We start from the raw sequence: 72,089 nt of genomic DNA, 5'->3' as shown, positions 1-72,089 counted from the left end.
TTCTTCATGATTCCAGGCCACAGCGTCCAGCAAATTACGCCATTATTGCACCAAACTGCATGGCGTTATCCAATACTCTGCAAGTCTTTTCTTCTCTCTTCATCATTATGTAATAGTGCTTCGCACACACCATTTAATTGTACCGATACGATGACGACGGTTCGTACCAGTTCTTCGCGAAACCGAACGCGTACCGGACACGGTATTTGCACAAATCGTATGCAAATTACGCATACACGGGTACGGAAATTTCGACAGTAACTATCGTTTTATTGATATAATCCCGTGTCACCACCGCACTTTGACATACGTGATACCTGATATATTTTATATAGCAAAGGTAATTGCTCTGTTAATATACTATGCACACTCGTAACTGCAATCTAACACTTGCATTCATGTAATGCATATTTTCAGAAAGAAAAACGTTTCAGCTTCACAAATCTACTACTCATATGTTCACACTGGTCACTAAAAAAAAAGTTACTTTCCTAATCCACTGGCTTAATATCAAAAACACCGACCCGCGCGGTTCACACTTCAAAAGCAGAGTGACTTTCCATTTCCAGAGGCTACTATATACACCAAGATCCCGGTATTAGTCATGTCTTAGGGGATTCCACTGATGCGATGACGTTACTGCTCATCCACTACTCTGCAAAGCGCTGATTCAATAAAAATATGTTGATTACTTTATTAATTCAAATTAAGTATTGCAACTGTCTACAGGTAGTTCTTTTAATGTTTAACTGGCTTCTATTTTATATTAAAACCGTGGAGTCTAGCTTTATAACAAATTGCCTGATAAAATAAAGAGTAGTACAGCACTGTAAATTTAGAAGTTGGTAAGACTGACTTAATTTGTTTTGTAAATCCCTTCATTCTGCCATATCGCTTCCAAGGCTGTGATTGGTTCTTTTATAATCGGCCGCTCTCAAACACTCTCGTGCATCCCCGAGTGACTCATACGGAGTACGCGACATATTCACTGTTGCTATGCTTAGATAAGAAGCTATTACTGATGTCACCCGATGACGGAATACTGCATTACGCAACTTCTAGGTCGCATCATGACTCCCTTCGAATATGAACTGAAAAATATTACAACATATTGTATAATTGATATTTGGGGCATATATGATATGGCACACTATATCTCAAAATTTTTAAACTTTACAGATGTAAATATTGGTATTTAGAATCTTCATTAAAAATAAAGAAACAGATATTTTTGGTTTTCGGAAAATCCCAATAGGAGGGGGTGAAAAGGGGTGAAAAATGGGTTGACTGCCTTTAATGAGGCTACTTATATTTCAGAAACCGAACATATTACAGACCTGAAAATTGGTATTTGGGATCTTCTTTAAAAATTAAGAAACAGGTATTTTTTCGTTTTTGGAAAATCCAAATAATGGGGGGGGGGGGGTGAAAAGGGGGGTAAAATTTTAAAATGAGTGTGCCTACATCCTAAAACCTTAAAAGTTTACAGATGTAAAAACTGGTATTTAGAATCTCCTTTAAAAATAAAGTAACACGTATTTTTTTGTTTTCTGTAAATCTCAAATAGGAGTGGTTTAAAAGGGTGAATAATGGGTTGAATGCCTTTAATGAGGATAGATATATCTCAGAAACTGAAGATATTACAGAACTGAAAATTTGCATATGGGATCTCCTTTAAAAATAAAGAAACACGTATTTTTTGTTTTTGGAAAATCCAATTAATGGCGGTTAAATACGAGTGACAAATTGAGGTGAATTTTTCGAAAGACTATATCTACAAACTATATATGAGAAACGTAAAATGTTACAGACGTAAAAAGTGGGTATTTGGAATTACCTGTAAATGTAAAGAAACATAGGTGATTTGTTTCTGGAAACTCCACTTAAGGCAAACTAAAAACGGGTGAAATTTTAAAATGAGAATTTCTACAGTATATCTCAAAAAACGTAACATGTTACAGAAGTGAAAAATGGTATTTTTTATCTCTATTAAAAATAAGGAAACGTGTATTTTTAGTTTTCGAAAATACCACTTGGGTGGAGGAGGGAGGGGTAAAAGTGACTGAAAATGGTGTTGATTTCTTTTGATTAGGCTACTGATATCTCAAAAATGAAGATGTTACAGACGTGAAATTTGATATTTGGAATCTGCTTTAAAAGTAAAGAAACACGTATTCTTGGAAAATCCAATGAAGGGGGGTGGGGGTGAAAGAATTGAAAATATATTGACTTAATTGTATGAGAATACATACACCTATTAAAAACTAAAGTTGTTACAGACGTGAAAATTGGAATTTGGATCTCCTTAAAAAACAAAGAAAAACGCGTTTCGGGGGGGAAACCATCTTGTGGAGCGGGAGTGAACAGGAGTTGAATTCCTTTCATGAGGACACATAAATTAAAAAACTGGAGAAGTTGGAGTCGTGATAATTGGCATTTTGAAGATCCTTTACTATTAAAGAAACAAGTAATTTTTGCAGGAAAATTCACATAGCGGGGGGGGGGGGGATTCGGAGGAGTGTGAAAGAAAGTGAAAAAAGTGAATTCTTTTTATGGGGATACTTATCTCTCAAAACTGAAGGTAATAGACGTGATCATTGGTGTTTGGAATCTCCTTTAAACATAAAGAAACACTCCTTCTTTTAATTTCTTTTTTTTTGTGGAGGTTAAATAAACTTTACGGCGGTGGGGTGTAAAAGAAGGTGTGACCAATTGATTTTACTGTTCATAATAGATTTATAAGGAGCGTCCGTTGCTCTGGAGGCAGCTCACCGGCCTCTCACAACTGGGTTCTGTGGTTCAAATCCCGGTCACTCCATGTGATATTCGTGCTGGACAAAATGGAGGCGGGACAGGTTTTTCTCCGGATACTCCGGTATGCACTGAAATCATTCATTCCAGCAACACTGTCCAATATTTAATTTCATTTGTCATTCATCGATCATTGCCCCAGAGGAGTGTTTCGGCAGCCGGCACAGTTCCTATTGTCGCCGCAAGATGGGGCTTTATTCATTCCATTCCTGACCCTGTCGAATGACTGGAAACAAGTTGTAGAATTTCGATGTACTTATTCTGATCATAAACCGATCATTTCTAATCTTTCCTGGGTTCGTTTTCAACAGCCATCTTTTCCTTCGAGAACGTTCTTAGATTACATTATTAGATTCTCCTGGCATATAAATAAAAATGTAAAAACATTTGAAATAAACGATAGGAATGCGAACGACGTTTAAATTGTTCACTTCTATAATAAGGTCAATAATGCACGGAAGTATGTTATTCGTATCGCCAGAAATCCCGCACACTTGCCTACGCGCAACAACGGTGCTGGTCACATTGTCAACAATGGCAATGGCAGCAGATGTAATTTACCGCCAAGTAGCCGTCTTGCATCTTGCTGTGGGGTCCAGAACATCTAATAATAATAATAATAATAATAATAATAATAATAATAATAATAATAATAATAATAATAATAATAATAATAATAATAATAATCTGGACTGTCGTCAAATGTGCGGACCGCGCTGGAAACGGGTCCTGGACGGGTAATGACTAAGAGTGCAGTCCGGCCGCGGATTCAGTACCGCCAAGGCACCCAAGACGACACCACGCCGGATCTCCTGAACGATTTGATCCATATTAAAAAATGCTTATAGGAAAACATGGTAAAGATTTAGGGACCCAACTGACCGGGTGGAATACCTGGACCTAGCCCGGGAAGTACGAAATCGATTGCTGGAAAGAAAGATTGAAAAATGGGAGGAAGCTTGCCGTAATCTATTAGAAAACCAGTCACATCTCGAATTTTGGTGGATTCTCGCAGAAAACGAGTCAGATCGCGAATTTTGGTGCATTATATATCTAAAACAATAAGCATTCAATTATAAATTTCAGTATAATACCGTAGCGAAGCGCGGGTATCTTGCTAGTATATATATAAAATAACTTGTCCTGACTGACTGACTGATTCATCATCGCTGAGCCAAAACTACTGGACATAAAGAAATGAAATTTTGAGGATATATTCATTCTTAGATGTAGGTGCTCGCTAAAAGAGGATTTCTGGATATTCCTTCACTAAGGGGGTGAAAAGGGGGGTGAAATTTTGAAATGAGTGTATCTATATCTCAAAACTTTAAAAGTTTACAGATGTGAAAATTGGTATTTAGAATCTTCTTTAAAAAGGAAACACGTATTTTTTTGTTTTCAGAAAATCCCAGTAGGAGGTGTGAAAATGGGTGAAAAAGGGTTTGAATGCCTTTAATCAGCATACCGTTACATATATCTCAGAAACTGATGATATTACAGACCTGAAAATTGGTACATTTGATCGCCTTTAAAAATAAAGAAACACGTATTTTTTGTTTTTGGAAAATCCAATTAATGGGAGGGTGAAAAGGGGGTGAATTTTTAAAATGAGTGCATCTATATCTCAAAACTTTTAAAGTTTACAGATGTAAAAATTGGTACTTAGAATCTTCATTAAAAATAAAGAAACACGTATTTTTTTGTTTTCGGAAAATCCCAATAGGAGGGGTGAAAAGGGGTGAAAAATGTGTTGAATGTCCTTAATGAGGATACTTATATCTCAAAAACTGAAGATATTAAAGACCTGAAAATTGGTGTTTGGGATCTCTTTTAAAATTAAAGAAACACGTACTTTTTTGTTTTTGGAAAATCCAATTAATAGGGGGTGAAAAAGGAGGGAAATTTTAAAATGAGTGTATCTATATCTCAAAACTTTTAAAGTTTATAGATGTACAAATTGGTATTTAGAATCTCCCTTAAAAATAAAGAGACACATATTTTTTTGTTTTCGGAAAATCCCGATAGGAGGGGTGAAAAGGGGTGAAAAAGGGATTGAATGCCTTTAAAGAGAATACTTACATCTCAGAAACTGAAGATATTACACACCTGAAAATTGATACTTTTGATCTCTTTTAAATATAAAGAAACACGTATTTTGTTTTTGGTTTTTCAAATTAATGGGGGGGTGAAAAAGGGGGGAATTTTAAAAATGAGTGTATCTGTATCTCAAAACTTTTAAAGTTTATTGATGTAAAAATTGGTATTTAGAATCTCCTTTAAAATAAAGAAAAACGAATTTTTTTGTTTTTGGAAAATCCCAATAGGAAGGGTCAAAAGGGTTAAAAAATTGGTTGAATGACTGTAATGAGGCTACTTATATTTCAGAACCTGATATTCCAGACCTGAAAAATTGGTGTTTGGGATCTCCTTTAGGAATAAAGAAACACGTATTTATTTTTGGAAAATCCAATTAATGAGGGGTGAAAGGGGGGCGAATTTTGAAAATGGGTGTATCTATATCTCATAACGTTTAAAGTTTATAGATGCTAAAATTGGTATTTAGAATCTCCTTTAAAAATAAAGAAACACGTATTTTTTCGTTTTTGGAAAATCCAAATAATGGGGGGGGGGGGGAAGAGAGGAGTGAATTTTTAAAATGAGTGTGTCTACATCTTAAAACTTTAAACGTTTACACATGTAAAAATTGGTATTTAGGATCTCCCTTAAAAATAAAGGAACGCGTATTCCTTTGTTTTCTGTAAATCGCAATAGGAGGGGTGTAAAAGGGTGAATAATGGGTTGAATGCCTTTAATGAGGATACATATACCTCAGAAACTGAAGATATTACAGAACTGAAAATCTACATATGGGTTCTCGTTTAAAAATAAAGAAACATGTATTTTTTTTTTTTTTTTTTTTTTTTTTGCTTTTAGAATATCCAATTAATGGCGGTTAAACATGAGTGACAAGTTGGGGTGAATTTTTTAAAGACTATATCAACAGAACATCTGAGAAACATTAAATGTTACAGACGTAAAAAGTGGGTATTTGGAATCACCTGTAAATGTAAAGAAACACAGGTGATTTGTTTTCGGAAACTCCACTTAAGGGGAACTAAAAAGGAGTGAAATTTTAAAATGAGAATTTCTACAGTACTGTATATCTAAAAAACTTAACATGTTACAGAAGTGAAAAATGGTATTTTTTTATCTCTGTTAAAAAATAAAGAAACGTGTATTTTTAGTTTTCGGAAATACCACTTGGGTGGAGGGGTGGGGGTTAAAGTGACTGAAAATATTGTTGAATTCTTTCTATTAGGCTACTGAAATCTCAAAAATGAAGATGTTACAGACGTGAAATTTGATATTTGGAATCTGCTTTAAAAGTAAAGAAATACTTATCTCGGAAAATCCATGAAGGGGAGGGGGGTGAAATAATTGAATAATTAATTGACTTAATTGTATGAGAATACATACATCTAATAAAAACTAAAAGTTGTTACGGACGTGAAAATTGGTATTTTGATCTCCTTTAAAAACAAAGAAAAGCACGTTTTTGGGGTGGAACCATCTTGGGGGGCGGAAGTGAAAAGGAGTTGAATTCCTTTCATGAGGACACATTAATTAAAAAAACTGAAGAATTTAGAATCGTGATAATTGGTGTTTAGAAGATCCTTTACTATTAAAGGAACAAGTATTTTTGCTGGAGCCTCCGTTGCTCAGGCGGCAGCGCGCCGGCCTCTCACAGCTGGGGTCCGTGGTTCAAATCCCAGTCACTCCATTGACATTCGTGCTGGACAAAACGGAAGCGGGACAGAATTTCTCCGGATGCTCCGGTTTTCCCTGTCATCATTCATTCCAGCAAAACTGTCCAATATTTCATTTCATTTGTCATTCATCGATCATTGGCCCAGAGGAGTGCTTCGGCAGCCGGCACAATTCCTAGATGGAGCTTTATTCATTCCAGTCCTGACCCTATCGAATGACTGGAAACAGGCTGTAGATTTTCGATGTACTTATTCTGATCATAAACCGATCATTTTTAATCTTTCCTGGGTTCGTTTTCAACAGCCATCTTTTCCTTCGGAGAACGTTCTTAGATTACAGTAAGTTCTCCTGGCATATAAATAAAAATGTAAACACATTTGAAATAAACGATAGGAATGAGATTGACCGTCAAATTGTTCACCTCTATAATAAGGTCAATAATGCACGGAAGTATGTCATTCGTATCGCCAGAAATCCCGCACACTTGCCTACGCGCGACAATGGTGCTGGTCACATTGTGAACAATGACAATGGCAGAGGATGTAATTTACCGCCAAGTAGCGGTCTTGCATCTTGCTTTGAGGTCCAGAACATTTATTAATAATAATAATAATAATAATAATAATAATAATAATAATAATAATAATAATAATGACAATATCAATAATAATGTTCTGGACCGCCGTAAATTGTGCGGACCGCCCTAGAAACGGTTCCTGGACGAGTAATGACTAAAAATGCAGTCCCGTCTTGGGTTCAGTACCGCCAGGGCACCCGAGACGACACGACGCCGGACCTCCTGAAGGATTTGATCCATATTGAAAATGCTTATAGTAAAAGATGGCAAAGGTTTAGGGACCCAACTGACCGAGTGGAACACCTGGACCTAGCCCGGGAAGTACGAAATCGATTGCTGGTAAGAAAGATTGCAAAATGGGAGGGAACTTGCCGTAATCTATTAGAAAACGAGTCATATCGCGAATTTTGGCGGATTCTCTCAGAAAACGAGTGAGATCGCGAATTTCGGCGGATTATATATTAAACAATAAGCATTCAATTATAAATTTCAGTATAATACCGTAGAAAAGCACGGGTACCTTGCTAGTATATATATAAATGCATTGTAACTAGCCTATTGGTCATCGGGCTCACTGCAAATGGTACTGCAGGTCTCGCTGTCGTTTTCCACTGCTTTCACGCTAGAATTATTCAATGTATGTAGGGAATCTTCCAGCAGTGTTAATCTTTTGAGTGTGAAGTGTGTATTTTTGTGTATTGATGAAGTACTCCTGCACTGATACAAGTCAGAATATAGGTAGTTATTTTAGAATCAGTGGAGAAGTTATTGGAGAAGCTAGGCGCAGTTCCTACCTGTTTAAACGTTTTCAGAGGGTTAGATAAGGCCCGAAGCAGAAGTATCAGTACGCAGATTTATTTACGCGCACTGGGAGGAGAATTATCATACTCTGTCAAAATTTGAGAGTTCCATTTTGATGAACTCAGATGTCCAAATTCCGTACATTTCATATATAATAATATTCCATTTATTACATGCTTAATTTATGTAATTATATCGATAATTCAATTAACGACCAAGTGTGAGGGGAGTATTTTATCTTCTTCTTCTTCTTCTTCTTCTTCTTCTTCTGTTTACTCTACTGGGTCGGTTTTCCCCTCGGACTCAGTGAGGGATCCAAACTCTACCGTCTCAAAAGCAGTGTCCTGGAGCTTCAGACTCTGGGGCGGGGGATACAACTGAGGAGGGTGACTAGTACCTCGAGCAGGTGGCCTTACCTACTATGCTGAACAGGGGCCTTGCGGGGGAGTGGGAAGTTTGGAAGGGATAGAGAAGGAAGAGGGAAGGAAGCGGCCGTGGCCTTAAGTTAGGTACCTGCCAAATTATCAAACGGATTTAACACCCACTAAATGCATGGGGATATAGACACGATATTTAAAGCTCCCAGTCCGACTGATAGTAAAGCAGGAGGAGAAATCAGAAAGAAACAGCCATCCTACTCCGAGAGTGCTAGACATGCACACTTCCACAGGCACTACAGTACTATATACTAAAAGTACTCACTTCATACCCTAAGAGGGTGGGGTGGGCCACTTACAGAGTGATGCCTTCACTCCAGCCAGGAGGTGCAATATGGGTAAAGGTGAAGGAAGTAATTTTTACAATAATAATGTTTAAATTGTTACCGAAGTGCAAGGGAATAATGAACAACATATCCTTTGTGCGTAGAGTGATGAAATAGCGGAGGTCGTCAGTGTACAGTCGTTCAAAAGAAATAATAGTTGCGTGGTATTGCGCAAGTTCCTCGCAGGTACACTTTTCTCAGAAACAATGAAATGAAATTGCGTATGGCTTTTAGTGCCGGGAGTGTCCGAGGACAAGTTTGGCTTGCTGCTTGAGCAGGTATTTCGAATTGACTCCCGTAGGCGACCTGCGCGTCGTGATGAAGATGAAATTATGATGAAGACGACACATACACCCAGCCCTCGCGCAAGCCAAATTAACGAATTATGCTTAAAGTTCCCGACCCTGCCGGGAATCGAACCCGCGACCCCTGTGACCAAAGGCCAGCACGCTAACCATTTAGCCATGGAGACGGACTCAGAAACAATTAAACCTACAGATTAACTTCGCCACCGAACAAGGCACTAACAAATAAATAAGTAAATAAATCAATAAATAAATTGTGGGTTTCCACAGTGTTTGTTTCGGCATGAGAGGTGAATTATACTTTAATAAAAACAATTAAAATGACATTTAATTATATGTTAAATGTGAGTAACACACAATAAAATGCGGTCATTCTTCGTTTTGGGTGACCATACAATCTGAGAACTATTTTTAAAATCGTAGCTGATAATGCGCATGAATATATCTTAAAGACAAACTTGAGGTCCATGCATATTAAAGGAATAAAGTGCATGAAAATTCTTGAACACTTCCTCAATAAAGTAAGGTGGTGGTGGTGGTGGTCATAACTACGGTACACTAACATCGTTATTAGAACAGACCCAACGGCCATGTTTCACAGTTCACAATGTTTACCGTGGTAATACCATAGTAATCAAATGACGTCGAGGTACAATCATCTTTGTATGCAGCAGGAACATGAATCACTGCGCCAACAATTGTCCATTCAGCTGAAACATAATGAATCTTATGATATTAACTTCAATGGTATATCTTGTATATGAGAAGAAGAATAAACCTACATGCTTCAACCAGTGGCGGCTGCTCGCCATCAGACTGAGAGGGCTAAGCACCTGGCCAACAGAAAATAGCGTTGGAGCTACATACATCGGTTGAGGTTACGTAGGGGCATACGTTGGTAAGAGAGGACCTATTTATGATTTCAGTGGTGTAGCATAGTCAACATATGTATCCAGCCACTCCTAGCCCCATGTGGAAACTCATCGTCAAGAGCGGTGGTACCGAGGACAGCTTATTCATCGTGTCCTGGAAGCACACACGTACTGAGATGAACTATTGGCATGTTGTAGGTGTTAGTAAATAAATAAATATATAATATTATTTGCTTGGCGTCCCACTAACTACTTTTACGATTTTCGGAGACGCCAAGGTGCCGGACTTTTGTCCCGCAGGAGTTCTTTTACGTGCCAGTAAATCTACCAACAAGAGGCTGACAATTTGAGCACCTTCAAATACCATCGGACTGAGCTAGGATCGAACTTGCAAAGTTGGGGTGAGAAGACCAGCGTCTCAACCGTCTGAGCCACTCAGCCCGGCTAAATAATTTACTAACTAACTAACTAACTAACTAACTAAATAATTAATACCTATTACCTTTCCTTGTGGACGGATGTATTTCAGGAGTGAAATCACTCCTCAAGGTTGTGAGCGTTTATTTCATACAATTATGTCTTTTCCCCACAGTATATGATACTGTATTTCAATGAAATTAACATGAAAATATTTAGTTCGTTGAGTAATAAAAAAATGTCAGCCTCTGTGGTGTGGTGGTTACTGTGATTAGCTGCCATCCCCGGAGGCCCTGGTTCGATTCCCGGCTCTGCCACGAAATTTGAAAAGAGGTACGAGGGCTGGAACGGGGCCCACTCGCCCTCGGGAGGTCAAATGAGTAGAGGTGGGTTCGATTCTCACCTCAGCCATCCTGGAAAAGGTTCTCCGTGGTTTCCCACTTGTCGTCCAGAAAACTGCCGGGATGGTACCTAACTTAAGGCCACGGCCGCTTCCTTCCCTCTTCCTTGTCTATCCCCTCCCATCTCCCCATCCACCCGCAAGGCCCATGTTCAGTATAGCAGGTGAGGCCACCTGGGCGAGGTACTGGTCGTTCTCCCTAGTTGTATCCCCCGACCTAAAGTCTGAATCTCCAGAACACTGACCTTGTGGAGGTAGAGGTGGGATCCCACGCTGAGTCTGAGGGAAAAACCGACGCTGGAGGGTAAACAGATAAAGAAGAAGAAGAATTATAAAAAAATATATGTTATGCGTGATTCTCGACTGAAATTATGGAGTTAAATTATCTGCATGAAATGTTAAAACAGTGCTAAAATTAACTTCGTTTTGCAGATGCCCTAAAAGAACACAGTTTTAGAATATCAAAATTAATGTTACATACTTTTGTAGTTTCCTTGTCAACTTCTTCAATGGAATACAGTAGGCCTACTTACGGCTTTCATCACTGTAATTTGCGAAACCGTATTGAAGCGAATCTTTGTAGGAATATTTCGACGTCCATCATTAATACATGGATATTATATTATATTATATTATATTATATTATATTATATTATATTATATTATATTATATTATATTATACAATGAAACTTACTTAAGCCTGCTAGATGACAAAAAATTGGTCTTTTAAATAGGGGTGGTTTTCCTAAAAGGATTAACGAACTATTAGCTACTACTACTGCACTATATTGTAATAATAATAATAATGTAATTTGCTTTACGTCCCACTAACTACTCTTTTACGGTTTTCGGAGACGCCGAGGTCCCGGAATTTTGTCCTGCAGGAGTTCTTTTACGTGCCAGAAAATCTACCGACATGAGGCTGACGTATCTGAGCACCTTCAAATACCACCGGACTGAGCCAGGATCGAACCTGCCAAGTTGGGGTCAGAAGGCCAGCGCCTCAACCGTCTGAGCCACTCAGCCCGGCGCACTATATTGTACATCGCAATACTCCTCAAACCGCTCGTAAGGCGATATTGTGTAGGAGGCGAGACATCTATCCAACCATCTTTTACTTATGGAGAAATTCGCTGCACCTAGATCAGAAACAAATTTGAGGGATCTTTCCTGCAACGTTGGTCTACGTGTAGGTAATGCCTCAGACATTCGGAAATCGCATTGTTCGGTTTTCGTATGGCTGCCACAGTCCATTCTTGATATCCGTATTCGCAATTCATTCCCATTTCGTTAATTTACGGATTACGATTTCCAATAGAGGTTTGAACTCGACTTTTACCCCACTTAAACTAATTCGCAACATTATCATCTTCCTTATCGCTTTCCTTTATTACAGAAATACGTTCTTCCATTGAAATAACATCCGTTTTTCTCTTACATACACTCGCCACCGACAGCTCGGAAGTAACAAAGAGAATCACATTTTAATGTAGGGGTGTACAGGGGTGTATACAACCCCTGGGTTTAAAGTACTTTTTGAGGAATATGAAATCATGTACCCTTAAATGTGGTAAGGATTGGTAAATAACTACTGTTTTCAAATAGGAAAAGAAGTAGGAGCAGGTTAGAAATATGAAGTTAGGAATGGTTGTGGAAAGTGAAGGAAATATTCAGGAATTTCAATTTAGCGAATAACTCAGCTAAGGATAACATGATTGCAAGCAAAATTGGCAATCATTTTTATCGAAAAACGGAAGGTTATATATAGGTATTTTAAGATAGAAAATGGTTCCAGCAGGAACATACCAGGAATCATTAACGAACAATGGGAGTGTATATGTGAAGATTACAGAAGGCAGAAGTATTTAATAAAAGAAACCATGGCACAACAGCCCCTAAGGGCCATGGCCTACCAAGCGACCGCTGCTCAGCCGGAAGACCTGCAGATTATGAGTTGTGGTGTGGTCAGCAAGACGATTCCTCTCGGCCGATATTCTTGGCTTCCTAAACCGGGGTCTCCATCTCACCGTCAAATAGGTCCTCAATTGCAATCACGTAGGCTTTAGTGGACCTCGAACCAGCCCTCAGATCGACGTAAAAATCCCGGTCTAACCGGGAATCGTACCCGGAGCCACCTCTACAGCGCAGGGTGGCTAGGTATTTAATAAGCATTATGCAAAAATAGTCGGATATAAGAATAATGTTCAGGTAGAGGAAGTGAGTAACAGTGGCGAAGTACTGGAATTTGCCTGTGTGTTGTGTTGTGACTTGCCTCGAAGGAGGGGAATTCCGCCCGCCGCTATGTACCTACCTGTCATTGCATGTTGTTATCGTTCCAACCGGGCACACTTTGCCTTAGCTGTGGTCGACGAGGCTTGGAACACGTACGACACAGCTAAGTGGACACCTGTGTCCTAGCCACATCGTCATCCAACTCAGCTCAATAACCTATGCCACGATACATACGACCCTTTACAGGGCTAAATAAATAAATCAGTATGTGGAAGATACGAAGTATGCAAATTCACCACATCCCAGGCAATATGCGGTAAACGAAACACGTGCGTGTGATTCAAATCTACGAGCACTGTCCATTATCACATCTTCCACCGCGCCCTTGCCATGTGAGCGACTGCGAGGCGTGACATGCAGCGTGCAGTTCCCAGCCTATACAATGCCAATTCCTGGTCTGTGTGTGCACCTCCTATTGTAAGGTATGTGTTCTTCGTATCTGTGCGCGTTTTACGGGTTCATTCGTGGTACCCATAATGAATCAATAGTGGCGCTCACGATTCCTGTCCCGCCTCCTAGCCCGTAACGACACATATAGTTATATTACCCCAGTTTAAGGAGAGGGACTAATGTATTTAAGAATTGTAGTAAAAATGGGTGTCCACCTCTGTGGTGTAGTGGTTAGTGTGATTAGCTGCCATCCCCGGACGCCCGAGTTCGATTCCCGGCTCTTCCACAAAATTTGAAAGGTGGTACGAGGGCTGGAACGGGATCCACTCAGCCTCGGGAGGTCAACTGAGTAGAGGTGGGCTCGATTCCCACCTTAGTCATCCTGGAAGTGGTTTTCCGTGGTTTTCCAATTCTCGTTCAGGCAAATGCCGGGATGGTAAATAACTTAAGGCCACGGCCGCTTCCTTCCCTCTTCCTTGTCTATCCCCTCCCACCTCCCTATCCCCCCGCAAGGCCCCTATACAGCATAGCAGGTGAGGCCGCCTGGGCGAGGTACTGGTCATCCTCCCCAGTTGTATCCCCCGACCAAGAGACTGAAGCTCCAGGACACTGCCCTTTAGGTAGTAGAGGTGGGATCCCTCGCTGAGTCCGAGGGAAAACCCGACCGTGGAGGGTAAACAGAATAAGAAAGAAAGAAAGAAAGTAAAAATGGTGGGGTGCATAAAACTAGAGTGCAAGGTACTGGTGGACCACCCGGTATGTATACCGCGCCTGACGTTTCATGCTGTTAGACTAATAATAATGCTATTTGCTTTACGTCCCACTAACTACTGTTTTACGGTTTTCGGAGACGCCAAGGTGCCGGAATTTAGTCCCTCAGGAGTTCTTTTACGTACCAGTAAATCTACCGACACGAGGCTGACGCATTTGAACACCTTCAAATACCACCGGACTGAGCCAGGATCGAACCTGCCAAGTTGGGGTCAGAAGGCCAGCGCCTCAACCGTCTGAGCCACTCTCATGCTGTTAGACATTCCACCGAATATCACTGGTATCGTTATGGTCTATTCTCCTTTGCCGTATGCCAAGCAATATTTGCCTTTATTCACTCATTGCACCATTACCTTTGCAAAAACATGTACCGTATGCGACAGGCATTTACACAATGCATCAAACTGTCATACGCTTATGTAAAAAGTACGTGGCAATTAGGAGCTTTCAGTAGGATATGAAATGAACGCTAAAATCGATGGCATACTGATAGAAAACGTATGTGCATTTGTGAAGCGGCTTTCAGCAAACCTATGCGCTGGAATCGCCGTGGTGTCATAGGTTAAGTGGGGTGCTGTAAATACACCTGCGGTTGGTAGGTGGGTTCGAATCCCAGTAGAGCCTGCAAGTCTGATCGCAATTTTGTACTTCGAGAATCATCCACAGAGCCAATGTATCCGAATGCCCTCACGTCGTAGGTTATTTAATTTATTTGTTTATCTTGGCACCGTTCTAGACCAGTAGGGCTACGTATGTGGATGTTTTATAAGCAGGACTGGAAGAGGATAGAATGGCTGGATGCTTCAAGCCGCTTGACTGAGAAACAGCCTCTTAGAGCAGTAAGTGTTCTAATAGATGGCCTCCTACAGTAATGCACGTGTCAGCACGCCGTTGAACTGCCATTCGGGCTCTTTGTAGCATTGTAGGTGTTGCGGATTCACAGGCTTCTGTAATACGGTTTCGAAGGCTTTCAGGATTTTCCGGCTGCTGAGCGTACACTACATCCTTCAAATAGCCCCATACGATGAAGTCCAGTGGCGTCAAATCGGGCGATCTAGCAGGCCAGGTGACAGGTCTTCCCTTTCCTATCCATCGACCGGTATGTGTAGCATTCAGGTAGTTGCGAACATCTGCTAACATGTGAGGGGGAGCTTCGTCATGTTGATACAACATGGTTACACGCTCACCCAGGGGCACATCCTCTAGCAGCAATGGTAGTTGGTCTTGAAGAATCTGTAGGTACCGGGCTCCTGTCGAATGATCCTCAAAGAAATTTGGTCCAGTTAGGTGATCACTCAGTATACCACACCAGACATTTACTCCCCATCGTGCCTGAAATGCTGCCTGCATTACCCAGTGGGGATTTTCAACACTCCAGTAGTGCATATTATGACGATTCACAGAGCCATTATTATGAAATCACAGAGCTCGATAGCTTCAGTCGCTTAAGTGCGGCCAGTATCCAGTAATCGGGAGATAGTGGGTTCGAGCCCCACTGTCGGCAGCCCTGAAGATGGTTTTCCGTGGTTTCCCATTTTCACACCAGGCAAATACCGGGGCTGTACCTTGATTAAGGCCACAGCCGCATCCTTCCAATTCCCAGGCCTTTCCTATCCCATCGTCGCCATAAGACCTATCTGTATCGGTGCGACGTAAAGCAAATAGCAAAAAATAAATAAATAAATAAATAAATAAATAAATATGAAATCGTGTCTCGTCCGAAAATAGAATGTGAGATACAAAACTGGATCATTTGCCACTTGTGTCAGTATCCACGCACAACTATCAACACGAGTTTCGAAATCTCATCCGTGAAGTTCTTGATGTAGTTGCAGATGCATGTCAACATACTCATCTGCTGAATACATAGCGAAAAAATGACCAGCACTGCTAGGCTACACCAAGTGTCAGGCGCCTACACAGTCAACATGCATGCTATTGGTCGAATATGGCAGGAATAGCCTCTTGTTTGATCTCCAAAGTTTAAAATGTGAATAAAAATATCGTCTGCTCGTGCGATTCGAGCCGTTTTACCAACGCAACATGCGTCAAGACGTCTGTTGTTAATCCACTACACCACGGTGACTGTTGCTTTGAAGTTATCAGAAAGCTCACTTGGTATAACTACGTCCCGCTTCACAAAACACACACGTTTTCTATCAGTATGCCATTGCTTTAGTCCGCCTCTGTGGTGTAGTGGTTAGCGTGATTAGCTGCCACCCCCGGAGGTCCGGGTTCGATTCCCGGCTCTGCCACGAAATTTGAAAAGTGGTACGAGGGCTGGAACGGGGTCCACTCAGCCTCGTGAGGTCAACTGAGTAGAGGTGGGTTCGATTCCCACCTCAGCCATCCTGGAAGTGGTTTTCCGTGGTTTCCCACTTCTCCTCCAGGCGAATGCCGGGATGGTACCTAACTTAAGGCCACGGCCGCTTCCTTCCCTCCTCCTTGCCTATCCCTTCCAATCTTCCCATCCCTCCACAAGGCCCCTGTTCAGCTTAGCAGGTGAGGCCGCCTGGGCGAGGTACTGGTCATTCTCCCCAGTTGTATCCCCCGATCAAGAGTCTGAAGCTCTAGGACACTGCCCTTGAGGCGGTAGAGGTGAGATCCCTCGCTGAGTCCGAGGGAAAAGCCGAACCTGGAGGGTAAACAGATGATGATGATGATGCCATTGCTTTAAACGATAATTTCATAACCAATCGAAAGCTTATAATTGGCACGTACATTTTACATAACCGTATGAAAGTTTGATGTATTGTGTAAATACCTGTCGCATACATATTTTTGCAAACGACGTGCAGTGATGACGCAGTTAGTTCTTTCAAGACCGGGCGAGTTGACCGTGCGGTTAGGAGCGTGCAGCTGTGAGCTCGCATCCGGGAGATAGTGGGTTCGAACCCCACTGTCGGCGGCCCTGAAGATGGTTTTCCGTGGTTTCACATTTTCACACCAGGCAAATGCTGGGGCCGTACCTTAATTAAGGCCACGGCCGCTTCTTTCCTATTCCTAGGCCTTTCCTGTCCCATCGTCGCCATAAGACCTATCTGTGTCGGTGCGACGTAAAGCAAATAGCAAAGAAAAAAAGTTCTTTAAAGGTGACTGTAGCTTTGTATACGGCAAACGAAAATCAACCATCACCCCAGTGACGTTCGTTGGGATGCCTATAAGCAGGAACGTCAGGCGTGGCTGACTCACCCGATATAGATGAAATAGGTCTAAGTAAATAATCGAAAATAAGGCCTTTTGTGGATGATGTTATACTGTATAGAATAATAAGTAAGTTACCGGGTTGTGAGCGACTGCAAAAAAACCTCTAAAATGCTGTTGGATGGACAGCATACAAGGGTATCGTAGTACAATGGGTGGAAAGCCAGGTTGTAAATTTCACAAAGAGGAAATTCATCTTTCTTTCTTTCTTTCTTTCTTTCTTTCTTTCTTCCTTAATCTATTTACCCTCCAGGGTTGGTTTTTCCCTCGGACTCAGCGAGGGATCCCACCTCTACCGCCTAAAGGGCAGTGTCCTGGAGCTTCAGACTCTGGGTCGGGGGATACAACTGGGGAGATTGACCAGTAACTCGCCCAGGCGGCCTCATCTGCTATGCTGAACAGTGGCTTTGTGGGGGATTTGAAGATTGGAAGGGATATACAAGGAAAAGGGAAGGAAGCGACCGTGGCCTTAAGTTAGGTATCATCCCAGAATTTGCCTGGACGAGAAGTGGGAAACCATGGAAAATCACTTCCAGGATAGCTGAGGTGGGAATCGAACCCACCTTTACTCATTTGATCTCCCGAGGCTGAGTGGACCCTGTTCCAGCCCTCCTACCACTTTTCAAATTTTGTGGCAGAGCCGGGAATCGAACCCGGGCCTCCGGGGGTGGCAGCTAACCACACTAACCACTACACCACAGAGGCGGACAAAATTTATCTAAATTTTAATTACTGTGGTGAGTGGGTGGAAGTAGCTTATGATACACTATGCTCTGTAAGTAGATAGGTGTCCGCCTCCCTGGTGTAGTGGTTAAAAATGTGATTGGCCGGAGGCCCAGGTTCGATTCCTGGCTCTGCCACGAAATTGAAAAAGTGATATGAGGACTGGAACTGGGTTCACTTAGCCTCGGGAGGTCAGCTGAGTAGAGAGGATTCGATTCCCACCTCAGCCATCCTCGAACTGTTTTTCCGTGGTTTCCCACTTCCTAAATTAAGACCACGGCCACTTGCTTCCCTCTTCCTTTCCTACCCTTTCCAATCCTTCCATACCTCACAAGGCCGCTGTTCAGCATAGCAAGTTAGGCCGCAATAGAGAGGTGCTGGTCCTCCTCCCCAATTTTATCACCAAGTAACTATCTCACTCTCCAGGACACTGCCCTTGAGGCGGTAGAGATGGGGTCCCTCGCTTAGTCCGAGGATAAACCGACCCTGGGTGCTAAATGGATTAAGAAAGAAAGTAGCAAGGAAAGATCTTCACTGAGGCAATCGCATTAACAGAATTGTAAATAAAGGTTACAGATATCTTCATATGGTTTTGAGGGTAAAGACTATAGTGGCTGTTGTAAGGATTTGAGGGAGTGGGTGTACAAGTAACAGAAAGGCTGTTGTAAGGATTTGAGGGAGTGGGTGTACAAGTAACAGAAAGGCTGTTGTAAGGATTTGAGGGAGTGGGTGTACAAGTAACAGAAAGGCTGTTGTAAGGATTTGAGGGAGTGGGTGTACAAGTAACAGATAAGACCCCAATTACAGTAGTGTTTTAGTGTATGGGACCCTCACCAGGATTACTTGATTCGAGAATGGAAAATCCAAAGAAAAGCAAAAAGCACGATTTGTTCCGTCTGGTTTCTGACAAAAGAATAGTGTTTCGAAAATGCTGCGAACTTTGGGCTACTCAACTGCTGCTCAACTGAGTGGTATGTACCGATCTGGAAGCGGAGAGGTGACATTAGTAGATAAATAAGCTTGAATGGAGGTTTTAAGAATAGAATAACCCATGATAAGGAGATAAAGTTGGAAATAAAGAGGAGAAAGCGGGACGAATATTTAATTATAGAAATGGGAATTATTGATTGAAATAATGCACCAAGGGAGTTGTTCGATATACTCCCAACTTCTTTGAGACTAGTTAAGAAAAGACTACCCAAACAACGAATGCGGAATCTGCCACCTGGCGAACAGCGCCGAATTCAGGTCAATGGTAACTGATTGAACACGCTGTAAATAATTGTTTGCAGTCTTCTGATTGTCTGAAGGAAGACATATTGTTGATTTATGACCGAAATTCATTGTTATTCGTTTGGGGAAAGGGGTGTTCATCGGGAGAAATTTCGCTGCATTATAATGTATGTTATTATAGTGGTCAGTTTGAAGATGATGTAGGAGATGATGTAGGAGATGATGTAGAGATGATGCTTTCCAAAGAGATGTTGTGACTACACATGTCCTTAATCACTTTGTGCGTCTGATGACTGCTGTCGGGTTCCATAAGTGCCTGAAGGACTTTTTCATAGTCATTAGACTGGAGCGTAGTCCTGTAAACTAATTTGTCTTATCTGAAAAAAACCAAGTAAGTGGCTCTCTGAGGTTTTCTGTAGGGAGAACGACCAGTTCAGCTCTTCTCGGAAGTGCACGGAAATAATTTGTTCAAGACTTAGTTTATTAAAACTCCTCATGTGCTGTGCTAAAGGGCCAACGTTCACCTATTATCAAGCTTTACATGTTTAATAGTTACGTCTTTCAAACAGCTATGTCATCAGATGAAGGAATAACAACGGCAAGCAGCCTATAGTTCAAGTTACCGTTCTATTGGAACTCTTCATTTAATCTTCAAGAATTCAAAAGGAGATTTCCTTTGAATACGCTAATCAATCACCAGTCTTAATTTATTGACTTCAAATATTTCGTAGCCGTTTACATCGAATCACAAGTTGTCTTAGAGAAGGCCTGTCAAGAACGCTAACCACTAGCAGACCGTTACGGCAAACATAGCAGTCGTGGCAGACGGCTGCTGTGAGTCAGTTTCCTGTACGCACAAACGTCTCTGCAGTGTCAACGGAACACCTAAAACTTTAAATGACAGTTCGTATATACTGTCCATGGATGTAAAATTAAAACTCTGTTTTAGACCGATTTTGCAGTACGGTAGTAAAAGCTGGATGGACTCGGATATCTATTGATAAGTTAGATATAACAGAGATTAAAGTAGCTGGTACAAACAGTTGGGAAAAATAACAGGAGGGGACTCGGAATGAGGAGGTGAACGCTAAATTAGAAATGAAAGCGACAGATAAGCCATATGCATAAACTGGTTTATGTGGCACGGTTATGTGATATGAATGAAGGAGCATAGGTTACCTATGAGAATGATAGACTTGGTCGTGGAGGGTAAGGGAAATAGGGGAAGAACAAAGCGACGACTGTTCGAGTCATTGTTTAACAAATTGAAGAAAAGTGTTATTGAACCAAATGAGGCCACAGAGCTAGTTGTAAATAAAGGATAGTTGAGGCGTTTAGTTAATTCGCGCAGGCGTGCAGACTGAACGCTTAAAGTCATAACAGTCTATAATGAAGTTCTGTGTATATGTTCGTTCACAATTAAATAGATTTTATGTAACTGAGTACGGAGAAACTGTGATAATATAAATCCTTACTGCATAAAGGATTTCCCCCTGGGAATATAACGAATAGACCTACATTTGATGAACACATCATTTCTAAGTCCTTGTGGAACGAGAGATGGGAGTAGTATGACTTGTGAATAAAAATACATGTTTAATAACAGGAATTATATTGATCATTCATCAATAACATACATATTTTATTTAACGCACATTGACAAGGAAAGAATTGGAGAAAATCCAAAGAAAAGCAGCTCGATTTGTTCTGGGTGATATCCGACAAAAGAGTAGCGTTACATAAATTTTGCAAAGTTTGGGCTGGGGAGAATTAGGAGAAACAAGATGAGTTGCTCGACTAAGTGATTTGTTCCAAGTTGTCAGCGGAGAGATAGCGTGGAATGACATTAGTAGACGAATAAGTTTGAGTGGCGTCTTTAAAAGTAGGAAAGATCACAATATGAAGATAAAGTTGGAATTCAGGAGGATAAATTGGGGCAAATATTCATTTATAGGAAGGGGAGTTAGGGACTGGAATAACTTACCAAGGGAGATGTTCAATAAATTTCCAATTTCTTTGAAATCATTTAAGAAAAGGCTAGGATAATACCATCGCGTACTTTGAAGGACTCAACTGAGGAAAATAAAATTAAATACATGTTCTGCATAATTGTATTCAAAGTGGCTGTGACTTTTTACCGGTGAATATTGAAACTATCGTGTGTAAAATATTTTCATATTCTCACACATACTGTAAATATTGTCCGCGTGGCAAGTTTGGAAGAATTTTGTAATTTTTCAGATGTTCAATACAAATTTATGGACATTGAAAAACCGGATGGCTATCATGGTTATCAATAGCTCATGAATTTCCGTAATGTTCCTGAAAGAATGCAGTCTAGGATATTAAAATTAAATGTACATACTTTTGTAGTTTCTTTGGTAACTCTTTCAAACGTTTCAATGCTGTAAATTGCGAAACCGAAAGAAATTAGTAATAAATGAATGACCATCAATAATCACAAATAAACAAGGTTTTGCTGTTTTTCGTAGTAAGGTATTAGAAAACGTAGGTAAATATAGACCCCGTAAAATTAACAAATGACACGAGAACAAAACTATAGTGATATCACTCATTTTTTCTTCGATTGTCATGACTCCACAATTCTCTGAGCATTTGATTTTATATTGACGGAAATAGATATTGTAAGATTCCTCCTTAAGTTGATGTCAATGAGTTTTCCACGATACTGACTGTTTAGCCTCTCCACTGCGTTGTGCGAACTGCAGGAGAGTTGCGTACCAAGCCTGCCACGGTAGTGCCACCTGTGGCTCAGGATGTCATGCCCGCCCTAGAGGCACATTATCTCATTTCATCAGGTGAATTTTTATTTGATGATGTGCTATTTTGATAAATAAACAGTAGCATAGGTATTATGTTGCCTTTATTTGCTCAGACACCAGTTTACCTATCCTCAAAAGCACGTTTTCAAGTGTGGGTACGGTAAGGCCTACCATCAGAATTGTATTCTTGAATCATCGGGTACAACCTAATATCTATGAACTTCAATTGTGCCTTATTTGATTTTATACTAAAATATAAATGTTTTCATAAGTTTGCCTTTCTCCATGTGAGACTTGTGCTGGACAAAGCGGAGGCAGGCAAGTTTTTCTCCGGGTGCTCCGGTTTTCCCTGTCATCTTTCATTCCATCAACACTCTCCATTAACATTTAATTTCATTTGTCAGTCATTTATCATTGTTCCAGAGGAGTGCGACAGGCTTCGGCAGCCGGCATATTTCCTATCCTCGCCGCTAGATGGGGGCTTCATTCATTCCGTTCCTGACCCGGTCAGATGACTGGAGACAGGCTGTGGATTTTCATTCATTTCTGTTTGGTCACACCGTTCCTTCCTTATTTAAATAATGTACTCAAATATGCCCATTTTCATGATTGCCTGTTAGTTTTCAAGAATGTTCTTTCCACTTCTACAATAATACTGCATGTGTTTTCTAAGCATAAGAAAAATCCTCTTCATCACTTGTACAACAACTTTTTGACACATTTGGAACAACTGGTAACAGTTACAGCTCCTCTTGGACTATTTTAAGCCTGACATGGTTATATTGTACTTGAAAGTCCAAATTTGATTCTAGTAGTATTTTTATGCCATTGTAATCGCTCATAATATCTTTTATCTTAAACGGAGGAGTGTTACTCCTTTCGTTAGACTAATAATTATACACTTGCGGAAAACAAAATCCCAACATCAAGGCGACGTTAGTTTAGATGAATGCAATTTAGGCTAAGCAATTGTCTACGTAACACATTTATATAATTAGTGATTCATGTCACAGGTTGAAGTATGCTATGCTGATGGCAGTAACTGTAATACCGAAGTCATCAGCCATTCTAAACATCAACTAGTCCGACTCGTTGACTGAATGGTAAGCCTACTGACCTTCTGTTCAGAGGGTCCCGGTTGTAAAGAAGGAGGGATGATCAGAGGGGATGTGCCACCTGGGCGACAGCCCTAAATGCAGTTTTACGGCCGGATGCCCTTCTTGACACCTTCCTAATGTAGAGGGTTGTAATCACTAATGCGTGCTTCTGTGGTGGTTGATAGTGCCATGCACGTAAATGAATATCTGTATTAAGACGATTATGAAGATCCGGCCTCCAAGTTAGACGAATTAACCAGACGCGGCTAATACACCCGGCACAGCCGGGACTCGAACCCGGGTCTCTCAGAACCGAAGACCACTACGCTGACCATTCAGCCAAAGAGTCGGACTGTTGTTTTACGTACGAATAGCATTAAAGAAGAACCCACGTGACTTACCTTTTTATCAGACAGAACTACTAGGACGTGTCTTTCAATTTCGAGTATCTCCCCTGCATTCATCAGGCAACCTTGATGAAAACCTAGCATAAGATTTACTCTATTATGCCTGTTAGAATATCTAAGCCTCATAAATCTAATGGTGTTCGAATCCACCATCCCCCGAATGCAAGACCTCCCGAATCCTATCTCAAATATTGTCAGAAGACAAAATTAAAGAAAGAGAAGAGTTGATTGTTGAAGGTCGGGCATGAAAGGTGAAAGAAAGTGATTGGCTCAAGTAAGTTGAAGCAATACCGAATTCTGTGTCACCGTTGTTATCACTCGCGTGAAACAAGCTGTATATCAGCTAAAGAGACCTTCGGGTCCTTGTAACGATCTTAGATTGAGAGAGTCCCAGGTTCAATCCCTAGCTGGGCTGTGGACTTAAGACACGTCTGGTTAATTCCACTTGCATTGGCCAGGATTCAAACCACGGCCCCGCCTTTGTTGAAAGCATTGACGATGTCGTTCGACTATCATGCCCTAGGGCTAAAATCTGCATTTAGCGGGAGTGCAGCAAAGAAAGAAAGAAAGAAAGAAAGAAAGAAAGAAAAGGAGCCCAGCGGATCTGTTGTGATCAGCAGTGATTACTCAATGGGGCAGGATAGCGTTCATCGTCACGACTGGTTCTTATTGCTCGCGTCAGAGAGGGCCACGTGGGCATGGCCGCACAGGACTCGAGCCCTGAGTCAAGCCGTGCCACAAATAGCCCGCGGTCCGTCCAACAGCGTCTCTGGCTATTGTGATGCGTCGTCACGTGGTGTAGCATTCCTCTCGACCGCCAGCTCCACAAGTTCCTGCCAGGCACAGTAACACGCAAACCAGAAAGTTAGCTTCGTCCTTGAGCCGTTCATTCACATATGTCATAAGTTCATCAGAATCATTGTGTTATTTATTCCAAAACCATTCCAACTTAATATAAACGAAGACAGAAGCAGCTGGCAATAATAAGGGGATAAACAGCTATTTGTGTTGTGGAGCCAAACCTAAAAGTGAGGCTGCTAACTGAACGAAAAATTCTGCTTTTAAGTTTTCGAACATGTATTAATTGAATTCAGATGGCTTCTACAGAACCCCACACACAATTAACATCGAACCGAGGTTTGAATGCATTTTCAAGAAGGCCCCCCCCCTGAGCCCAATTTATTCCTAAATGATCAAACGAGCACGTTTTCTTAGTTCTAGATATGTCTCTTTTGAAAAATTTTCAGCAATATTCGAAATAGAACCACCGCGGTCTAGCAAAGGAACTGTTTATATTGGACGAGTCCGATAGCAATGAAACTTGCTAGGTTGATCAATTGTGATATGAAAATATTGCCTTACTCCTGTCTTTGTTACATAAGGCAAAATGAGTGATTCTGAACTGAACTCTGACAGTTTCCTCGTTTGTGCTGATAAAGATTATGTTAATAGGATGCACGTTTACGGTATGTATTGCACCTTTTTTCCCGGGTTGCTCAGCCAGCAGACACGAGAAATCCCATCGTGGACCGTACGTGTGTGGAGGCTTAATAATTATCAGAGGCATTTTTAATAAAAAGTGGTGTGGACAGGCATTTGGCAAATGACACACCCATCGAAACATAAAGATTGACATTTAATAAATTAAACAAGAATCAACTTCCAAAATCCCATCTTGATGGTAGATGATGGCGTTTTCAAAGGTTTGACACATCTCACTCTTATTATACATTTTTAACTAATTCTGAATGAAATCGTCGTCGTTATCCTCTCTGGTGCACAATAACATCTGACGTATGGATTACTGAAATCCAGATAAATAGAAATTAACTTGGGTCCAGAGAGTGATTTCTCCAACCTAACATTCCCATCTGACTCTCTGTAAGGTATTACAATCCTAGCACGTCACTTTAGGAACCTTTTTATGTATATTTAAATTCGTCAAGAATCAATTATTTTTAATTGTACAAAATAATCCCCTAATCTCTCATAACATTTTCATGATTCCTCTAAATACCATGTATAATATTAATCTGACATGTGGTCGTGTTAGACTTTAATTATTCGCAGTCATTATTTTAAGTGAAGTTCTCTTAATACCATTTTATAGAAAAGTCAATTAATGAATTTCAACATCTCTCTTACCGTGAAATCCCTTCACTTAATCAACAACATTGTAAATCGCCTTATCATAGTCCTTGACTTTTAATTAAACTTCATTAGGTTTACTTTTAATTAAACTTCATTAGGTTTACGTATATTACTAGAAATTACCAACTCCTGACTCTTCACTTATTAAATTAAATTTTATCCATCCTATACCTGAGTTTAACTACATTAATTTTTCACTCTTATACATTCTGTTGCAGTATTTTACAACAAGTTAATTTTCTGCAATTAATACGATTTCGTTGGTTTCCCTTTTCACTAGAGTATACCGCAATCCACATTTTAACGTCTTATCTTTCCTTCATTGAAAATCCTATTGTTATAAAACATTTAAATTCGTCATTTATAATGAAAAAAATAATAATTTCCACCATGTTAGAAATTCTAATATTCGACAGCGATCTGATCCTTCCACTGTGATAGAACACGTGAAGTTTAGAAATCCTAATGAAAAATATGATATGGTGTAACATGACTAGACCTGGGATTTTAGGCTCTAAAAAAATTAGTTTTAGGCGCCTAAAATAGGCTTTTAAAACAAGTAAATAGGCTTTTAAAAGAGAGAATAGGCACTTAAAATATGTTTTTAAAATGTGTGGATAGGCAGGAAATAGACTTCAAAATATTGCAATATACACTTAAACTATAACGTGATACTTTTTTACTTTAACAAACGTGGTATCCCTATTCTTAACAGAAATAACTGCAAAATTAAGACAGAATAAAAAAGACATTTATCAAAAACAATATAAAAAGTAATGTGTCAAAAAAGTTATGGATTAAATAATATATCATTATCAGTACTGATCTAAAACCTTAATACTAAAATCACTGTACACAACTACAGCACTGTAGGCATCCAATAACGGTGTAAACGCGAATGGAGTATGTGTTTATTATTTGTGAGGAACATTCCTAGAGTACTTTCATTCGTAGTTTGCTTTACAGTACATAATCTTCTCCAAATTTTCCACAGTCAGGCTGTGTCTTTTGTCTGTTAAAATCATTTTGAAAGCAGAAAAAGAGCGCTCCACACTCGCAGATGTTAGAGGGGCATAGGAAAATTTACCTACATTTTCCAATTCAATTTCACTTGGTAAGTCTCCCTTTTCCCCATCCATTACCTGATGTACCCTTTTCAGCACTGAATAACCTGGGTTTTTCTGCAGTACACTAGACCACTTGTCTCTTATTTTATCCCCTACCTTGCCCCTAGCACTTTGTATGTTATTCTCAGCTTCCTCAATTACAGAAAATTGCTGTTTGAGACTGTTTCCTTTTTCCTCCATTTTTGTAATGGTGACTGGAAGAAATGAAAAATTTGCCTGAATATATGCAATGTCTCTCTGAACACTGGAACAATCATTTAACAGCTCTTTGACAGACGACACACATGCAGAGTTATCCGTTAAAGGCAAATTGTCTATCACAGTCATGATTTCCTCAAGATGTTCTGCATAATGCAGGACAACTTCCACCCAGAACCCCAACGGGTGATGATTGGCTGTGGTGGAAGGGGAATAGAGGGGAGTTTGTCTCGAAAGATGGCTATTCTTGATGGAGCCTTACAGAACACTTTCTTCATTGTTGAAATGTGAGTATTTACTGCAGGAAACTCGGCCCTAGCTGTTTCTGCGAGTCTATGCAAGGCATGGGCCATGCAAGTAACATGAATTAAAGAAGGACAGAAAGCTTTGAGGAGAGGTGCAGTGGCAATCATGTAAGAAGCAGCATCGGAGACAAGGAGAAGGACTTTATAATCATCAACACTCCCAGGATACACCAATTGCAACCCCTTATTGATGAAGTATGCAATGCTTTGACTATTGACTTTCTCAAGCTGTTTAGAGCAAAGAAGGTGAGCAGTATATGCCTAATTGGGTTCCAGTTTTCCTATTATAAGGTTAGCAATGTACCTGCCCACAGAGTCGGTGGTTTCGTCCACACACAACCATATGCAAGACTCCCCAATATCCTCCCCGATTGACAAAATTTCCTCTTGTAACAAATATCTAAGTAGTTTTTCTTTAATGTAGATGCTGATGGGATGTGCTGCTTGGTGTATTTCTGTAAAAAAATCTCTGAAAATCGGATTATGCACAGCATTCCAGGGGATACTTGCTGCAACTAGGGCTCTACACATATCAGCATAGAAACCATTATGGGTTGTAGGAGATACAGTTTGTGTGAGCAGAGTCTGTCTAATGTTACTTTTCATGGCTGCTTTCGCTTTGTGACTGGCAGTATCTGCATGCTGAAGGTGGCATTTTTTTCTCATGTGAAATCAAAAACACAATAAAGTGATGTCAATTAGAGAGTAAGCTGAGGAATAGAAAGGGTGAGCTATTGAATAAAATTTGTAATTTTGAACTATTTAAATTAAGCCATTATTACTCTAAAGTTAATAAGAACAAGAACACTACAGTCCCCGAAGGGCCATGGATTTCAATAACAGTTGCTGCCCAGCTCATGGCCTGCAGATATTGGGTGGCATGTGGTCATCACGATACATCCCTCAGCCATATTGCCTTGCCTTCGTGACCCCTGCCCACTGTAGCTTCTCAACTGTCCTCACGATGCTGGGTCAACACCATTCCAGACCTCATAGATTTCTAAATTACTGCGGGTACTGGAAATCGAACCCACGTCGCCTGGACTAGGTCTCTACAATTAATTAGAGGAGCCAATATCAAAACCTTAGTTTTAGATTAATATGAAATTTAAGATATATGCACATACCTGTTTATTGCAGTACTGACAGAAAATAATATTGCCATCAAAAGTCATCCCTGGAAATTGTACAAGCCATTGTTGTATAAGCGCACTCTTAGATGATTTTGTTTTAGACATAATGAACTATATTAACTTAAACAGATGTTCTTTCACTGGCGACTTGACACAGTATGTCCCTTCTTACTACCTGCTCCTTGTTCTTCCTAGATAATCCTCCACCTCACCCCGTCACTCGACACAGAACGTCCTTTACTACCTGCTCGTTGTTCTTCTGAGCTAATCCTACACCTCCACCCTTCACTCAGCATTCCTTGGGTGGCAGTGTCTGGGAAGAGCACATTTCTGTGAAAAACCCACCCTCTGCTGTTCTGCTCGTTCCAGGGATGTCCATTGTGTGATTGTAAAAATTACAGAAGTTGAATTTTATTTTAAATGTAGAAAATAGGCATTTTTAGGCACTAAAATAGTAAAATAGGCTCTAGAGGTCCAAATAGGCATTTTAGGGCACTGTAAAACTCTATTAATATAAGGGATTTATCATGAAACGTCAACATATTTTTTTAAAATCATGTTATTTCATAAGGGACCAAATAGGCATTTGCCTTAAAATCCCAGGTCTAAACATGACATAAAATAATCGTCAGCAATCAACACACATGGCTCATGCAATGCACACACAAGGCACATGTTTATTACAATTGGATTTCCGCAATTCCTAGTCTCACTGATATTTAATGTTGATTATTAAATGTTCACAATCCCAAATAATCTATTGAAGTCCTTAATGATCAATATCTCTTTCATTTACACGTCCTGGGCTTATTCAGCTCGTGGCTCAATACGGGGAGAATCACTTTGTAGAACTAACACATTATTTCAACGTCTTGTAACACTTTGGAAATTATCTTGAAGAACACCATCTCACAGGTACTCCTACGACTATGATAAACTTTAATCTGGGCTGACAAATCCCTCATATTCATTTAATAGTATGTTGAGCGTCCTCCAGATTTATTATTATTATTAATAATATTGAATTTGTTTTACGTCGCACTGACACAGATAAGTCTTACGGCGACGATGGGATAGGAAAGGCCTAGGAGTGGGAAAGAAGCGGCCGTGGTCTTAATTACGGAACAGTCCCAGAATTTGCCTGGTATGAAAATGGGAAACCACGGAAATCCATCGTCGGGGCTGCCGAACCCACTATCTCCCGGATGCAAGCTCACAGCTGGGCGCCCCTAAACACACGGCCGACAGCAAACTTATTAGTAAACAACGGGAAATAATAGACAGGCAACGAACTATTATAGAAAATTTGGTCACCGAAAATAGTTGACTGACGTACGTGGTAAAGAATCTTGCCAAGAGGTGTGATGTTCTTGAACAATATTCACGATCTAACACTGACGAAATATTTGGTGTTCCCGAGTCTCCTAGTGAGGATGTTTTGCAGACCGTCATCAATATAGGCAAGGCATTAGACTTAGATTCGAAGGAGGACATGATTGATGCTTGTCATCGTTTGAGAAAGATCTCTAATCGTCCAACTTCTGGAATTATACTTAAATTTGTTAGAAGGACCCATAAAGAACAATTACTCGTCAGGCGCAAGGTCAAGCGAACCTTGTTCACAACCCAGCTCGGCATGTCAACTCCCAATCCAATCTCAATCAGTCTCTTGCCCCAGTTAGAAGAGTTTATTTGCAAAGGTGAAGCAGTTGCAACGCGAAAAGGACTATAAATACTTCTGGGTTGGTAGAAGTGGAAAGATCAAGATTAGGAAGGCATACAGAAGTCCTATAGATGTTATCAGTAACTACCTAGATACCCGTGCTTCGCTACGGTTTTAAACTGAAAGTTATTATCCAAAGTTTTATATTTTGGAGAGTCCACTGTCAGCTGAGCCTGTAAATTACGCTCTCATTTCGTACGTCAAACGGTTTTGGGGGATGATTATTTAATTTCTGATCTAACACTCATTTGAACCTCTTAAGTAAGAATTTGAATGTTTAAAACCCTATCTTATTTAACATCTAGGATGTAAAATGTGAAATTTTGATTGTACGTCAAACAGTAACGGAGGAATGAATACTTTTTTAAGGGGTGAAAATTTTTAAATATTTATTAACATATAGGATATAGAAGACCACCCTTCATTTAAAAAATTAAGTTCGTGCCTGAAGCGGTTTCGGAAGAATGGATATTGTGTTTTTGAAAATCAACCACCATCTGAACCCCTAAGAGGAGAAATATTTTGAAGTATACTATATTTTACACCTAGAACTTAAAAAAATACCCTTCCCTTAAAATTACCACATTGTACGTCAAACGGTTTGGGAGGGATGAATAATTTCGTTTACGGAGCTAAATAACCTCATTTAGCAGTTTAGGGTTGGAACGTTAAAAATACTTCCTATTTCACACCTAGAATTTAAAATATATACCGCTGTTTGGAATTATGTCTTCGTACGTTAAACCGTTTCGGAAGGAAGAATTCATATATATTTTTTTCGGATCTTAACACCCATTTAACTCTCTGAGCAGTTAAATTTGTTTCAAATATTCTGTTATTTAACACCTAGGATAACATTTGAACTTTTAACTTCATAATTCAAACGGTTTCATATAAATGCATATTTTTGTCATCATTCCTCACCCCCCAGTAAAAACACCTTTTGAGGAGTATTGTTTTAAGTCCACTTCTTATTTGTATCGCAGTAAAAATAATTCAATCCCCCCCTCCCCACCTCACCTGCCATAAAATACGTGTGTCTTTATTTTTAAAGGAGATTAATAATATCAATTTTCTCGTCCGTAACATCCTTCGTTTTCAAGATATAAGTATCCTCAAACAAACTCCTCTTTCAATTCATTTATCCCCTCCCCTTATTTGGAGTTTCCGAAAACAAAGGAATACGTGTTCCTTTATTTTAAAGGATAATCCAAATACAAATTATCATGTCTCTAACATCTTCAGTTTTTGAGATATAAGTATCCTCATAAAAATAATTCAACACTCTCTTCAATTCTCTACACCCACCCCACCCCCTAAAGAGGATTTTCCGGAAACAAAAAATACGTGTTTCTTTATTTTTAAAGAATATTCCAAATATAAATTTACATTTCAATAATATCTTCCGTTTTTGAGATATAAGTATCCTCATAAAAATAATTCAATCCCTTTTTCTGTCCTTTTTACAACCCCCTTGAGTGAATTTTCCGAAAATAAAGAAATACGCGTTTTATTTTTATTTTTAAAGGAGATTGCATATACCAACCTTCACGTCTATAATATCTTCAGTTTTGGAGATACCAATATCCTAATAAAAAGAATTCAATCCCCCTTTATTAGTCATTTTACCCCCTCCCTTAATTGTTTTCTTCCGAAAACAAAAAATATACATCTTAATTTTTTAAATTAAAAATATCAATTTTTAAGATATACTGTAGATATGCTCATTTTAAAAATTCACCCCCATTAACATTTCCCCTTAAATGGAGCCTCAGAAAATAAATAATGCGTGTTCCTTTACTTTTACAAGAGATTCCAAATACCAATTTTCACGTCTGTAACATGTTACTTTTTAGACATGTTGTAGATATACTCATTTTAAAAACTCACCCCCTTTGTCACTGCTGTATACCCCCTCTTAAGTAGATTTTACAAAAAAAATACGTTTTCCTTTATTTTTAAAGGAGATTCCAAATTCCAATTTTCATGACTGTAACATCATCAGTTTTTAAGATTTAAGTATCATCATAATAGGTATTCAAAACATTTTTCACCTCTTTCCTCTCCCATTAAGAGGATTTTCCGAAAACAATAAATACGTGTTTCCTTATTCTTAAAGGAGATTTAAATGCCAATTTTCACGCCTTTAAACTGTAAAGCTTTTGAGATATAGATACACCCATTTTAAAACTTCACCCCCCTTTTAACCCCCTTAGCGGCGGAATGTCCAAATATCCTCCCTTAGTGTGCACCTACATCGTAATATAAATGTATCCTCAAAATGTCATATCTTTATGTCCAGTAGTTTTGGCTCGGTGATGATGAATCAGTCAGTCAGTCAGTCAGTCAGTCAGTCAGTCTGTCAGTCAGGACAAGTTATTTGATATATATTGCACCCATAAGGCGAATTTATGTACCATTAACTTCACTAGGGCAGAATATAGATAATGAGGACCTGAGCAAGCTGTGATCATGCATTTGCATATACATTTACTGTATTTAATTTTTTTTGACATTATTGAAGCATTTGTTTATAAATATTTGCTTCCTTTTTCTAGTACTTATAATCTTCTACTGATATTTGATAATGTCTGGAAATGAATTAACCCTTTGTTATCAAAATGTTCCTGGCTTAACAAAAACTGCTGAATTTATTAAAAATCTTATACGGTATGTAGTGATTATGATGTAATTGTACTGACAGACAATTTTTTGGTTCAGGATATCATGGATAGTGAGTTCTGCGATGATCGCTGTGTAGCATTCAGAACTGACAGGGATCTGTTTTTATCTGGGAAGATTAAGGGTGGTGGAGTTTTAGTAGCTATCAAAAAGGGGTACAAATCCAAACTGTGTTCTAAATATAACGATCAACAGCGCGAGTCAATAACTCCTGACATTCAGGGTCATACTCGTAAATTATTCATAAATGGTGTGTATATTACTCCCTCTTCTAAACTTTCTGTATATGAAGGATACTGAGATAAAATTCTAAAAGAACTTAATTGTTTAAAATCCACCTGTTCAATGCACGTTTGCCATATGATAAATGGTCTGTCTAAAAGGGTACATAGAACATGTTTCGACCTAGCCTAGAGGTCATCATCAGTTAAAATAACATAAAGAAGAATGAACTTCATGACTTGTAATATGAAGGATACTTCAATTACGTTGAAGACATAGAGCGTCTTATAACATCTGACTGCCTTATTGTCGGTGATTTCAACATACCTAAAGTTATGAATGCCAGTTATTACTTCAATGAAGGATAAATGACCAGTCGTCGTCTATTTCAGTTCATTACATATCCTGGATTAACATCACGTAACAATATTCAAAATTGTAAATTCAGGACATTAGATTTAGTATTAGGTAATATTCAAGATGAACTGAAGCATGACGAATTCACGTTGGTACCTGAAGTCTTACATCACCCTGCACTTTGTTTAGTTTTACCACCATTAAAAAGGATCCATTGTCTCCGAGAATTAATCGCGATTATTATAACTTTAAAAAGGCTGAGCTTTTGCTGCTGTATTGCAACATACGAGACTTCGACTGGAGTTTATTGTATCCCTTCAAAAATATTGATCTTGCCGTTGATTTATTTTATACATCTCTGTACAAATGTTTCGAAAACTGCGTACTAAAGCAGAAAGTCATTCGAAAATCCAATTATCCAGTTTAGTTCATTCCATAAAAATAAAGAATAAATGTGCTATAAAAAGGAAATTTTCGAAATATTACAATAAGAGTTTTAGACAGATTTGATCGGAACTGAAAATGAAATTATATGTGGCTTATACTGTTTATAATCATAATTTAGAAAATGGAGTTAAGAATAATATTTGTCAGTTTTGAACGTAGGCCTATGTTAAAAGTAAGCGGGAATCATGTTCATGTGACAACTCATTTCTACTGCATGAAAATTGTTATACACCTGGAAACATTGCAGACGGGTTTGCCGAGTATTTCTCATCGGTGTATGTCAACACGGATTTTAATTATTATGTGGGACATCTTTCTTTGAATGAAGTTTCTGTTATTCCCAGGGTCGATAAATTGAACATCACTCACATAACGGTTATTAATAAAAAGTTAAAATCTGAGAAATCCAGTGGACTTAATGGCATTCCACCATACATAATCAAGGGCAGTGCTGACATACTGGTTGCTCAATTAAACATCATGTTCAATCTTTCTTTAAAGACATCTTGCTTCTCGGAAAAGTGGAAAATGGCAAAAATTACTCCAATCCTAAAGGGAGGTAACTCAGAGATTATAGCAAACTATCGCGCTGTTTCAGTAATTAATGCTATAGCAAAGGTATGTGAGGAGCACATACTGTATTCTGGTATTTACGACCATATTAAAGGTAATGCCCGGAAGATCTGTCGTTACTAAAATGCTGGGTTTTACTCAAAAGATTTACAATGCATTAGACACAAATAGAAGAAGTCTTCGATAAGGTGGACCATATATATTTTTTGACACTACTGCATCAGTCTGGAGTTTCTAAACAATTACTTCAACTATTAAGTTCCTATTTGAAACATAGGCAGCAACCCGCTTATTTCAAAAGTGAAATCTCACACAATTTTTTAGTTTTTCGGGTGTGCCACACGGGTCCAATCTTGGACTTCTTCTATTTCTAATTATGGTTAATGATTTGCCTAGAATGATTCGTTATTCTGAGAGTTTGTTGCTTGCTGACGACGTAAAGTTTTATAATACCATGTATAAATGCAGCGACGTGAATGATTTGCAACTGGATATAATAATAATATAATAATAATAACAATAATAATAATAATTTACGTGTGTTGAACTTAATCTTTTTATAGATTTCTCACGTGGTAAGTGATATCTGGTCATCTTATTTTCACGTGGCATACATTGTAACTTTCTTTTGATGAATAATAATAAATAAAGACATGAATAAATATATATAAATAAAATTACTCAAAAACTTAATAAAATTAATAAGCATAATTAACCGAAATGTCCGTAGTATGGGCGCCAGAGTTCACCAGAATGGATCCCTCGAATTTATATAAGAGCATGATAAACTGTATATCCCAGGGCGTGTACATAATGCTGCGTACTGGTACATCTGCTGCAGGCCTTACCTAACCTCCTGAAAACGACTAATTAGGTAGGAACTGCACCTAGGTTCATCAATAACACTGATTCTAAAATAGCTAACTATATTCTTAACAAATTCCGTGCATGAGCACCTCATCAACATACAACATTATACATATAATACACACATAAAATATTGCTGGAAGACTCCATATTTACAACAACAACAATAATAATGAAAATCGTGGGAAAACGAAAGCGAGAACTAAGCTACCATTTGTAGATAGTCCGATGAACAATGTACATGTATGAAGATAAATACCCTTCACTGTCTCTATATCAATTCGACTTATCGATTCTCATAATCGGCAGTTATCACATCACACAGATACTGTACCTTGTACTACTGTGTTCACATATTTTTACACTTGTTGTAAAGATATATACACACGTCTGTCGATCCTCAACATAATTTATGGAAAGTCTGAGATAGCTTTCACCAACATATAATGCTAGGCAGCCACAAGTGCTACAATACTTAATGCGCAAGCACTCTCCACAATCATCCACTTTCCGCGAACATAACAAGACTACCTCCACGAACGTTTGAAGTCCAGTCCATTGCTGCCGTGTCACTCCAGTACCGTGTATCAGCACCACTTCCTTTCCGTACAGTGCCTCAGTTGTAGTTGTAGTTGTAGTTATCTTCCTTCTCGTTCCTTTACAATCACCTCTACAATCACCCTTACAATGTTCCCGGTTGCCGCCGTATGATCAACCTTTATAGACATCAACATCCCCCTCCTCTCAGATGATACGTCTGGATTGGTGCTTGCCCGCCAATCATGAGTAAACTTCTTCTTTCTCCCAAGTTATAAACAAACACTCGGGAGTTTTACATGAATCATCAAATTTCCCTGGTACAACAACAAGCTCATCTCATCAGGCTGGGATATATACATGACTAATGGAATTTCCTGACACAAGTAGATCACAACACACACTGGGGCAGCCATATGACTCATTCAAATTACCAGAGTTATTAAAGCAATGCTCTCCCACTCGTGCAAAACAAATCACTCATACCTACATATGTGGATATCTTCCAGCTTACCAATATAAATGACAAAACGTACAAATGAAATACTGATAATAATAATAATAATAATAATAATAATAATAATAGTAATAAATCGAATACTGACAATAATATCTCTAACTTCTACATATAATTCGGGGGTGTGATATATGTACTATCACATAACGCCCCCTTGGTGAATCGATGATATCATATATTATGATTCACCATAAAACAGAACTTCATACATAAGCTTATAATGACATAACTGAACACATAATTTACTCTAATAATGATATATACATTGCGTCTACTGCATTGTATTCGCACACACGAATTACAATTTGTCCAAACAATAATAATAATAATAATCGGGCTATATACACCCAACTCTGATTGTTTCATATACCATTGAACACAATCCCTTCTTGCTACTGTACACATAACTCATAATTGATAATATATACATCCAAGGTGCAGATCCTATCTCTTATATCTGCGAAGGCTATAGATATTAAATGTCCCAAGGACCTTATTTTCAGCGGTTAGGAGCCTGTAAGCACACTTGCCTATTCTACTGTCCACAGTATACGGACCCTGATATTAATGAAAAAACTATACATAAACTTAACATTGGCATCGATAGACGAGGAATGCGTACCGCAATAAAAACTAACTACATCTAGAATACAATCTATCTCACACACAGACATTCATACCATCCAGTCACACAAGAATCATATAAGCTTTCATTCGGAACATAGAAATCCCAATTTCTGAAATGCGCGGGAATCTCACTACGTTTACTCTTCCACAAAACCATAATTAATGCAAGCAAACAGATCACATACTTTTTCACACATTCCAGATCGATATCATACAGCACGTCGTTCACATCACTCACACAACTCTCAGAATTAAATAAAACATTACGCACTCGCTTTAACAGTCTTTCTTTCATCTCACGCACACTTCCATTCTCACTTTCCTTAAACATTCCCAACACACGCACATGATCTCTGACACAAAAATTTCTCACAAAATCTTCAAATCCTGAATCACTATACAATTTACCACACTTCTGATGAATCCCCTTAGGCACAAAACTTGACGAACAATCGACTTCAAACAACCCTTTATGAACAACCGTCATAGTTAACTCACGCTTATCAAACGCACTTCATTCTCACTCACGCTCACTCGATTACAGAAATTCTTACCATAATACACTTTGAAATTGCTGTCATTACCACTTAATGACCCAACAATTAATCCATCTTCACCACCTTTCATATCAGCTACTACTTGCACCACTTTCTTGCCAACAACACTGCTACTTTCGACTCTCTTATCAGAAGTTTCATTAATATCAAAGTCACCATTTTCACACATAATGGACCTAACTTTACTCTTCTCACGTACACTTAAATCAACAAAAACATCCTCATGATGTATACTCTGTGAACACTCTTCACTCACAAAACAACCTTCATCAACTTCACAAAAAACTTCACTTTCAATTTCAGAAACTTCCATAAGATTATCAATCGCAACACCGCTATTACCATCACCACTAGCACAAAGTAAGACATCTGACACGTCTTTCTTACTTTCATCACGCCCACTATTCTGAAAATCTCTCGGATAAACGATTTCACTCTCTACTTTATCAAATGCCTCCCTTAACACTTTACTTCTCTCATCAATCTTGCTAGACAATTCAACATTATTATTATCGATTTTACTGGACAATTCAACATTATTATTATCGATTTTACTGGACAATTCAACATTATTATTATCGATTTTACTGGTAACAGCATTTAATTCAACACTCACTGAATTTAACTCTTTACTCTGGCTATCAATCTTACTGGACAATTCATTAAATAGTGATTTAATCATACTAAAAGTTAAAGCCTCCCCTTTATCCCCTACATTCTGAATTTGAGACGGGTTACTCGGTTCCTCACCCATCGTTGCCAATAGATCCTTCCTACTATCAGCCATTTTGCTACTCTCACTTAAATTAGATATACTCAATGTGGTGGAATTCTTTTGCCTTCTCTTCTCCTGATTCTTAGTACCAGCAACTTTAAAAACCTCTCTATTTCTTAATTTTATAATACTCGACTCGCTACAACATTTCTTCATACTCCAACATACATATCACGTACATATAAAACACTTCACTGACATGGTTTGCAGAATTCCAAACACACCTGACAAGTGCACCTACGCTATAAGCCTAACAGATGTACCAATCATTCAGCCACACGTTGGGAAGCCAATTGTAACTTTTTTTGATGATAATAATAATAAATAAAGTCATGAATAAATATATATAAATAAAATTACTCAAAAACTTAATAAAATTAATAAGCATAATTAACCGAAATGTCCGTAGTATGGGCGCCAGAGTTCACCAGAATGGATCTCTCGAATTTATATAAGAGCGTGATAAACTGTATATCCCAGGGCGTGTACATAATGCTGCGTACTGGTACATCTGCTGCAGGCCTTACCTAACCTCCTGAAAACGACTAATTAGGTAGGAACTGCACCTAGGTTCATCAATAACACTGATTCTAAAATAGCTAACTATATTCTTAACAAATTCCGTGCATGAGCACCTCATCAACATACAACATTATACATATAATACACACATAAAATATTGCTGGAAGACTCCATATTTACAACAACAACAATAATAATGAAAATCGTGGGAAAACGAAAGCGAGAACTAAGCTACCATTTGTAGATAGTCCGATGAACAATGTACATGTATGAAGATAAATACCCTTCACTGTCTCTATATCAATTCGACTTATCGATTCTCATAATCGGCAGTTATCACATCACACAGATACTGTACCTTGTACTACTGTGTTCACATATTTTTACACTTGTTGTAAAGATATATACACACGTCTGTCGATCCTCAACATAATTTATGGAAAGTCTGAGATAGCTTTCACCAACATATAATGCTAGGCAGCCACAAGTGCTACAATACTTAATGCGCAAGCACTCTCCACAATCATCCACTTTCCGCGAACATAACAAGACTACCTCCACGAACGTTTGAAGTCCAGTCCATTGCTGCCGTGTCACTCCAGTACCGTGTATCAGCACCACTTCCTTTCCGTACAGTGCCTCAGTTGTAGTTGTAGTTGTAGTTATCTTCCTTCTCGTTCCTTTACAATCACCTCTACAATCACCCTTACAATGTTCCCGGTTGCCGCCGTATGATCAACCTTTATAGACATCAACATCCCCCTCCTCTCAGATGATACGTCTGGATTGGTGCTTGCCCGCCAATCATGAGTAAACTTCTTCTTTCTCCCAAGTTATAAACAAACACTCGGGAGTTTTACATGAATCATCAAATTTCCCTGGTACAACAACAAGCTCATCTCATCAGGCTGGGATATATACATGACTAATGGAATTTCCTGACGCAAGTACATCACAACACACACTGGGGCAGCCATATGACTCATTCAAATTACCAGAGTTATTAAAGCAATGCTCTCCCACTCGTGCAAAACAAATCACTCATACCTACATATGTGGATATCTTCCAGCTTACCAATATAAATGACAAAACATACAAATGAAATACTGATAATAATAATAAATCGAATACTGACAATAATATCTCTAACTTCTACATATAATTCGGGGGTGTGATATATGTACTATCACAACATTTTAATACTACCGTACTTTTTCCAATTCAACAATTCAACGTACTCTTCATAGGAATACATGCAAACAGGATGCAATAAAATATTCCTAAATGTTAAGAAATGTAGATTTATGGTATTTACCAGGAAAAAAGGAATATAGCGGGTGGTTCACCAGTCCCTTATTTTTTCGTAGACAGGCACCCAAAAAAAACGCGTGTAACTTAAGGATCCTTATAATGTAGTTTTATGAACACCAAATAACTGTACATTGCACCCTGTTTACATGAGCTACAGTTAGTAGATTTACGTGTGTTGAACTTAATCTTTTTATAGATTTCTCACGTGGTAAATGATATCTGGTCATCTTATTTTCACGTGGCATACATTTTAATACTACCGTACTTTCTCCAACAACAATTCAACGTACTCTTCATAGGAATACATGCAAACAGGATGCAATGTATAAACCGTAGTTCGTGTGAGCAGAAGGCAAGGTGCATACTGTAGCTCATGTAAACAGGAGGACATTTGCATACTCTGGTTCATGTAAACAGGAGGGAATTTACATAATACAGTTCGTATAATCTATCTATCTTAATCTGTTTACCCTCCAGGGTTGGCTTTTCCCTCGGACTCAGCGAGGGATCCCGCCTCTACCGCCTCAAGGGCAGTGTCCTGGAGCTTCAGACTTTGGGTCGTAGGATACAACTGGGGAGTATGACCAGTACCTCGCCCAGGCGGCCTCACCTGCTATGCTCAGCAGGGGCCTTGTGGAGGGATAGGAAGATTGGATGGGACAGGCAAGGAAGAGGGAAGGAAGCGGCCGTGGCCTTAAGTTAGGTACCATCCCGGCATTTGCCTGGAGGAGAAGTGGGAAACCACGGAAAATCACTTCCAGGATGGCTGAGGTGGGAATCGAACCCACCTCTACTCAGTTGATCTCCCGAGGCTGAGTGGACCCCGTTCCAGCCGTCGTACCACTTTTCAAATTTTCGTGGCAGAGCCGGGAATCGAACCCGGACCTCCGGGGGTGGCAGCTAATCACGCTAACCACTACACCACAGAGGCGGACACAGTTCGTATAAAGAGGAAGAAATTTACGTCATTTTTCCATCTGGGGAGGCAATTAACCGTCTCTGACGTGAACAGCGTAGCCAAATACTGTTTCAGTTTATAGGAACGAGTGTACATCCATCCCGTGTAATCTACTTGATAAACAGGACTGGTCAGGGAAGTTCCGAGTCAAAAATCAACTCTCAGGTTATTAACGGACCATTTATTTCTTGTATCTGCTTTATCAAACTAAGAAAATATTGCACATTTAGATTGTAAAAGTGTCATTTTTATCATATACGGAATCCATTTGTATCTAAATGGAGTGGCAAAATCTCTTGAAAGAATTATAAATCAGGATTCCATGTTATCACTCCTGTAATTTGAAATGAAGGTCATTAGAATGTATCATGAGGGATATTATTCAAATACGAAGCAATCTATTGATTTATTGACACATTTCTCATTGGAAAATTGTGGACTATGTCCCACGAAATTTCTTTAGGACTACACAAACTAGAAAAAACCTGCAGTGAAGCAACAATATTCATTTCTGAACATTGCTTGGACAATAAAATGTTTTCAATTGCCGAAGTAAAACGCTGTGTATCTCGAACAGATTAGATGCTAAATATCGTCGTACACACCATGGACAATTTACCTAATCTTATAATATTTTGTGAGGTCTACTGAGATCAGAAGATAAAATACCATCACCCCAAAAATTATATACTGCTATAACTCAGAAACTATGGTTTCAGGAGTGGAGAATAAGCACTTTGTATTGGATCAAAGGAATACACAAAATGAACAATCTTCTTGTCTGTTTACACAGTTAATTATAGTATTTGAAGACACCATTCATATTACACCTATTTTTAATATTTTTATTCATTCAATTACAATTATGAAATTCTGAGTTTAGCAGTTTTGATTATGAATGGTTCATTGTAGCATGTATTTTGGTGAGTGTAGTGTCATCATTTAATAATGGCACAGTTTGAAATACAAAAGGACAGAACATACTTCAGTTTTAGCATGATGCCATAAAATATAATTTAATCAAAATTGCATTAATTATAATAACAATAATACTGTAGTAGTCGTCGTCATAATCGTACACTGACTGACAGAGCAAATGCAACACCAAGAAGGAGTGGTCAGAACTTTATGCCAATTGCAGGGTAGACTGACGTCACTGAGGTATGCTCATGATGTGAAATGCGCCGCTGTGCTGCGCACGTAGCGAACGATAAATGGGACACGGCGTTGGCGAATGGCCCACTTCGTACCGTGATTTCTCAGCCGACAGTCATTGTAGAACGTGTTGTCGTGTGCCACAGGACACGTGTATAGCTAAGAATGCCAGGCCGCCGTCAACGGAGGCATTTCCAGCAGACAGACGACTTTACGAGGGGTATGGTGATCGGGCTGAGAAGGGCAGGTTGGCCGCTTCGTCAAATCGCAGCCGATACCCATAGGGATGTGTCCACGGTGCAGCGCCTGTGGCGAAGATGGTTGGCGCAGGGACATGTGGCACGTGCGAGGGGTCCAGGCGCAGCCCGAGTGACGTCAGCACGCGAGGATCGGCGCATCCGCCGCCAAGCGGTGGCAGCCCCGCACGCCACGTCAACCGCCATTCTTCAGCATGTGCAAGACACACTGGCTGTTCCAATATCGACCAGAACAATTTCCCGTCGATTGGTTGAAGGAGGCCTGCACTCCCGGCGCCCGCTCAGAAGACTACCATTGACTCCACAGCATAGACGTGCACGCCTGGCATGGTGCCGGGCTAGAGCGACTTGGATGAGGGAATGGCGGAACGTCGTGTTCTCCGATGAGTCACGCTTCTGTTCTGTCAGTGATAGTCACCGCAGACGAGTGTGGCGTCGGCGTGGAGAAAGGTCAAATCCGGCAGTAACTGTGGAGCGCCCTACCGCTAGACAACGCGGCATCATGGTTTGGGGCGCTATTGCGTATGATTCCACGTCACCTCTAGTGCGTATTCAAGGCACGTTAAATGCCCACCGCTACGTGCAGCATGTGCTGCGGCCGGTGGCACTCCCGTACCTTCCGTGGCCAGCGTACTCTCCGGATCTCTCACCAATCGAACACGTGTGGGATCTCATTGGACGCCGTTTGCAAACTCTGCCCCAGCCTCGTACGGACGACCAACTGTGGCAAATGGTTGACAGAGAATGGAGAACCATCCCTCAGGACACCATCCGCACTCTTATTGACTCTGTACCTCGACGTGTTTCTGCGTGCATCGCCGCTCGCGGTGGTCCTACATCCTACTGAGTCGATGCCGTGCGCATTGTGTAACCTGCATATCGGTTTGAAATAAACATCAATTATTCATCCGTGCCGTCTCTGTTTTTTCCCCAACTTTCATCCCTTTCGAACCACTCCTCCTTGGTGTTGCATTGTCACTGTCAGTCAGTGTATATTACACATATACATTATAATCAAGTGGTAGGAATTATGAAAATTTCATCAGCCTTCATAATCGCGAAAGTAAAATTAAACGTGTCTGGCCCAGCGGTGTAGAGGGCAACGCGTCCGCCTGTCACCCGGCGACCCCGGGTTCGATTCCCGGCCGGGTCAGGGGCTTTTAATTGTAAATTATTAATATCCCTGGCCTGGGAACTGGATGTTTGTGTCGTCCTTAACGTTCCTTTCCTCACATTAAACACTTTACACTTCCGCCATTTACAAAATACACACAGGTTCCTCATATATATATGGTGCAAGTAAGGGCAAAATATCTTTCTAGGTCGACGCCCCGAACAAATAGCATTAAACAAAATTAAACTTTATAATCATACTCATACTCAAGCTGTATGAAGTTCAATTAAAGCAAGTAAGCTAAACCAATCGCAGAAAATAAGCAAATTCAATACTTATGCTACTCCAATCCCATCACCCTTTCTCTCTGTGTAAGAGGTTTAGAATCACTCAGATTTTGGTAAACTTTCCGGTGTGTTTTAGGAACAAGCAGTTCATCCCATAAAGACTCCTTGGCTCAGGTGGCAGCGCGCCGGTCTCTCACAGCTGAGTTCCGTGGTTCAAATCCCGATCACTCCATATGAGATTTGTGCTGGACAAAGCGGAGGCGGGACAGGTTTTCCTCTGGGTACTCCGGTTTTCCCTACTGTCATTCATTCCAAAAACACTCTCCAATATCATTTCATTTCATCCGTCAGTCATCAATCATTGCCCCAGAGGATTGTGACGGGCTTCGGCAACCGGCACAATTGCAATCCTCGCCGCTAGATGGAGCCTTCATTCTTTCCGTTTCCTGACCCTGTCGTATGACTGGAAACAGGCTGTGGATTTTCATTTTCATTTTCAGTTCATCACATGGTGACTTTTTCCTACTGCCAGGGCTATAGCACACCCTTTTGAGGTGATGCGATATAGCACACGTATGATTGTTCTTTTGTACGCTAATTTCTAGGACTTCAGAGTAGGCAGGTTTAAGCTGTATGTTTTCAGAGACTGTCCCTCTTTGGATACTGCTAACGTTTAAGGTCTTTTACACTGTTTCAGGATATCGTTTTGTCTTCTCCGCTTTTAATTCGCACATATAACGCAAGGCCACTCCTTTCTTATTTCCATACATGGAATATTTTTCCAATTGCATCTATCAGCGTCTTTATATCTAAGACATCTTCTGCGATTACCTCTTTAACTAAAATTTGGTTCCAGTTTCTTTGATTATCCTATTGTGGTAGTCCATTGTGATGAAATAAATCTGACACCACTTTTCAAGACCCTTTTCTTCTACCTTTCAATCAGAGAATGCAAAAGTCCCCCTTCTTTCTGTGTATGGCCCACTACAATGTATCTGGGTACAATGGAATGTATGTTCAACTTGATTATGCAGCGAAGAGATAAAAAGGTATTTATATACATATTTTTCATTTGCCCACGAGACATTTTAAACGACCAAGCGAGTTGGCAATGCGGTTAGAGTCACGTAGCCGTGAGCTTGGGTCTGGCAAATGGTAAGTTCGAATCCTATCGCCGGCAGCCCTGAAGATGGTTTTCTGTGGTTTCCCATTTTCATACCAGGAAAATGCTTGAGCTGTGCATTAATTAAGGCCACGGCCGCTTCCTTCTCATCGTTGCATCGCCGAAAACCTTCGATGTGTTAGTGCGATGTTAAACCACTAACCTAGGAGAGAAGGAGAAACATTTCAAACGTTCGTGACCCCAATGAATGTGATTAGAAGTAACAATGGTCAGCAAATAGATCTGTTGTGCATTCAGTTGAATATAACACTTTCTTTCAGATACATTCACTGCCTTCTGGACCATCCGACTCGTTGGCTGAATGGTCAGCGTACTGGCCTTCGGTTCAGTGGGCCCCGGGTTCGATTCCCGGCCGCGTCGGGGATTTTAATCGCTTCTGATTAATTCTTCTGGCTTGGAGACTGGGTGTACGTGTCCGTCCCAACACTCTCCTCGTCATATTTAGACAACATACCACACTACCAACCACCACAGAAACACTCAAAAGTACTTACATTCCTCCATATAGGATTTGCGTCAGGAAGGGCATCCGGCCGTAAAACAGGGCCAAATCGACATGTTCGACGCAGTTCGCACCCGCGACCCCACAGGCGTGGGGAAAACGGTAGGAAAAGAAATAGAAGAAGAAGAAGACTGCCTTCTGGACCATCTCACAAAACATATCTCTCGTCTCATATTAGTGCTACACTCTTATGATTATAATCCGTCTGCTATACCTCATCAACTCAAGTGATGCACTAAATCCATGACAGTATGAGGAATTAAAATATTATTGTATGACATTAACATCATTTTTACGAAATTGCATAATGTAGGAAGGTAATGCTGTATTGTTTTTGGTACAACACGTTTTGTTTCATTACAAGGTAGCATTATTTCAAAAAAACATTTCTTTTAGAGTTAGTGTACCATAGTATTGAGGCGAAGATTTAACAAAGGCAAGCTCTCAGGTGATTATGATTCAGTGATTCCTATCCAATAAATAAATACAGAAGGGAATTAAATATCCATTACCGTATGTTACTGACAGTGAATTTTGTATCCATTTTACATATTTACAATGTATTTCAGTCTTTCTTTCTTTATTGTTTTTATTTATACTTTACAATTATGTACTGCATGTGTGTGGATAGCGTATTATTATCTTTATTTCCAACAACTTCACACAACCGAAGTTGGACAAGTAAAGGATACTTAAAAGAAACACTCCCAACTGGAGGTTGGGAAAGCACTGGTGTTGATATCATTGGAATCATTACACAACATCCGAAGTGGTGTTCATAAACCCGTGCATCATGAAAGTGCACGCAAGTCTACATGACGTTGATGGTAACTGTACGCCAGACATTCCCTTTCTCCAAGTTCTGGGACGCAGCTGAAAAATCTCACTCCAAAATTATTACAAACACACTCACCAGAAAAGGAATCTCACGAGTTCGTAAAGAGCTACAATTGTTGATTTTGTTGTAGCGTTGCTTTCTACAAGGGGACCAGAATAATAATAATAATAATAATAATAATAATAATAATAATAATAATAATAATAATAATAATAATAATAATAATAATAATAATAATAATAATATATTATCTGTTTAACGTATCTTCAACTGCTGTACATTTTCGGAATGTTGCCCTGTTTGAGCTCTCTTAACTAGGCTACCGGAATTTTTCCTGTTTGAAGGACTGTCCTGGTGTTCCGACCGATTCGCGAATTGTACCGGGAAAACATAATCAAGGCATTAATCATGACTATCAGGAAAGGTAGTAGCAGTAGTAGTAGTAGTAGTAGTAGTAGTGAAATAACGATGCTAAACTGCAGAATATTTGTAATTAATTTGCATCACGGCTACTAAGTTTGCGGTTAGACCACAGCCGACAATGAAACAATACGCACACAGAATCTGTGAGCTAATCGAGTGTATATGAGATCGAGTTTCCCATTTTCATGGAACGCTATTCATCCATTCTGGCAGTGAGTAAAGTCATGAACAATGCGTGGTCAAAAGATAAAAGTAGAATATTGGAATCAAGTGTTTAAAGTATGTTATATGGTAAAATTAATACTGATCTCACCTTTACAGAGTTCTATGAAAAAAATAAAAAAAAGCACACATACGTTAAAGAAATTTCACTTAACTGATAAATATATGTGGTATACTAAAGTCATGAAGGAATAAGTATAGTGAAGTAACATATTAAGAACATGGTTTAAAATTATTCTGAACTTCATTAAAATTAACTATTCTCAAATTTCTACAATTTTATTCCAAGAAACAAAAACGAATCAAATGTATAAAAATACTGTATATAATTCATAACATACTTCTAAACGTTTGTTTTCTTTGCTTGGAATAGCCTACTTAAATGAGGAATTATTTTGATGCCGATTAATCAATTTGAATTTAAAAGTCATCATTCATATATGTTTCATATTAGTTATTGTCCTGTAGAACTGTTAAGTTTAGAAGCCTTGACAGTGAATATTGAACATCGCCTGGAAGATAAATATTTATATACAGTCAGGGTCAAAGTTTGTGAAATCACAAAGCCAAAGCCACGGGGTTGCAGAATTTCAGTTCACTTCAATACCATCGAGCTCAGCAAGGATCGAACACTAGCCTAAGTTTGCTTTGGTTTCATTTCGTGTCAACTGAGCGAGATGTCACACAGCTAAAACCTAGACTGCGGCTGAGTTATTAGTAAAACTCTTCAATGTTTACATCCATTAATTATTGAGGATCACCATTGTTCAGTATTAAACTGACTTCACGACAGTTTTATGTTTCATTCACCATAAAAGAACTTCTCTGCAGTCGGTCGGTTTAATTCCCTATAATGTCCGACTCGTTGGCTGAATGGTCAGCGTACTGGCCTTCGTTTCAGAGGGTCCCGGGTTCGATTCCAGGATAGGTCGGGGATTTTAACCTTAATTGGTTAATTCCTGTGGCCCGGGTGCTGGGTGTTCGTGCTGTCCCCAACATTCCTGCAACTCACACACAACACTATCCTCCACCAATTTAACACGCAGTTACCTACACATGGCAGATGCCGCCCACCCTAATCGGAGAGTCTGCCTCACAAGGACTGCACTTGGCTAGAAATAACCACACAAAATTATTATTATTATTATTATTATTATTATTATTATTATTATTATTATTATTCTCCATAATCACAGAGAATAATATTTACGGATTGTGTCATCTCTACCTTAAAATAGAAATAAAGAATCCGTAATTCATGAGAAAACTGTTCATTTTATTATTTTACTGAAATATTTCATTCGAGTCACAAATCCCTATGTAATCTGGAACACACGACGCTCCATAAACATTTTCCACGTTTCTCTCATTCCACAACTCCGAAAAAGGTAACTGTAGTTTAACACAGCACCACTCCGTTTCTTGGCTATCCTGAAGTGATCCTACTATTCCAGTATAATGATTCTATGATAGAAAGATAAAATAATTGATAATGAGAGATGTGATGTACAGAGAGAGTTTAATACGTGCTACCAATCCAAATGCTCTAATCATCCATTCAGAAGATGCTGGGTTCGAATTCCAAATTTAGCAGCCCTAAAAATGGTTTTCTGTGAGGTTTCCTATTTTCGCACAGTGCAATGGTGGACATGTATCTTAATGAAGACCATGGCTGCTACCTTCCCAGTCCTAGTCCTTTGCAATTCTATCAGTCGCCGTAAACTTATATTTTTTGGTACGATGTTAAAGAACTACCTAAAAAGTGATAGGACGAAGTCATAAATTATTTGGAAGTGAAGTGCCAACCGCATGGTGCAAAAGGATCCAAGGATTTTAATTCTAGTCTGAGATTCACGCTGCATCGTGAGATCTACTACGGCTATTGTTATAGGTTATAGCTATAAAATATTGTATTATTATAGTAAACACATTGCAATTGGGAGATACAAGACCACAGAAGAAATAAATTAAAATACGCACATTATGTACCAACAAAAAATACAACACAAGTATTTTTTTCCATTTTGCTTTACGTCGCACCGACACAGATAGGTCTTATGGCGACGATGGGGCAGAAAAGGCCTAGGAATGGGAAGGAAACGGCCGTGGCCTTAATTAAGGTACAGCCCCAGCATTTTCCTGGTGTGAAAATGGGAAACAACGGAAAATCATCTTCAGGGCTGCCGACAGTGGAGTTCGAACCCACTATTTTCCGGATGCGAGCTCATAGCTGCGCGCTCCTAACCGCACGGCCAACTCGCTCGGTAACTCAAGGATTACATGAAAATAAATTATTACAGGAAACTACACCAAAACAAAAAGATACATAATAACTAAAAGGAGGACTAAGACGTCATGAATACCAACAATCTGAAAATTAAATATTACTTACGAGTAGTGTGACATAATTTCGATCAATTGCAGAAGATTCGAGGCTTTTTCAATCGTGAATAGCAGAAGACTTCACACTAGGTTTACGAAACATAACACCCATTACAAGTAGTGTGATTACATTCTTTTTAACGCTCTTACACAATAATTCACACAAGATTTACAGAGTAATTGGGTCATCAGTCCATAGACTGGTTTGGAGCAGCTTTCCGTCCCACCCTACTCTTTGCTAACTGTTTATTTCTACGTAAATACTACTAATCTGTCTGTCACATCCATGCCTTGGTCTACCCCTACCGTTTATACCGCTTGCATTTCCCTCAAAAATCAACTGAACAAGTCTTGAGTATCTTAAGATCTGCTCAATCATTCTATCCCTTCTTCTCGTCAAACTTCGCCAAATCGTTTCCTTATCAGTGATCACCAGTTCGATTCAGTATCTCTTCATTCGTGATTCGATCTATCCATCTAAAAAGCTTTTATTCTCTTCGTTTGTGAACTAGTTATTGTACGTTTTTCACTTCCATACAAAGCCACGTTCCAGATGAAAGTCTTCAGAATTTTTTCAAATTCCTGTATCAACATTTGAAGTGAGCAAATTTCTGTTCTTAAGAAAAGCATTCCTTGCTTGTGCTGATTGGCATTTCATGTCCTTCTTACTTATGCCATCATTAGTTACTCCGCTATCCAAGTAACAATATTAACTACTTCCTTTCAGACTTCATTTCCTAATCTAACATCTTCCTGCGTCACCTGACTGACTGTTCTCCGTTACTTTTCTGTTGGATTTATTGACTTCCATCGTGTATTTTTTCTCCAAGACTGTGTTCATACCATACAACATTTTTTCCAGATCTTCTGAAGACTCAGATAAAATAGCAACATCATAAGCAAATCTGAGAGTTTTCTTTTCCTTTCCTTGGATTTTAATTCCATTGCTAAATTCCTCTTTAACATCCTTTACTGCCTATTCTATGTAAGCACTGAAAAGGAGAGGAAGCAAACTGCCGCCTTGTCTCACTTCTTTCTAGATTGATTCTTCTTCTTCCTCTTCTTCTTCTTCTTCTTCTTCTTTATAACCCCCTCAATTCTTATCACGCAGGCTGATTTTTGTACAAAATTGTAGGTAGTCCTTCTATATCGGTACCTGATCTCGTTCACCTTCAGAACTGCAAATAGTTTGGTCCAACCAAAATTACTGAATGCCTTTTCTAGATCTGTGGATGCCATATACGTGGGCTTGTCCTTCTTAATTCAATCCTCTAAGATCAGGCGTAAATTCAGGATTGATTCACGTTTTCTTACATTTCTTCTGAAACTTCCCTAATCTTCTCCCAACTCAACATCGACTTGTCTTTCCTTTCTTCTCCAAATAATGCTTGTTAAAATTTTGCAAGCATGAGATTTTTTTTTTTTTTTTTTTTTGCAAGCTGCTGCTTTACGTCGCACTGACACAGATAGATCTTATGGCGACGATGGGATAGGAAATGGATAGGAGTGGGAAGAAAGCGTCCGTGGCCTTAATTAAGGTAAAGACCCAGCGTTTACATGGTGCGAAAATGAGAAACCACGGAAACCTTCATGGCTGCCGACAGTGGGGTTCAAACCCACTATCTCCCGAATACTGGATACTTTCTGCACTTAAGGCATGAGCTGTTAAACTAATGGTTTACAGAGTAATAGGTATAACAATATTCTTTCTATAATTGTATGGCGCATCTACTGCATCATACTTCTAAATGAATTAACCTCGCCATGCCGAAATATCTTATGACAGTCAGTAATTCTCAGGGTATGACATCAATATTCCATGTGCCTTGTTTCTATTTACGTTTCTCGAAGTTCTGTAGAATTCTGACCACAAAATTGAATATCCCATTTTATCAGCATCTCTTCTTGTAATAATAATAATAATAATAATAATAATAATAATAATAATAATAATAATATATGATTATATATTCGTTCACACTAACAATTTTAACGATTGTCAGAGATGGTGAGGTGCCGAAATTTTGTCCGCAGGAGTTCTTTACGTGCTGGTATATCTTCTGACAATGCGCTGGGGCAATTGAGCACCTTCAAGTACCAACGGACTGAGCCGGGATCGAGTACCAGGAGGAGAGAAGACATCTAGGCCACAACGTAAGTAAGTGAGCGAATGAGTGAGTACATCAGAAAGTCGTTATGTTAACTCGATAGCTCCAGGCCGTCGTGTTCAAAACATCTGAAATTATTTCCAAAGATTTAATTACGTTATTATAATGCCCGTCCTCATCATTTCAAGCATTCATGTTGGAGGCATACACATTGAAACTGTTCTCAATACTACATAACAAATGTTATAGAGAATACAATTGCTGATCATTTATGTCCATACAGTTTTAACGTGCCGGCTATGTTAACAGAGATATTCATGAATTCAGACTTTTGTATATTAGTCCATATCAACGCCAAGCCAGGAGACAATAGGTGAACAGAATTGAATTAAAATCGATATGTAAAGTCGAGGAATAAGGCACAATAGTTTAGGCTATAAATAATTGTATTCATCCTGGGTGAAATGGTAGTGTAGGCGAAGGCCTAAAATTTAATTCTCAAATATCAGTGTCGATATCAACATCGATAAATGCTACGTACAAAAAGTTACAGAAAATGAAATTTACGATATTTTATGTCTTACACAGTTTTACCGTACTAGCAATGATAACAGAGGTATTCATGAATTCAGTCTTTTGTGGCTTAGTCCACATCAACGCCGAGCACCGCTAACATGGGAATATTGTTCAGTCGTGTTAACTGGCGATGTTTTCTTAGAGTGACAAACTACGTGGTCATCACTCCATACTGACAAGGAAGATTGTGAAGGTGACTGTCAAAATAGGAAAAATATCGTAAAGAAACGATTGCTTGAAGGATAAGACAAGAGGGAGTCGTGAAGGAGGACCCACTTTACATTCGGTCCCTAATATCACAGAGTCAGAAGAAAACTAAATGTGGAGCCGATGTTAGGTCCCTTTAAACAAGAAGCATCATCACCATCATCAAAACTAAATGCGAAGGCCTACAATACTGAAATCCCATTAAATTGATCAGCAATAACATTACCGGTACCCTCACTATTGTCTGTTGCGATGTGCTTCATTTCCTCTGCTGTCACTCATCTCCTTTGAATAATGACGGGAATTATCATGCGTTTGGTTTAATACATTTAAACTTAACACGTTAATGAATTAGGCCTACCCTTTAACATATTATCGTAAGTTGCTTAATATGAAATTGAGGTAAATATATACGGCACTTCTACAATTATTGTTTAATTATCAGCACCTTATGGAAGTTAGCAAGTTGGACGAAAGGTGTGTATATTTTCTTTAATTAATTAGTGAACGTTAATCTTACCAAACATCAATACGCTGTTTCTTCTTACCGTTGTGTTCTACGTAAGTAACTATTTGTTATATTTCAGATAACTTAAGTGCGTATGTGTCTGCTGGTTAAAGTGTTCCGCATTGTCTGCAATTCCTGGCCGTAGTCATGAAACTTGCTTCGTTGTCTTGTCTTGCTCGTCCGACATGGTTCTTTTGTCAAGATGACAAGTTGACAGGACACATTGCACGGCACGAAAGATCTGTCCAGCATGTTAGCTATAATGACCACCGACGAATGTTCATAGATATAGTGGAATGTAACTTTTAATACAGTTTAGATGAAATCATTGGGAATTCGTTTGCCAATTAATAAATGGAGTACTAGAATATTAATAATCACAGATAATTTAATACAGCCCTTCACATATGGTTGGCATCAGGAAGGGCGTACGGCCCTAAAACAAAGCCAAATCCACACCTATGACGAATTTCGCATCCACGAATCCACTAGAGGTGAAAGTGTTTAGACAGAAGAACAGGTGAGATGAGGTCTACCTATGTGTTTCCTAACTTCTAGATACAGGAATAAAAGTGAGATGAGATCTCACATTGAGAAGGACATAGGATATATTAGACACAAGAACGAGATCTCACTTCGAGTAGGATATACTATTACGAGATATCATTTTGAATAGAATATCTTCTATATACAAGAAGGACAATGATACGAGATTTCGTTGTGAGTGGGACATCCACTAGATTCAAGAACGACATCTCAATTTCTTCCCAAGATAATGACTGCGGTATGAAAGGAATCTCTCTTAGGGTAGATGGAGTATCTTCTAGTGACAGGAATGGGATATTCTCTTGTCTGAATATTTAATGGATACAGGAATGAGAGAGAAATATCATCCTCGCATTTGGATGTCCCCTTAATAGGTTGCTGCTACCAGTTGATGTTCTCTCCTGATTTCCGGTTTAGGGGATTCCCTTTACTTTGCTAATGTAGTGACCTAGCAGTTGTCTAAGGAATCTCAAGGTCACGCTCCATGAGCCAGGAGGAAGTAGTATGTGTTGGAGGAAACTGCTGATGAACGATGGACATTAAGTGCTATTAAAAGGGAGAGTCGGCTAACAGGCTGACAAGAATAGATAGCGCACGTCTAAATATACACCCCAGTGTGGCCCGCTGTTGGGCACGTGGCTCTACATTCTGGTAGCGTACGGAATCCAAAATTAATAATTCTTAGAATCAATGTATATCTATTCTGTTCACAATATATATGGATCTTGTATCACTTCCTGTGTCATACCAGGAATAAGCAAACTATAAATTAATCGGAAGTGCAACTCAGATGAAGAACAATATGTACCATAAATACATTAACCTTCATTGTGAACTGATATGAATTTCAGTGTTTAATCTGAAAGCATCTTTGAATTAAATTATGCTCTTGCATAATTCCCTGTTAACTTCCCGGCCACACCCCTGCAATAGTTACAACTTCGATCAAACATACCAATTCCTCAGTTACGAAGACAGACGTTACTGAAAAGCACAATCGCTCAAATACTGTGAGAATCCTATCCTTCCAGTATATCAGGACTCCACATACCGGAATCTCAGGTTACTGTCAGAAAACCACTCTGATTACTAGGCGAGAGGCAGGTTGGAGAACAATTTCATTTGAGTAATGTATAGTGCAGAGAATGATGCTCTTCTAATCTCGACAATCTCTGTTTTATCTCGGATACAGTTAAGCGTCCATCTGATTTCTACCCACCTAGGAATATGTGCACATCATTAATTGAATAAGAACGCAATTTAGTAGAGGCCTGTACTGGAAACGTAAGTAGAAGTTATCAGAGAACCGCTACTGTGATTGTGGTAACGTGCCTCGGGCCATTCCCTTATCGCCGAAGACTGCCCACTCCGAGAATTTAACGAGACAACGCTGGACATCCATGAGGTCATTGACGAAGCACTACAGTGGTTAGAAATACTGGATATTGATCTCTGACAGTTTGTACTTGTTAGTGATCGGAACATAGTCTGTATTTTATTATAGGCCTATACATGGCTTGTAAATAATAAATAACTTAATTTATATCCCTGAGCTATACAAAATAATAATAATAATAATAATAATAATAATAATAATAATAATAATAATAATAATAATAATAATAATAATAGAGCTCCCGTGGTTCAGCTGGCAGTGCGCCGGCCTCTCAACGCTGGGTTCCGTGGTTCAAATCCTGGTCACTCTACGTGAGATCTGTGCTGGACAAAGCGGAGGTGAGGCAGGTTTTTCTCCGGGTACTCCGGCTTTCCCTGTCATCATTAATTCCAGCAACACTCTCCAATATCATTTCATCTGTCAGTCATTAATCATTAACCCAAAGGAGTGAGACAGGCTTCGGCAGCTGGCACAATTCCCGTCCTCGCCGCTAGATGGGGTCTTCATTCAATTAATCCCTGACCCATTCGACTGGAAGCAGGCTGTTTGTGGATTTTTATTTTCACTAAACATATTAATAATAACTTCCAGTCATATGATTTCTAGTTTCGTTCATCCTTCTAGATTAGGTCAATGATCTAGACGTTAATTATTTAAATTAACTATAATCATAATCACGCCTCTTGCCATATAATCAGTAAGAATTATGTCGGCTCATAGATCTCCTTTCAGTCTAAAAATACTTTCGAGGAAGGTCACCTGTCCCAGATCAATGAGATCAAACCTGATTTCCCAGCATTAACGAAATGAGTTACAACAGTACGTAGGCCTAAATGTATATAGTGGGGCCTGTCTATAGACCCGAGTGAACTGGGTTTCGTGGAGGTGGTTTCATCGGAAACTGCGCCGGGACTCAATTGTACCACGACCTACAAACCCGGTGGAAACTTTCTATATTCACCAAGGTTCAATCCCACTTAGGCCAAATGATATTTAATAGTATCCAAATCGAACAGCATTTTTTTTTTCCTGCACGCAGGGGAACATTTGCAAAACAAGTTTTTTACCAGTTAATATGTTGCATAACGTTTCCCAGTGCAAGCAAGTAAGCTATATTATTTAAAATTCACCACTTTTGAACTCCAAATAATAGGAATTTGAGATCAATAACGTAAAACCTTGATAGTATTCCAGGATTCGGAACTCGACAAGTTAAGTGGAAAGCTAATCAATAATGAAGCTATTAAGGTGTTAAACTCGCTCTTGAACGCCCTTTACTTTCTTATCATATGATTATCATGAGCACTAGACTGTACCGGGCGAGTTGGCCGTGCGGTTAGGAGCGCGCAGCTGTGAGCTTGCATCCGGGAGATAGTGGGTACGAACCCCACTGTTGGCAGCCCTGAAGATGGTTTTCCTTGAGTTCCCATTTTCACACCAGGCAAATGCTGGGGCTGTACCTTAGTGAAGGCCACGGCCGCTTCCTTCCCATTCCTAGGACTTTCCTATGCCATTGTCTCCATAAGACCTATCTGTGTCGGTGCGAAGTAAAGCAAATAGCAAAACAAGAAAAAGGAATGGACGGAAACCCCGAATTTAAAACTCGTAATTGTTCGTCTTTTACTTGGTAACACAATAGACTTACATGTTAAAAATTGTCCATGTTTTTTCAAACTTTTCACTTTTCATGTTGTTAAATAGCTCTTTGTTTGCATTTTTGTGTGATTTCTACCGACTTGTTGCATAGAATTGCCAAGGCATTACAAACTTTACTTTAGGCTTTAACGTACATTCCCCTTTACAGTATACAAAACAGAAATAGTTACTTTTAATATGACCGCGTCAGTCGGCCGTGCGATGTGAGCTTGCATTCGGGAGATGGTTGGTTCGAATACCACCGTCAGCAGCCTTGAAGGTAGCTTTCCGTGGTATGCCATTTTCACATCAGACAAATTCTGGGGCCTACCTTAATTAAGGCCATGGCAACAACCTTCCCAATCCTGGCCTTTTCCCATCGCCGCAAACCTTCGATTCGTAAGTGCGACGTTAAACAACTAGCAAAGGAAACTCTGTTATTGTAATGGCATTTTCTAAGAATGTAACCGAGTACCGGTACCTTGCAAATAGGGAACTAATTTAAGGTTCTGAGTCCAAAAGTATTTCTAACGAACTTACCGAAAATGTATTAAGATGCCCTTTTTTTTCAATGTTGACGTCCAATTTGTATGGATGATCACTCTACTATCAAATCACACAAAACTGACTTTCTATCCGTAATGTTGGTAACGTACATACAATATCAAGTGTCATTTGCCGAGGGCGGCTGCTCTGAAAACGACCGAAAGTTGTCAAACGATAATTCATTTACGGTCAAAAGAAGTAGCGAGTCGAGCTGAGTGGCTCAGATGGTAGAACCGCTGACCTCCAGTTCAAGTTTGCGGGTTGAATCCTAGTTCAGTCGGTTGTTATTTGAAGGTGCTCAAAAACGGTAGCCTCGTGTCGGTAGATTTTTCGGCACGTAAATAACTCCCTTAGGACAAAATTCCGGCAACACGGTGTCTCTGAAATCCATAAAAGTGGTTGCTTTGGAGCCCTCATACAGCAGGATTCGCTGATCTGTTGTTTTAGAAACATGCCTGGTTGTCCTCCGGTTCAGTCTGGCGGTGCGCTGCTCCACTGTAGTGTACCAATATTATAACATAGTATTATTAAGAGCAGTGAAGTCGCATATTTCGTTGTAAGTGTATTTTTTCTATAACTGCTCATTCAAATCTTGTCAAATTTCTTTTGTGCGTTTATGAATAGAGGTGCTGCGTCGGCGAGGTGGTAAAGTCGTGCTGTGTTCGACTCTATCTCAAGAGATCAAAACATTTAGAAATGAGATTTCCTCTTCTGGAAGTACGTGATACTGGGGTTAACTCAGCCTGCGCAAAAAATCGAGTACCAGGTGGTGGTCGTGGTGATGGTGGTGGTGGTGGTGGTGGTGATTATTGTTTTAGAAGGAAGTAAAATTGTATTTACCATTTCCATGCCAGGCAAATGCAGGGACTGTATCTTAATTAAAGCTATGGATGCTTCATTCCCAGCCCTAGTCCTGTCCAGTTCCATCGTCGTCATAAGATCTGAGTCGGTGTGACGTAAAACTGATAGCTAATAATAATAATAATAATAATAATAATAATAATAATAATAATAATAATAATAATAATAATAATAATAATTGTATCGGGCGAGTTGGCCGTGTGCGTAGAGGCGCGCGGCTGTGAGCTTGAATCCGGGAGATAGTAGGTTCGAATCCCACTATCGGCAGCCCTGAAGATGGTTTTCCGAGGTTTCCCATTTTCACACCAGGCAAATGCTGGGGCTGTACCTTAATTAAGGCCACGGCCGCTTCCTTCCAACTCCTAGGCCTTTCCTATCCCATCGTCGCCATAAGACCTATCTGTGTCGGTGCGACGTAAAGCCCCTAGCAAAAAAAAAAAATAATAATTGTTACCGAGTTTTGTGGATCGCAGAGATGTGAAAGAAGGTGCGGGATTGAATGGGTCTAACTACGATATCAAAATTCATATAAAGCTTTAAAATAAAAGTTAAATTTCTTTTAAAATCTCAAAACTTAACAAAGTCTTCACTTAGTGAAGGAAAACCAATGCATCAGATAGAATGACAATTTAGATGCCATGGCTCCTAGGCTGTCTACGGCAGCTGATGGTAGAATTGTCGGGGATCTGGACAGCCTTAAGGCCGAGGCCTCAGCATTCGAACCCTCTTTACAGTCAAATGCGCAAACCAACACTTCCCTAAGGGACCAGAAAACCATAGCAGAAAGTAATTTTTACAGGCCACTGTAAGGATTTCCAGCTCTCGTAAATAGGTTATTAACCCGCGAGTGGTCGCTAGCCAAAATGTAACGCGAGTGGTCGCATTAAAATAAATGTGACATTTTTCACAGTTTTGTAAGGCTGAAATTTACCACTGAAATCAAACGCAAGTTCTACCTTATATATTTTAGATACAAATGAAATAAAGAAAATGAAATGGTGTATGGATTTTAGTGCCGGAATTGTCCGAGGACAAGTGCTCGCCAGGTGCAGGTTTCTTATTTGACTCTCGTAGGCGACCTGCGCATTGTGATGAGGATGAAACGATGATGAAGACGACACATACACTCAGCCCCCGTGCTAGTGAAATTAACCAATTATGGTTATAATTCCAGACCCTGCCGGGAATCGAACCCGGGACCCCTGTGACCAAAGGCCAGCACGCTAAGCATTTAGCCATGAAGCCGGACATAAATATGAAATGATTAGCTGTTTATTAAAGACGCAAATTGCTACTTAAAATAACATATGCAATGTTCATAAAAATAACTTCCGTCCTGGTGTTGTAAAAATATGAAATCTCACACATGCATTATATCTAGTAACATTTAGGTAAAAAGCAAGGTTTCTGAACACAATAACATTTTCAAAAACAAGAAGTGCTCATAATACAAATACTAACGCGTACAACAGGAGTAAATTTTCCGCTCCACTTCAACATGACACCAACGCCATTGGTCGCGCGATGAGAGAAACTCTCACACAGCGCGCACGGATATATAGGAACCTCTGTTATGACTAGGGGAGGGGGTGCTTACCCTTCAAATGTGAATCGCTCTACTCACGACAGTTATAAACTCAGCTAGAAGAGGGAACAGTCACCTCCTTTTCATCACTGTGAAGTAATATCACAATAACAAATAATGTGAGAGAAAATCTCATATACCGACCATTCGCGGGTTAACTTAGTTTTATCAGATTTCCTCACACTCAGACGGCTGTAATGCGGGATAGTATCGAATTTCAAGACTGGGGGCACTGATCTCAATTTTAGTCGCACGCTATAAACGCTATGTTCCACTCTTTCCTGTTATACTGCAGCTCATTCCTTAGATCATTCATCAATTTTATGCAATATTCCATCATCTAAACCACCGTGACCACAATATATATTGAACCCATAATTCTACGATGAGAAAAATATTTTTTTAAATTTTCTCAATATTTATTTAAATTAACAAGCTACTTTTATTTTTGAGAGCTGCCATGTTGCGTTTCCAGAGCCTCGCTGTCGCGTGGGAACGATCTCACCCGCGGTAAGCTCGTGAAATACCGTGACACCTCGAAGGACTTCGAGCACATAATTCTTCAAATTCACGGAATTCCGCGTAACGAGAGATTTTGGCAACACAGTAAATACAGAAATAAATAATTTAAATTATTCTTAAACCCTACGTGAAGACAGAACCCCCAGGGTAAAATATAAATGCAGTTAAGCCTAAGTACAAATCAGCGTCAGATCCGAGGACTAGCTCCACGTGCCAAGGTCAATGGATGAAGAAAACCCGCGAAACGCCCGGGCAGAAATAATTCATTTCACCTGTTGCGAGTGTGGTAAAATTATGAGATTAATAAATCACAAGTCTGTCCGGAATTCTGGAACAAGTCTCATAAAAATCGGTCTATTGGACACGAAATTAGCAGATTACGCAATCAAGCTTAGTGGTGTGTGTGTGGCGTCACTCGTAAGACTATAAAAGGAACCCCCCCACTGCATATTTTTCAGTGTCGATCTGGTTTTTGAAGCAGCGGAAGCTTACGCCCGTCGTCAGCAGAAAATTGTACGAGATTTATCTACAAATAACTTAGTACATGTTCGCGGCTGAGGTCCACATCTTCTGTTAGAAAGGGAAGGTGATAGGAATTTTTCTGAACTTTTGCCGACAAACTGTGAAAGCATAGGCGTCTGTTAAAGTACATAGCAGATTTTATTGTATCACCTCATGTGTGTTTGAAAGTGTTAAGAGAGTTGGGAAGCTAGTCAGAGTAGTTCTGATTTCGTTATCTGTTGAACACCTGTTGTGTTGGGGTGACAGAGAGACGACTCTGGGAAGAAGGTAGACAGTCGCAGTTGACTGCAGAACGAAGGAGGTTTGTTGTATAAATTATAACGAGGAAAGTGCGTGATTTGTGTTGTAATTTAATAACGTGTGAAAAGGCAGTGTTTGTAAGATTGATATGTTGGAGAAGATGATGTTATTTGTACCAATGTGCGGCTAAAAGCACGAGGTCAGCTGGCGACGATGTAGCCAGAATACTGGAGATGACGTCACTTGCAGGTCTGTCTATATTTGTATTATGTTGTAGTTAGATATTATTGTTTGTCCCAACCAATTTTTCAAGATGATTGTCGGGTTGATATTTGTAATTATCAGGCGAAAAGTGTTATAATTTTGGTCAGCGTGTGAAAATTTTAGTTTGTAAAATTTCACGTCAAGAAACTGTAAAATGCGACGTTTATATCTGGTGTTAATGTTCTATGAGATATTGTCCAAAGTGAGGGAAATTAGGAAAGCGTTAATGGTAAAGTAGTCGTGGCGAATGTCTTAATTTCAAATATCAGTTGAATTCAGAAATGTTTGGCGATAATAATAATAATAATAATAATAATAATAATAATAATAATAATAATGTCTACCGCGGGATAACATTTTCCTATGTTAAAAGTGCATTTAAACAATATGTTTTACAAGGATCGCAGGCATTTAGATAATTCCAGTGAAATTCGAGAGAGTTATGTTTTATTCATGGGAAGTAAAATTTTGTGACATCGTGTATGTAGTGATACGGAAAATCACGGTGTGTTCTTGTATTCTCGAGGTCCGAAAGTTGTAGTAACAGTAAATAAAGAGGTGTATTTTATAACGGTTATTGTTTTCACCAGAGGATTGAAATATGAAAAGGGTCTTGGAAATATAAGAAAACTGGATTGAGAGCGAAGAATTTATATATGTGGAGATGAGGGTGATAGCAATACTGAAGGTGAAAGGGAGTCTGGATTTTAAGTGATACCGCTGGGATAAGGCGAGGAGAATGAGTTTGAGACAGGCTATGTTTGCCGAGGAAGGATTTGTGAGACAGGCTGTATTGTGACAGGCTGTAGTGTATTCCGCTACCAATCCGGAATTTGAGACGACTGCTGTGTGAGGCACCGTAGATTTCTAGTAAGATCCCAAGTGAAAACGATTCTAGTAAAGATTAAAAATTTTGGTAGTAAAAGTCAAGTGACTAGTTACATAAAGTCCGTATGAATATTAAGATAATGTGACCTCAAGGATAAAAGAGCATTTAGAATACACGGTCGGTGTTGTTTAACCGTGTAAATTTATTGAATTTCGTTTCACTGGATAGTCATAGATATAAATATTTGGAAATTAACGGTAGGCGATTTGAGGGTTTCCAATGCGGTAGTGATGATTATTATTTTTGAATACATCCACTAAATGGTAGACGAGTGTTGGGAATTATTATTTCTTCCCTAAAACTTCATTGCACATGCTGAGATCGTGTTTGAGTTGGGGGATTGTTCGTCACGTATATTTATTTCCGAGCTCACGTTTGTAACGAGATAGAGACTTACTGCATTTTCCGACTTGCGTTTGTTTAATAGTAAGAGACGTTGTTCCGTTGTGTGTTATAAGTCTGACCAGGTTTACAATTGAAATGTCAGAGTTGGTTTGAAATTGCTAGTTCGCCTGATATGCTGGGGGATGCGTAGCACGACCCATTTTTACGCCCGACCATAGATTTAGGACGTCACATGTTATCCTTGGAGTATATTGATGATGAGACGTCCTAGTTCACGCCCGACGATAGAATTTGGAAGGTATCGTGTACATAGAGATTAGTGTTACGGTGTACAGATTTTAAGTGAGCCCAACGATAGGTCTGGGATGTCAGCGGTACATACTCAAGTCTCAGATTAGGTTTTTTTTGCGAAGTGACTTGGACGAAGGTAGCATCTACAGTAAAATATGAAATATGAAGAGGGTTAGATCGTTAATAATGAGGCCAACTAGTGCGCAGCTCCAAATGCTGGAAGGTGCTTCCCAAGATATGGGACCGTTATCGGCGAGTGAGGGTTGCCCAAATATTGGATATCGACATGATGATGATGATTAAATATTTTACTGTAATTCTCCATGCGTGTTGAGTTTTAATGACTTCGACATGTTATTTTACGGACTTAATTGTTTTGTCGTTCGGACGTCTGTTTCCTTTTGATAGTGTGCATATTGACACTCAATGTATTAGTGTGAGACTTGAGCTGCGAATGTGGTTTCGATTCGTCAGCCAGTAATATTATTTTATTTTCAATCTTTGTCGTTCTTTCATTTATATACGTAGTTGAGTTCGATTTAGTGCTAACTTTGTAGGTAGTGCGTTGGGACAAACAATAAGTAGATGGATCTGTAATGGTAGTCATTGTTTAAAAAAGGAAAGAATTCCTTAAAGTTGTTGTATTTTTCAATGTGGACTGGTAATTTTATTAAGCGTAACATAACCACTTCGAACCTGAAAATCGGTTCAATAATAATACTTTTCAAGTGATTTACCACTTTTTAATTAACTTCAGTATTTGGCATTTCTTCTAAATGCGTGATGAATAAGTGTTTCCTGCATTTCGCAGTTTTGTTCCTTCAGAACGACGTAACGTAAGATCCTCGCGGGTCATGTTGTTGTTGGTTCCTTCCGAACAACCGTTTGGGTGATGCACATTTAGCATCGGGATTACCTTATCACTTAAGGGTGTCATGAATGACAAATACATGGTGGAATTTTATTTCAATTGTGAATGAAGCTGTTAACCCGTAGTGAACACCATGCTTTCCCATAATATTTCGCAACCTATCCAAAGCAACTGATAGTCAATTTGGTTCGATTAAGGGTCCATTCGGCGGGTGTTCCTTATCCGTAAAGGGTATTCGACTGGTGGATAACCTTAATTGAGAGGAAATCAGGCGTTCTACTTGTTGAAAGTCAGATTTTCCACGGATCGTGTGGATTAATTCTCAGTTCTCGTTTGGAGTAATAGGTGCCCGGTTTTCAGGTCTTTCCTTTTTCAGTTTTTCAGTTTCGCTGTCCACTAATGTATTAATTTCTCCGAAGCGACCCTTCGACATTGTGAGAAATAAATCAACGCTATGCAATGTGACTGCGTTTGAAACATTCAATAATAAATGATTTATATTTTTTTATTTCAAGGATATATATTAAAATAATAATGTTGTCGTGCCATTTCGAATTTAATAAAACTTAGTAAGCACATATTTGCTCCTCATTTCAAGTAGTTAGGCTCTCTTCTGAACCCCATCGTTTGGTTAATGTCGTGACCGAATTTATTCCCGCAACGACCCATGATTTAAGAGTTCTATATTGTTCTACTGTAGCAGCCGTGGCCGACCAACGATGGAATGGTAAGTTCAAGGGTTCAGTAAATTCCAATAAAATTTAAAAAAATATCTTCACTCACCGTCAAGGGAAATTATAGATGACTAGCAAGATACCCGTGCTTCGCTACGGTATTATACTGAAATTTATAATTGAATGTTGTTTTAGATATATAATCAGCCGAAATTCGCGATCTGACTCGTTTTCTGCGAGAATCCGCCAAAATTCGCGATCTGACTTGTTTTCTATTAGATTACGGCACGTTTCCTCCCATTTTTCAATCTTTCTTTCCAGCAATCGATTTCGTACTTCCCGGGCTAGGTCCAGGTATTCCACCCGGTCAGTTTGGTCCCTAAATCTTTGCCATCTTTTCTCATAAGCATTTTTAATATGGATCAAATCCTTCAGGAGATCCGGCGTGGTGTCGTCTTGGGTGCCTTGGCGGTACTGTACCCGCGGCCAGACTGCATTCTTAGTCATTACCCGTCCAGGACCCGTTTCCAGCGCGGTCCGCACATTTGACGACGGTCCAGAACATTATTATTATTATTATTATTATTATTATTATTATTATTATTATTATTATTATTATTATTATTATTATTATATGTTCTGGACCCCACAGCAAGATGCAAGACCGCTACTTGGCGGTAAATTACATCTGCTGCCATTGTCATTGTTTCCAGTCATTCGACAGGGTCAGGAATGGAATGAATAAAGCCCCATCTAGCTGCGACAACAGGAATTGTGCTGGTTGCCGAAGCACTCCTCTGGGGCAATGATCGATGAATGACAAATGAAATGAAATATTGGACAGTGTTGCTGGAATGAATGATGACAGGGAAAACCGAAGTATCCGGAGAAAAACCTGTCCCGCCTCCGTTTTGTCCAGCACGAATGTCACATGGAGTGACCGGGATTTGAACCACGGAACCCAGCTGTGAGAGGCCGGCGCGCTGCCGCCTGAGCAACTGAGACTCCTTATAAGTACATTATAAACAGCAAAATCAATTGGTCTCACCTCCTTTTACACCCCACCGCCGTTAAGGGGAGTACGTACTGCCTGTGCTAACAATGGTAATTTCTCCCTTTTTAGGTACGCTGAGGTAAAAGGTCCTTTGCCTTACAGATTTGAAACTTTATAGTGTTATTATAGGAACTTTGTTATTTACATTGCGATCTTTAGTTTTAGGATTAGATGCATGGTGGTTATTTTTTGGGAATTTTTTCCCAAATTTAAAAAATGTTCATGAAAAATTTGAGTAATAATATTTTTTTCTGGTCTCATATATTTACAAAATAACCTGGTAGCTTTACCGAGAGGAGGTGTGGAAGTATCACTGATAATTATTTCAGATTTCTACCTTTTATAGTTTTTTGACTGAGCGTACCTATATAAGGAAAAAACAAAAGCAGAGAAAATTATTTTTAAAGTTTAGCTTATATAAATCTTAGGTGAGATGTTGTCTAGAATCCTCCAGCTGCATATTCCTCGTACTACTTGTCCTCCAGACTCCTTTTCATTGCTCTCATTGACTTACTTATCTTGGCTTCTACTATAAACAGCTTTTTATCCTCCATTTTGGTCCGACGGACATCAAAAGCTTGAAACGCACTGAGCGAATTCCACCCTGGTTGGATCCCCAGCTGTTCTATAACTTTAATTCTCCCTCAATTTCCCACATTAAATGATAAAACAGCATCATGTACTCCTAATTTTAAGGTTTTATAACCAACAAAAATATTTTTAGGTTCCGTACACGGCTCCAAATAACACTGTAAAAAGACTCGTTTACATTTTGGGTTTTCCCATGCATATATTTCTTCAATAAATCGGGATGGGCAAGATCCTTATAAATGGGCTTAATCAGAAGCATCACTCCTCCTGGAAGTCCACGGTGATTGTAGGTTTCCTTGTCTTTATTATACGTGCACCAAGAACCACGACAAACAACTCAGTAACCCGATATAATAAGTTAACATAAAAACCTTGAAGAAAATTCTAGCCTAATATTGCTATAACTTGAAGTTGGATTAAAGAGATTATCTGTAAAAAATTATGAATGTGGATTAAACGTATTCAGATCCTAGATATTATCTGTACATCATATGGTATAATTATGTCTTGGAAAACTTCATGTTAGTTTGTTTTTTCTGTCTAATGTTGGGCAAGTTTCGGTACTTATGCCGTTTGTGCTATTTTGGATATTTCTGTTGCTGTGGACAACATTTCGTCATAAGATTTCGACTGATGAGAAGCTCCAACATAATCTATGCGTTTCACTAATGGACTTTTATTTCCTAGAACTAGAAAGTTATCAAAAAGTAAAACCCAGCCTACAGTCAGAGGAGGGCGTGCCATTTGTAAATGAGAGGGGCCATGGAATATCCAAATTATAGGCACTTGTAACGCGATGTCACTGAAATTAAAAAAGGTGCTCTATTGTACACATACCAAAGAGTACTAAAATACATTAAAATGAAATTCGCAAATTTTTGCAAAAAATTGAGGTACGTACTCCCCTTAAGTTCATTTACCCCCTCAAAAAAATTAAAAGAAGGCGTGTTTCTTTATGTTTAAAGGAGATTCCAAACCCCAATGTTCACGTCTATTACCTTCAGTTTCGAGATATAAGTATCTCCATAAAATAATTCACTTTTTTTCACTTCCTTTCACACTCCCCCCCCCCCAAGTGAATTTTCCGGCAAAAAATACTTGTTTCTTTAATAGTAAAGGATCTTCTAAATAGCATTTATGACGACTCTAACTTCTTCAGTTTTTGATTTTTGTGTCCTCATGAAAGGAATTCAACTCCTTTTCACTCCCGCCCCCCAAGATGGTTTCGCCCCCAAAACGCGTTCTTCTTTGTTTTCAAAGGAGATCAAAATACCAATTTTCACGTCCGTAACAACTTTAGTTTTTATTAGATGTATGTATTCTCATACAATTCAATTAATTTTTCAATTCTTTCAACCCCCCCCCCTCCTTTCATTGGATTTTCCTAGAATACGTGTTCCTTTACTTTTAAAGCAGATTCCAATTATCAAATTTCACGTCTGTAACATCTTCATTTTTGAGATATCAGTAGCCTAATTAGAAGAATTCAACACCATTTTCAGTCACTTTTACCCTCCCCCTCCACCCAAGTGGTATTTCCGAAAACTAAAAATACACGTTTCTTGATTTTTTATAGAGATAAAAATATCATTTTTCACTTCTGTAACATGTTAAGTTTTTTTAGATATACTGCAGAAATTCTCATTTTAAAATTTTACCCCTTCTTAGTTCCCCTTAAGTGGAGTTTCCAAAAACAAATCTACAGGAGATTCCAAATACCCAATTTTACCTCTGTGACTTTTACGTTTCTCAGATATTCTGTAGATATAGTCTTTCAAACAATTCACCCCAATTTGTCACTCCTGTTCACCGCCAATAATTGGGTTTTCCAAAAACAAAAAAGTGCGTGTTTCTTTATTTTTGAAGGAAATCCCAAACACCAATTGTCAGGTCTGTAATATCTTCAGGTTCTGAGATATAAGTATCCTCATTAAAGGCATTCAACCCATTTTTCACCCCTTTTCACCCTTCCTATTGGGATTTCCAAAAACAAAAAGATACGTGTTTCTTTATTTTTAATGGAGATTCTAAATACGAATTTTTACATCTGTAAACTTTATAAGTTTTGAGATATAGATGCACTCATTTTAAAAATTCACCCGCCGTTTCACCCTCCCATTAATTGGATTTTCCAAAAACAAAAAAAGTACGTGTTTCTTTATTTTTAAAAGAGATCAAATGTACCAATTTTCAGGTCTGCAATATCTTCAGTTTCTGAGATATAAGTACCGGTATCCTGATTAAAGCCATTCAACCCCTTTTTCACCCTTTTTCACCCCTCCTATCGGGATTTTCCGAAAACAAAAGATATGTGTTTCCTTATTTTTAATGAAGTTTCTAAATACTAATTTTTACATCTGTAAACTTAAAAAGTTTTGAGATACAGATGCACTCATTTTAAAACACCCCCATTTTCACCCTCCTATTAGTTGGATTTTCCAAAAACAAAAAAATACGTGTTTCTTTATATTTAAAAGAGATCAAAAGTACCAATTTTCAGGTCTGTAATATCTTCAGTTTCTGAGATATTAGTACCGGTATCCTGATTAAAGGCATTCAACCCCTTTTTCACCCTTTTTCACCCCTCCTATTGGAATTTTCTGAAAACAAAAAAATACGTGTTTTAAATTAACTTTGATTTGGTAGTTAGACCCATTCACCCCGGCACCTTCTTTCACCTCTGCTGATCCACCAACCACGGTAACACTATTAACCATTTAATATGACGTTTTCAGTCAATGTCAACCGTATGTCATATAATAACCGCCGTATTGTTACTTAATGTCAATGTTTCAACTATATCTCTGGCAGACATCACCAACAACAAATATCTATTTATAAACTATATAAACTATTCATTTTAAATTTATAGATAAGTATTTGATACACAATACATATTGAACAGTATATTTTTGATAAAAGTTAGGTTAAAGTAAACGTTCAAACTATAATAGAGTAAAACATTATATTTTACTACTTACTATTACGTTGTTTTAAAGGAGAAACTATTTTAATTAATCGGAGAGTTTTCCTCACTCATCGAACACGTCATATTCATTGTTAATATGACCAGATTAGTATTTTCTTTTGCCACTCCATGATTTTGTCACATAACCTCGTCTGGGCATAGAAAGTATCAAATTTGTAATTTGGTCAGCTGAAATCTCATGGAACTCTACGGATGGCTTCAACAAACTCTGTTTTATTTTATGGTTTATTCTGTAGCACAGCGTTGCCAATCATTTTCCAACAGTTATCAATGGGTTTAGTGTAAGAGAAGGCCTAATGGCCTTAATTACGCCAATAAAGACATTTATCTATCTATCTATCTATCTATCTATCTATCTAGGCTCTTCCTGGCTATGTGAGGGTATAAATTGCTGGGTCTTCAAGGAAACCTCTAACTCATGGAGGAAATTATGATTTGCTTTCAGAATTTTGTAGATGAAAACATAATTTAGGTAACCCAGGGGATATTAAGCCTGTGGCCCTGAGGCATGGTGGAGAATCAACTTGTAATGTGCAGCTTTCTGCTGATGCAAAATGCTTCAAGTTTGTTGGCAATTAACATTCTTGTAAAAGTTCTATGTATGCATCAGCATTTACTGTTCCTTTAACAATATGTAGTTTAAGTAACGAAACATATGAGGGGTACTATCAGAGCAAAGCCGCTATAATCATCACATTCTTGCTTGTGATGGAGAGTGAACGTTGTAAAGGTGTGTAGGTAGGGGAAATTGTAAACAGAATGTCAGAATACATTGAAACAAAAGTACAATGGGTTGTTATAATGCTTCATATTTTCGAACAGAAAGGAGTCGTCAACCATCCCTTCGCCATAACTAAACGATCCTGAACTGTCTGCAATATAAACATGCAAAGAAACTTTGTACGGTAAATGAGAACTAGTTACTCGCTTCAGTCTAATGTTTATTTATGAAAGTAATTGACTTTCCCCCTAAAATTGAATGGAATAGGAATTCAGAGTACCTATCTGTTGGTTATAATGTGTAAAATAGACAATTCCCGATGATGACACTAAAATAATTAGCTTTTAGTAACATCGTAAAAGAGCTACTGGCAGAGCACAGTCTCTCTATTGCCTGCAATAGCTCAATGAAACATTGTCTATTAATAATAATAATGTGCCAGACGTCCTTTCAATTCCTATAGATTTCAAAAGATGTTGGAGTGTCCTGCAAAGGGCTACTTTCACGTACCAGTGATTCTACTTAAATAGCTCTTCCGCCTTTGCCACATACTGTTTCTCTCTTTATTTTCATTTGCCGGGCTTAGTAGCTTAGGCGGTAGAGCGTTGGCCTTCCGAACTAAAGTTGGCAGGTTCGATTCTGGCTTAATCTGGTGGTATTTAAAGATGTTCAAATACATCAGCCTCGTGCAGGTAGATTTACCGGCAAGCAATAGAACTCCTGCGGGACAATATTTCCGGCACCTCGTTGTCTACGAAAATCTTAAAAGTAGTTAGTAAGACGTAGAACGAATAGTACTATTATCGTCACATTTCTCCCACCAGTGGAACATGCCCGTTTTCACTATAATCCGCCTGAGAGCACTGCATACCCGCCACACAGTGAAGTCGAGAAACACCTGAACATCAACAAGGACATACAGTAAAACAAGTTTATTTCGTATATGCGAATGTCGTGGAAAGGAATGTTGACTTGAACCCAAAAGACGGTAAAGTATACTATGTTGCTTCATCACAAGGCCTTCTTCATAAGCCTAAGGAAGATATGTGCTAATGTGAGGAATATATGCCTTAACTAATTGGATATATTAGACGTGGTAATCAACTTTGCTCTGTAAATTTCCCATAGAAAAAGAAATGTGGGATTAGATGGCACATGAAATTAAGACTTTTATTGAAAATAGCGTAAGAGATGAGACAGAAACTGAACATCACTTAAATTAAAGTAACTTGAAAAGTAATTCCATTCATTTTAATACCGAGTGAGTTCGCAATGCGGTATGAGCTTGCTGCTGTGAGCCTGCTTTCGGGAGATACTGGTTATATAAATCTACCGTCTGCAGCCCTGAAGATCGCTGAGCCTGTGCCTTTATGACAGACATGACCGTTACCTTCCGAGTCTTAACTTTTCCCATCCCAGAATTGCTGAAAACCTATGTGTTAATGCGACGGTAAATCACTTACAAAACTTTTGTCGTTGTTGTTGTTGTTATGGTATTAGGCGGTATTTCTCTGTGATATCAAAATGATATAATACAGTATGCACAAAACACACAGTACTGAAATTACAAACATGTACTGAATATCCAAGATACGCCATTATTAGACCTCGGCTTTGAGGCAAAAACCTAATTTGGTTCTGAATAGATAACTTGTCTGTCTCTTTAGTATAGTGGTTAGTGTGATTAACTGCCACCCCCGGTGGCCCAGGTTCGATTCCAGACTCTGCCACGAAATTTGAAAAGTGGTACGAGTTCCTAGGTGGGTTACCTGATCGGAAAACGAATTATTTCAGCATGCCAGGGGGCTCCTATCCAGTGTATTTATTGTGCCAAATATTCAGTTATTTGTAAAGAAAGAATATAACTGAATATAAAAAGAGTGCTATCACTCTTACTTACTAACTGAATTATAATTCGCATTCACATGTATTCGATGATTATTAAAGAGTGAAAGTGGAAGACTGATATTTTCACATACATTTAGCTGTTTAAATTCTTTTGAAAACACTGCGTATCATTATTATTATTATTATTATTATTATTATTATTATTATTATTATTATTATTATTATTATTATTATTATTATTATTATTATTATTTGAAATGCGCATCTGGGAAGCTAAAACCGGTTTTTTAATAAAGAGATGGTCCTGTAGTATTTCGACAACATCTCTGCCTCAGCTGTGTGGCAGTTATGTAGTTTTGGTGGAGACAGTATTGTACAACGAATGGAATGTTACAAACGATTACATCCACGAAAGAGAGAATACCGAAGTGAGCTTTTCACACTCACTGATCTTGTATCGGAAGCTTGTATCCTCTTCCGCATACTGTACAAATTGAGAAATATACTCGAGAAAGGTAATTTTCACCTAATTATTCTCTCAAAGATGAACGTCGCAATTGATTTCCTTGAGGAGGGCAGTGTGCTTCAGTGTTCCTGTATCTTGAGAAAGAAAACAATGTTCATATCATCGTCGTATATTCTTCGTTTCATTAACTTTAGTAGGTGGTAAAGGGAACACAGTTAGTGATGGACGCAATAGCAATACTGATTCCAAACGCCAGAATCGATTAT

Source organism: Anabrus simplex, chromosome 2, assembly GCF_040414725.1.
Source record: "Anabrus simplex isolate iqAnaSimp1 chromosome 2, ASM4041472v1, whole genome shotgun sequence".
In the NCBI taxonomy this organism is placed as follows: Eukaryota; Metazoa; Arthropoda; class Insecta; order Orthoptera; family Tettigoniidae; genus Anabrus; species Anabrus simplex.
This window is presented reverse-complemented; position numbering follows the sequence as displayed.